The following is a 72089-nucleotide window of genomic DNA, read 5'->3' as shown; positions in this document are numbered from 1 at the left end:
AGGGTCCTGCAGGAGAAAAAACAAGTTGATTCTGAGAGGCTTGTTAAAACCAGAGGATTCCCTGTCAGTTTCAACAGGGAAGCCCTCTAAGGCATCGAGGTCTTCGGCTCCGGCTTCTGAGCCGAGACCTCAGGTTGTTCAACCTTTGCCTTTATCGGCTCCGGCTGGAGCCGATAAGACTCAGTCCACAGTTTCTGTGGCTTCCTCGGCTCGGCGGAGCCGAGGTTATCGAGTACCGTGTCGGCTCCGACAAGATCTTGAGCCGACAACCAGAAAGAGGTCTAGGTCACCTTCTCTTGGCTCCGTTCATTCGGCTCCAGGATCTCCCCTGCTGTCTGAGCGGGCCAAAGGTCTCATTCCTCTAGGTCATCGAGGCTTTCCGATCATGACCTTCAGAGGGTGGTGAGTCGACTACTTAAGTCCGAGGCACTAGCCCAGATGCTTCAGAGCCCGACTCATCAGTCGGTGCCTGCCCGTCCATCAACTCTTTCCTCCTTCGACTCTTTTGAGTTTGGAGCCGGGTCGTCGGAACCGAGACTGTGGTCACCGAGCCGAGACAATTGTCTTGGCTCCGTCGTCGGCTCCGTTTTCTTCCGTGGAGGAATCTCGGCGCCGGACCTCCTCGTCGGCTCGAGGGTGAGTGGCATCGGACCCTTGTCCGACCCCCTCTCCCTCTCGGTGCTTGCGCTGGTGAGTTCGGCTCCGACATCGCCTCGGAGCCATCACTGTCGGTGCCGAGGGGTCCTTAGCTCCTCGGGCGGGGACCTCTGGCTCTGCCTGACAGGGGTGCATTCGAGGTCATGCGGAGTGTGTTAGAGCCTGGCTCTACTCCACAGTCGGCTCCGTCAGCCCCTCCCTCTATGCTGCCTCAGGGTAAGTCGACTCACTCCCTCATCCCGGACCGCAGAGAGCCAGCTCCTCAGGAGCCCCTTTGGGATTTCATCCTCTTCGAGGCCTCTCCTGATTTGGCAGAAGAGCCCCTCGGAAGAGGAAGTGCAAGAGGAAGCACATTGACTCACCTGAGTCTATCACGTCGGACACAGATCTGGATGATTCTGAGGGTTCCCCGTTCCCCTTCTGAAGATGTCTCATTTGCAGACATTCTGGAGATCCTTAAACAGAGGGAAATTGGCCAGCCCTCAACCCTTCGGAGGACGAATCTGTGTATCTTGAGGCGTTTGGCTCTCGCCCTTCCACCTCCTGGGTGTCCCCCTTGACCCCCTCATGCAGGTGGTTGCTAAGAAGGCATGGACGGCTCCTGATTCAGTGGACCCCACTCCCAGGAGACCCTCCAAATTCATCACAGCTCCATCAGACAAGCAATTTTTATCAAAAGGAGTTTCTGTGGATGCTATGGTGGTAGCTGCCGCCACAAAGAAGGAACTGGCTGATCCTTCAGTGCCTGTCCATCCACCTAACAAGGAATCTAGGTCCATGGATAGGTGCGGAAGCGGATGTTCTCCTCAGCGACATTTACCATGCGTTGCTGAATTACCTGTGCCATTTCACTCGTCTTCAAAGGGACTTGATCAAGGAAGCGAGTGAAATGTTGAAGAACCCTACAGCTGCGGGTTTCAAGAGAAAATGAACACGCAGCTGGCTACCCTAATTCCATTTCCAACTCCTCCATGCGCCTCCTCTCTTATGCGGCCGATGGAGCGAGCAGAGCCGCAGGAACAGGGTAGCCTTACGTAGGCACGCCTGGATGTGGCTATGCAACTTCGGAACCTTTCAAGGCGTCTTTCACGAACTCCCCTTTGATGGATCATCTCTCTTTGGTCCTCAAGTGAAAGAAACCCTGACTAGGTGCGAGACTGATGGCAAGACCCTTTCTGCCGTCGGAGTCCGTTTTTCGACTCCTTCTAGGCCTTACCCCAAAGGCCAGAAGGGTGCAAAGATGTGGTTCCGCAAACAATCTCAAGGGACTTCGCCTGCCGCACAGTGTCGCTTTCCTACCAGAGGCAGAGGTGGGAATAACAATGGTAGACGTCGCCCTAGGGGCAGGGGTGGTCCGCAGAACCAGGGCAATCGGGAAGCCTTTCCTGACAAGCCCTTTCAGCACCCCTGAGGTGTTGCCCGACTGCCCATCTTCGGAGGCAGGCGGGGGAAGATTGTCACTGTACCCAGAAGCCTGGCTATCCCTGACTCAAGACAAATGGGTACAGTCCATCATTTCGAAGGCTATTCTATCCCCTTTCTTCGTTTTCCAAATCAGTCAAAAAATCCCTTCCAGATGTTCCACCGCAAAGGGATATAGCAGCTTTGGAAATTTCAAAACTGCTTGCAAAAGAGCAATTCAGCCAGTGTCAGCAGACCAACAAGGATCCGGAATCTACTCAAGGTTCTTTTTAGTTCCAAAGAAAACAGGGGACTGGAGACCAATTTTGGATCTCAGTATCTTGAACAGATCAGTCAAGAAAACAAGATTTCGGATGGTCACACTGCAATCCATTCTTCCCCTATTGGGAAAAGGAAACTGGATGTGCTCTATAGACCTTCAGGATGCGTACTATCACATCAAAATGAACAGACGCTCCAGAAGATTCCTCCGCTTCAGGCTGGGAACCAGTCATTTTCAATTCAGGGCCCTGCCCTTTGGTCTCACCACTGCCCCCGGTGTTTACCAAATGCATGGCAGTGGTAGCTTCTCACCTGAGACGACAAGGATTCCAGGTGTTTCCATATTTGGACGACTGGCTTCTCACAGCTCCCACCAAGCATCTCCTTCTGATGGCCAGAGATTATACTTTTCGCTTGTCAAAAACTGGGTATTTCAATAAATTGCGAAAAGTCTGTTTTGTCGCCTTGTCGTACTATTACCTACATAGGCAAATTTAGATACTATAAACATGTCTGCAACGCTAACGAACCAAAGGATATCAGACATTCACAAATTGGTGTCACTTCTTCTCAACAACAACAGAGCCAAAGCCAGGTTAGTTCTAAAGGTGTTGGGAATCATGGCAGCGCCATACCTCTCCTCCCATTGGCCAGATACAACTTGCGGATCCTTCAGTGGATGCTTATTTCTCAAGGTTCATAGCAGGAACTTCCAATGTCTCGCACCATTATGATCACGCAAGCGTGCAAAAGCATCTCATGTGGTGGATGTCTTCCCCAAGCTCCTGTCGGGAAGACCATTTGTTCCACCTCCTCCGGTTGCTACTCTGACAACGGATGCCTCCCTGATCGGGTGGGGGGGGGCATTATCAGGGCAGGACAGTCCAGGGCACATGGCAACCAAACGAATGCCACTTGCACATAAATGTTCTGGAGATGAGAGCAGTGCTTTTAGCGTTGCAAGCCCTTCAAGACTCTCTTCCCTTGGGAACGATTGCAATCCAGACAGACAATATGTCTGTAGTGTGGTACATCAACAAACAAGGCGGAACCAGATCATACCCCTGTGTCGAGAAGCACTCAGACTGTGGCAATGGGCGATTTCTTCTCAGCGTTTTCTGATAGCAACGCACATCCCCGGGAAGTCCAATCACATTGCGGACAAGTTGAGCAGAGCTATACTCATGCCTCACGAGTGGTCTCTGAAAGACTCTGTAGTGAGAGAGATATTTCTCAAGTGGGGTCAGCCTTGCTGCGATCTTTTTGCTACTCCCCAAAACAGCAAGTGCAGAGAATACTTCACTCTATTCCCTTTACCAGGCCAACCCAGCAGAGACGCTCTAGTCCAAGTTTGGCCCGGGGGACTTCTGTATGCATTTCCTCCTTTCCCTCTGATCTCTCAAGTAATACAGAAAGCTATCGCTCAGAAGGCCTCATTGATCCTCATTGCTCCTTACTGGCCTCGACAAGTGTGGTTCCCCTTTCTACATCGTTTTCTCTTGGAGCGACCGTGGCATCTGGACCTAGTTCCAGATCTTTTGATCCACCAGTCGGGTCAGTTTCATCGCTCCCTCCCCTCTCTGAACCTCACTGCTTGGTTCCTCCAGTTCCAACCGTAGCCAGGCTTCCTCAATTATCTCACTCGGTTAGAGATATATTGATAGCTTCCCATAAATCTTCCACTCGAAAGATTTATTTGAGTAAGTGGAATCGCTTCTCATATTGGGCACAAGGAAAGGACATAGATCCTTTCACCACTTCCATCCAACTAGTCCTTGATTTTCTAGCTGAACTCTTCCATGCAGGTTCATCTCCATCTACTCTTAAGGTTCAATTGGCAGCTATTTCTAATTTTCATGTGGGCATTTCTGAATCTGCCCTAATGTCCCACAAACTTTGCAAAGCCTTTTTGAAAGGAGTTTTTCTTCTCAGACCTCCTATAAGAAATCCTCCTTCTCCTTGGGACCTAAATTTAGTTCTTGCTTCTTTGATTCTTTCCCCTTTCGAACCTGCAGCTTCATGTTCCTTGAAATTATTATCATGGAAAACTCTCTTTCTGGTGGCTATCACATCAGCTAGAAGAATTTCAGAACTTCAAGCACTCAGTTGTCGTTCTCCTTATCTTTTGTTCCATAAGGACAGAGTTTCCTTACAAACTAACCCGTCCTTTTTGCCTAAGGTGGTTTCAACATCAAATCTAAACCAAAGCATTGACCTCCCTGTCTTTTTCCCAGAGTATTCAAATAGGTCTGAACAAAATTACACTGCCTGGATGTTCATCGTCAATTAAGGTACTACTTGGACAGGACGAAACAATTCAGAAAATCTGATCAGCTGTTTGTCTCCTATGCGGAAAGCAGAAAAGGACTTCCAGTTTCAAAGGTATCATTATCCAGATGGCTAACGTCTCTGATTACCCTTGTTTATGAGATTAGACACCAAAAACTGCCTAATAAACCTAAAGCCCATTCCACCAGAGCTTTGGCTACTTCTTTAGCCTTCCAAGACAGACTGCCTATTGACACCATTTGTGCAGCGGCTACTTGGGCTACTCCTCACACTTTTATTTCCCATTATAAGTTGGATTTAGCTTCTAGGCATAGAGCTAATTTTGGTTCCACTGTTCTCAGGAGTCTGTTCCGTTAGGCCACCTGGGACAAGGTGCTAGGGACGCGGTCCCATCCAGCAAGAATGAAGGCGAGATAGACAACTTAACATATAGAAGTTATGTTCTTACCATAACGTTCCATGTTAGTTGTCTTCTTCTCGCCTTCTTCTTGCGTCCCACCCTCCTTCCCCCTGGCCTGGACAGACCTAGAGGAGTTGTGATCGTGACCTCTCTTTCTACCACCTCTTTCTTAGTCATATGCTATTGTGCATATTTCTTATTTCAGGATGTAGGTCACCCTTTTCTTCCTGCTGTTAGAGGTGGATTCTATTTACAGTTATACTGTTATTGATATAAGCTGGGTTAGCTTACAAACGAGATCTGAGGTAACTCTCGCCTAGCATTGTGGGATATAAGGGGAGCCTCGAGCCGGTGGAACCAACTCTCGAGCTTTTAGAGTGGCCGAGTCGGAGCCGAGGTCGGCTCCGAACCCATCCAGCAAGAAGAAGGCGAGAAGAAGACAACTAACATGGAACGTTATGGTAAGAACATAACTTCTATTTTCTGGACAGAGACCCCTACTGACCAAAGCAGGAACGGTACCATGTGGTACATGTAAGGCTTGTAAAAGCATAAATAAGATTTCTACTTTTATACATCCAGTGAATGGTCAGTCTTTTCAGTTTAAGGCTAGAGCCACATGTAGAACAGCTAACGTGGTATATTTAGCTGAGTGTACACAATGTCCGGCTTTTTATGTTGGGATGACGAATAATATGCTAAAGGTTAGGATATTACAACATTTATCATCCATTAGGAATAAGGACCAGCATAATGCCCTTTATAGACACCTGGTGGACAATCCTACACATATATTTTTATTTAAAGCTGTCATTAATGTGAAACTAGGTGTCAGAGGGGGTGACATCAGGTTACTTACTGAAACATTAGAATCCAAATGGATCATAACACTTTCATCACACAGGCACCCAGGTTTAAATGAGATGGTACCTTTAAAACCTGCCTTACAAAAAAGGCGGGTAGTGTACTAAAAGTTGATTGACTGCTTTAGGATTTAAATTGTGAAGACTTATGTTATTTTAATTGTCTGATGAAGGGTTGTAGAACCCGAAAGCGCTTACTATCTGGATTTTGTCATTTTATTAAAGAAGAAAACTTCATAGCTGTGTCTTGCCATTCTTTCTTTTATTGCTACTGACGTATTTTGGCTTGGTGAGACTTCAGTTCAAGCACAGAACATTGTTTTTTGATTCTTGTTTGGCGTGTGTTCTATTGTGCTTGGCAGGCTATGGAGAGTGATTTACATGGAACATTTTTGCAAGGGGAACCTTGTGAAGGACGTGGTCGAGCTGATTTTAAGGTTAAAAGGACTACTGATTATTTGTGCCAGAAGAATCCCTTACTTGACCTTGGTTTCATGGTTAATAGAACTGAACTAGAGGTCAGCAATGTTCCAGTAGCCATGGATAAAAGGTTTGAAGATTTGTTACGTGATTTGAGTTTTAAAGCTGGAAGGCTACAGAGGCTCAAATGGCAGAGCTTTCACTTTGAAGCCTGCTAGCATTATGGAATAATTCCGCGAGGTATGAGAATTTTGTGCATGCCAACCCAGGGTGATCGTTACCCTGAGTTGCTTGCACAATGGCAGACATTAAATATTGAAACTAGTTTTAAATATATGGACTTGAACAGTAAGTTCTTTGCTCCGGAGATGTTAGAGCTGCAGAAGGAAGTGGATGCGCTTCAAAATAAGCTGAATGAGGATTTCAAAGAGAGTGACTACAGTCATAGACTCAATAATTTACAACGCGACCTTATGGATAACAATGAAAAGTTGCGGAATCAAAAAACTAGTAAGCTGAAGCGAGATTTTGATGATTTCTCGACAGGCAATATTTTTGTCTGGCCGAAGAACAAGGGGGCCTTATCTAACGGCAACGTTAGTGGATCTGGTAATGCGACTAGACGTCATTATGGAGGGCGTGTTGGAAGAGAGCGGAAAGAGTCAACTACTGCAGACGTAATCCAGTCGATACCAAAGGAACCGGTAACATTTCCAGCACAACCTTTGGTTAGAGAAGAGGATATACAACAAGGGCTATCTACGACAGGGTCCGCATCAACGAACAAGTTGACAGTGCCAGCACTAGCCGTAGATGTTGTATCTACGGCGATTCCAACCGACATCCAAGAAAGACGCTTGTCGGAAGAATTTAATGAGCAGGGAGCACACCCCAAGATGGTGCAGGGTCGACAGCGTTTTTTCGAGAGGTTACCTGCCCCAGTGAAAAAACGCGGAGCCTGGAAGAGATCATTGAGTGAGGGGAGAGATCCCAACAAGAGGTGGAGGGTATTGGAATGACTGATCATAGCACTACTGGTATGGTATATAACTTATCCTCTCATATTTTGACTGAAGATGAGTTAACCATTTTAAACAAAGGTTTGACTTTTGTGCCTGGGAGGGCCAGTATTTTTAATGAAATAGTTCTGGACATTGCGTTGTTTTGCAGGGGTTTGGCGCTCAAGTGTATGTTTAATAACAATGTCAACAAAGACTTGGCTGATGCATCTTCTGTTACTGTCTTAAAACAACCAAGTACTTATGTACCACCATTCACACCAGCCATGAATTTATTCATTAATAGTTGTGAACGTGATTTGTTGTGTTATTTTGAGAAAGGTTAATTTAATAAGTTTTTTAACCTTACTAGAAAACAACAGGCAGCACTGAGGAATTTGTCTAATAACAATGACATAGTTATAAAAGCGGCAGACAAAGGAGGAGCTGTGGTAATATTAGATACAGAGATGTACAACATTAAATTGCAAGCTTTGTTGTCAGATAACATTACCTATATTCCCATTAATCTGACCACCATAAACAGAGTGATAGAAGGAGTACATAAAGAGCTAAGGCAGCTAAATTTTGAGATGATGATTGATGATGATTTGTTAAGTTTTTTGATGATAGCTAAGGCAACTACTCCTATTTTCAAAGCCCTACCCAAGATTCACAAATCACTTAATGACCCACCTTTTAGACCCATTGTTTCGGGTCGAGGGTGGGTCACTGAAAACATCTCGATATGGCTTGAACATACTCTTAAACCTTTTGTGGAAAGAGTACCCACAATATTGAAGGACTGTAAAGGTTTTTTACAGGCTGTGAGGGATGTTGAACAGAAGCAACCACATAACAATACCATTTTGGTTACTTTAGATGTCCAAAGTCTCTTTACTGTTATTAGTAATAGCTATGGTATTCAAGCAATAGAACATGTTTTGCGAGACATGGGTGAGGAACAAAATAGGGTTAAGCTGATTTGTAAATTGTTATCTGTAGTATTAGAGAACAATGTGTTTATAGAGGGCCAACAAGCCTATAGGCAGGCACAGGGGGTAGCCATGGGCACCCCCTGTGCCAATACTTATGCAAATTTGGTCCTTTTCTTTTGGGAGAGAGAAACCATCTTTAATAATAAGGAGTGGATGCAATACATAGGAGCATATACACGCTTTGTGGACGATGTCTTTATTTTTTGGCAGGGCACTGTAGATAAGTTACATAGGTTTCTAGAGTACCTTCACTCAACAACTTCTTTCTTTAGATTTACATTAGCTTACTCCCGAGTACAGATTGATTTTCTGGATGTAAGGATCAAACATACTTTGGAAGGGTTTTCATCCAGTATATATAAGAAAGACTGCTGGAAAAATCACTTACTATCTTATGATAGTATGCACCCCCGATTCATGTTTCCTAATATTGTACAGAGCCAGGTATGTAGGACATCCAGGTTGTGCCTGGAAGATGAACAATATGAAAAGGAAGTAGAGGGGCTGAAAACATGTTTCAATTTGAGAGGCTATAACGAAAACATGGTTAATAGCATAGTAGATTCCAGTTCAAGAAAGAGAACTAATAGTTATAAACCTTGGTTGAGACAAAGTCAATTTGAGGGAGATGCATATTTAAAGAGCAAGAGATCTAATAATGCTAGGCTATATTTTACCTATAGCAGCAATATCAATGATATAAAAAGCATAGTCAGTAAAAATTGGAATATACTGAGGAGTGATGCTAGGCTATATGATCTGGTAGGTCCAGTACCTAATTTTGGTTATAGACGTAATAGAAATTTGAAGGACTTACTATGTAGAGAAAAATCTGTTTCTGGACAGAGACCCCTACTGACCAAAGCAGGAACGGTACCATGTGGTACATGTAAGGCTTGTAAAAGCATAAATAAGATTTCTACTTTTATACATCCAGTGAATGGTCAGTCTTTTCAGTTTAAGGCTAGAGCCACATGTAGAACAGCTAACGTGGTATATTTAGCTGAGTGTACACAATGTCCGGCTTTTTATGTTGGGATGACGAATAATATGCTAAAGGTTAGGATATTACAACATTTATCATCCATTAGGAATATGGACCAGCATAATGTCCTTTATAGACACCTGGTGGACAATCCTACACATGTATTTTTATTTAAAGCTGTCATTAATGTGAAACTAGGTGTCAGAGGGGGTGACATCAGGTTACTTGCTGAAACATTAGAATCCAAATGGATCATAACACTTTCATCACACAGGCACCCAGGTTTAAATGAAATGGTACCTTTAAAACCTGCCTTACAAAAAAGGCGGGTAGTGTACTAAAAGTTGATTGGCTGCTTTAGGATTTAAATTGTGAAGACTTATGTTATTTTAATTGTCTGATGAAGGGTTGTAGAACCCGAAAGCGCTTACTATCTGGATTTTGTCATTTTATTAAAGAAGAAAACTTCATAGCTGTGTCTTGCCATTCTTTCTTTTATTGCTACTGACATATTTTGGCTTGGTGAGACTTCAGTTCAAGCACAGAACATTGTTTTTTGATTCTTTTTGAGATTTTGCTCTATCATTTAGTAGCTTCCTCCTTCTATTGTATAGTTTGTTTATGGCTGGGGTCCACCAGACAGGACGTCTGCCTTTGGAGGATTGGGTCTTGGTTTTATTTGGGATCGTATGATCCATGCATTCCTGAAGGTGTTCATAGAATGCGTTTATAAAGGATTCTGCGGTCTGGGCCGTATTTTCCACAGGCCCGGGGGCTTTGAAGGATTCCACCTTGGTTTTGAGGAGTGTGAAATTTGCTTTAGAGAAGTTTTTCACTGTGGTTTCTGGGCAGGGGGTGGGGTCGGGATGTGAATATCCAGTGAGATTAGTTTATGGTCTGATCTTACCAGTGAGGGATACACTTCTGGTCTGGAGCATAGAGTCCCCATGTTGGTGATGATCAGGTCCAGTATGTTTTCCCCTCTTGTGGGAGTGGTAACAAGTTGTTCCATAGCATTTGAGTTTATAAATTCTAGGAACCTTTGGGCTAGGTGTTGGAGCTAGAGTAATGCTCCCAGTCTATGTTTGGGTAGTTGAAGTCGCCCAATATAATGGTGTTTGGAGAGACCTTCATATTTTCCAGTGTTTTCAGAAAGGCCGAGTGGGGTTCCTGGGTTTGGGAGGGTGGTCTGTAGCAGGCTATAAACTGGAAGGCAGTTTTACCCACTGTTAGTTGCACATGGATAGTCTCTGATGCTTCGTGCTTTGCCACCTACCTGGAGGTGTGGGTATCTTTGATGAATATCGATACTCCCCCTCCTTTTGTGGTTCGGTCCAAGTTTTGGGGCTGAAAAGCATGGTATGAGGTATAACCTGGTAGTGCTGGGGTGCTCTCGGGAGCCCTGAACCAGGTTTCTGTTACTGCATAGATATCGATGTTCTCCATGCTAAGGAGAGTTTCGAGTGCATGCATCTTGAGGTTTAGACTTCTGGCGTTGAGTAGCATTACTCTTAGTTTCTTATCCCTTGTGATACCTATGGAGGTGGGTTTGTCTTTTGAGCCTTGCCTAAAAAAGGCACTATGGGGGTAGCAAGAGCCTTTGCCAATATCCGAAAGCCCAGGGGTGACAGGTGCAAGCCGTCCCTAGCGAAGCATCGTGGCTTGTCGAGCATATCATCCCAAGCTGACAGGCATTGGATCCCCTTTGAATGACACCAGTACTTAAGCCAATTGTTGAAATTGATCATCTTGTCTTCATATTGTGGCATCATTCTTGGTGAGGGTAAGATGCTACTCGAGGTCAGGGTCATACCGGCCTGGGCTACATGCTCAGAGAACTCCTTTATGTCTCTTTTCATGTAGTCCAGGGAGGTATGTCTCAGGTCATTCACACAGCATGGACAATGACTGAGTCATATTTGTACTTGCCTTGGAGTGACCTGAGTGCTTGTGTTATGTGGCGGATCCTAGCGCCCGACAGGCTGCTCACCGTGACCCTCTCCTTGTTCAGCCTGGTGAGCGGGACGTCAGTGTGCCTGACGATAGAGTCACCTATTACAAGTGTATCAGGTGTGTTGTTTAGCCTTAAGGGCTGTGACTGTTCGGCACATTGGCTTTGTGAGATATGTGTTGCACGTGTTTTGTTTTGGGGTAGCGGTTGCTTGGGTGTCTGCTTTGGAGGTCTCTGCTGCTTAAGCAGATCTTTATTTAGAGCCTCCGAGTATGTTTTTGTGTGATTATGTGTTTGGTTTGCTGTTGTGGTAGGTCTATGTGAGACTGGAATTGTAGTGAGTGTGGTTTCCTTCTCCTCTTGACTGGTTATGCCAGTACTGAGTTGAGAGAGTTTAGCCTCCAGTTTGGCTATATGGTTGCATCTCTCACATGTGTTGGAATTTGTTGGGAGGAGGAGAGGGTTGTCTGTGTACATGAGGCAGTTGTAACATTGCCTCAAGATTCCCAGATTCACCAGCTGTTTCTAACTACTACATCTTTCCCCAATGCCTTCAAACATTCATTCATCATTCTCTGCCTAAAGTCCCTACTCATAAACAACTGAATGATTACAGGCCCATCTCAGATGTTTGTCCTGTTACAAAAAAGTGTAAAAACTGTGATACAACCAAGTTACAAAGCACATAAACAGCTATGGACTACTGTCCAATGTCCAACATGGCTTTCATAATGCATTTTGTGCATTCACCACCCTCATAATGGCAACTGACTCCATCTTTTGTAATATTAATGAAGGCAAGATCTCAGCAGTTGTACTCTTACATATGTCAAGAGCCTTTGCTACAGTAAACCACAGCATTCTTCTTACTAAGCTAAACATAACTTCAAATTCAACATTACAAAGTGGTTTCAGAGTTATCTACAGAATAAATAATTCTAGGTGTGCAACAACTCTCTTCCCAATCTACCATCTGTACTCTCAAGGCTCTGTTCTAGAACCCTTATTGTTCTCGCTGTTTATCAATGACCACACCATTTAATTCCCTGACCTTAAAATGGTCATGTACACAGACAATATACTCCTTCTCCAATCAAATAATGTCTATTCTGAACTCCAAAACAAGCTCCAACAAGACTTCACAAAGATATGTAGGTGACAATATGTGAAAAGACTACTAATAAACTACAAGAAAACCAATGCCATGGTACTTGCAATTCCAGGGAAATTGTCCACAATCCCCCAATACATATTACCAACCTAATTGGCAATTCATTTCCAAATACAACTAAACAAAATACCTAGGTCTTTTCCTTGACCCTGACATTACTTTCACACCACATACTGACCTTTTAATAAATAAAATAACAACCTACTGTAAAATGTGCTATAAGATCTTACATCACTCACCAAAAGCCCGCTTAGCAATTGCCAAAAATATACTAATGCCCAATCTTAAGTATCCATTCCAAATCTTTCATTCAGCCCAGAACACCAGTAAAATACAAATAGCAAAAAACAAATCCTTCAGATTTTACCTTTTTGTAGACCCATTTATACACCTTTTAACTTCCTTAAGAATGCAGATTTGCTCTTGGTTACAGCCAGGACAATCTAACTGCTAAGTACCTTAATTTTTAAAATCCTGAAACAAGCCTATTGCCCTCCTCTGAAAAGGAAACGTCTACATTCAGATGCCACATATCAACTAAGAAGCTCAAAGGATAACAACCTTACCCTTATAAGACTGAAACACAGAACCACACTGGGTGAAAAAGCTTTCTCAAGGCTAGGATTAGCTACATGGAACCACTGACCTTTTGAATGCAGAAATTAGGAATCTATCAAAGACTTCAAGAAATCACTAAAACCACATCTAAGAGATGAATCATCTTGCAGATACTTTAGAGACGTTAGCTAACTAACAATAGCTAAGTCACAAACTCTCCAGTTTTCAAGCATCCATTTAATATCATACAAAGTATTCATCCATTTTTTAGACAACAGAAATGTAACCAATGTACTGCTGTAAATACTAACCAGAAGTCTCCTTCAAAGGTTTGGCTGTTAATCTCTCCACTTGCTAACAGTTTCTCCAAAACTTACACATCCAGCATTATGTAAGTGATGGTCATTGCAACCATCTGCCCAATTGTATTCTATCCATTTTTATGTAAGTTACATTAAATCTTGTTTTTCACTCTTAATTGTTATAATAGTTAAATAGTTATGTTAAACTTTGTTTTACACTCTTATTTCTTGAACTCTTTTGTTCACCTCAGTAGAGATATGTTAAATCTGTTTTTGTAAATATTATTCAGGCATTTAAACTTTAGACACACACACACACACACACACACACATATATATATATATATATATATATATATATATATATATATATATATATAGTTTCACTTTACAATCCCGAAATACTGAAATATCGAAATTCAGTATCTCGAGACTGTAAAGCCGAACACTAAAAAACCCAAAAGCGCAAAATTCAAAATTGTGACTACCCACATACACACTCCACACAAAAACAAACACACATACACCTTCCTCCCTACCCTACAAACCAACAAAACACACACAAAAACAACAGAACAAGCACACGTGCTGAACCTACATATAACCAGTGTGGGCCATGTGGGGGGGGTGCACCCCCGCTACGTATATATACCAACCCAGAGGTCGCACTAAAAACACAAACACACAAAAACCACCACTACACATTCTACACTCCCCTTGCACAAACACACATCACATATATACAAATACCACAACTCTCAACACTTACTCACTCACAATCTTACCTACCTACCCTAACCCACATCTCAAAACTCCAAGCACACTCACACACACTAAAATCCCTACCCAAAACCCCTAGTAAAACATCACTTACCTGAATCTCCAGCTACATCCACATACCACACCACATATCACGAACACAGGAAATTCCACAGCACATATGCACCTCCACAACCGCGGATTCCACATTTCCACATTTGGCATTTCCGCATTCGGGATTCTGCACTTTCGCACAAGTGCAGTTTCGGCACTTTGGTCTTGAGCTACTGAAATTCTATATTTCAGTAGTTTGAAATTCTGAAGTGAAACTATATATATATATATATATATATATATATATTTCAAATATTCTGCTTTTGCTTTGCTCATATGAGCCTGAGTTGTGACTGAAAAGGTTCAGTTGACCAATGCACCAACCTAGTCATTATATAGTAAATAAATAAACAGTCATGCTCCTTTATAATTCTCAGGTGATATGTAATAACATTCATCACATTCTTTCTGTCCTCTTTTATTTCCACTTAACGCACATTTCTCTGATAATCCTAAATTGCAGACAAAAATATCCTGTGTCTTTCTGTCTATTTCCTCTCTTTTAACAACTTTGGGTACACTGAGGTGGCAGATAAGCAACAAAGTATCATCCTGAATTTCACTTTCTCTACCCATCATCTACAGCTACTCACCAAACCATATATCTTTATTTTCTTAAAGTAAACTATATTTCTTTATCACCTTTCAGCTTTCAACTGTCTTCATAATTATTAACAAAGTTCAGTAATATTTTTAGTGGCAAACAACAATATCCTTTCTGTTTCTGTTTCTCTTGCTTTTTTCTTTCCACTCTTTGCAGCAGCTAGTAATCTTAGGTGTCAGGTAAAAAGTACCAGCTCAGCTCTCGTATTGTTATTTTTATGACATCTACTTACCATTCAGAACTTCTTTATCTTCTTTCCCATACTATACACTAAGCATACTACTCAGATATTCCTTTGTTGCTACATGCATTAAGTCAAATTCAACTCATGACGACTATATAGATAGTTTTCTACATAGTTTCCGTTCTTCACAGAGTCTGTTAAGGGTTGATAGTGATACTTTCATATCTGCTGTCACCATGTTAAGCTAATGTGTCAGAGGTCTTCTCTTATGCTGGCCAGTTACCATACCAATCATAATGTCTTTCTCCAATTCTGCTTTCCTTCTCATGGTGTGTCCAAAATCAGATAGCTTGAGATTTGACATTTGAGCTTCCAAAGTGAGCTTGGATTGGATCTTTGCAATGACAGATTGATTTGTTCTATGAACAATCAATGGGATTCATAGTAGTTTACACCAATACCGCAATCCAAAGGTGTTGCTCTTCTTCCTTTTTTTCTTCTTGATTATCCAACTTTCACAACCATAATGATGCTGGTGAAAAAACGATAGATTGAGCTAATCTGATCTGTGTGAAGAGACACATTTCCACATTTAAACATCTTTTCCAAACTCTGTATACCTACTCTGCCAATACGTAGACAACCCTGAATTTCCATGTTACTTGTTGATTCCATAGGAATAACTGACCCAAGAAGACTGAAGTTATTGACAACATTGATGTCTTCTCCAACAAGACTGAAGTTGGTTGAGCTGCCACTTGTAAGTATCGTTGCCTTTTTCATATTCATCGGTTCATAGGTAGGTACTAGACTATCGGCCCTGGGGCCTATATAAACCTAGCCAAAAAGGTTCCCTGGTTTTCATCACCCAAGAAAATTATTTTCCTGTGCCCCTGTCAAGTAGTGCTGGAGAAGTGATCCCCGGGGTGAATTTTCTATTTCCCATCCAGTCGTCAAGTTTTTTCTTAAAGAGGGCCAATGAGGAGCTTAGCTTGACATGAATGGGTAGTTTGTTCCATAGTATGGGAAGTCTCTGGGACAGGAATCAAGCTTCAACATGTTCTGTTTATTGTGGTGACAAGGTTTATGTCCCTGGATTGTGTGGTTCGGAGAGACTGGGATTTCTTTAAGTGTAGCATGTCCAACAGCTCTGGGTTTCACATAGCTTTATATATCAGGCAGAGATCGCCTCTGAGGAAGCAATAGGCGATGGAGTAGAGCTGGAGTTTTTTGAGACGGTCTGCATATGGCATCTGTTTGAGTCCGGCTAATCCTCTTAGTGAGGTATTTCTGTGGCCTTTCCAATTGTTGTAGGTGTTGTGTGAGATACATGCCAAATGGAGCATTGTACTCTATAATGGGTCTGATGAGGGATGAGTAGAGAGGAACAATGACCACCTTTTTTCTAGAGGAGAACCATTTTGTGATGAGGTGTGCCACGTAGAAGGATTTCTTGACTATTGTGGCGATGTGGTTATCAAAGGAGAGACTACTCTCCACCTGTGTCCCAAGGTCTTTTATCACACTTTCAGTGTTTAGTGAGCTACCGCCTATGTGGTAGTTCATGGGTACAGAGTTTTTCCCAAAGGGGATGACAACACACTTCTTGGCATTGAGCTTGAGGCCATGACTTTGACACCAAGCATCAGTCTCTGTGAAGCCCTTTTATAGAATGTCTACATCATTAGGTGATTCTGTTATGGCTCCCAGTTTGTAGTCATCTGTGAACTTTGTTAGCCAAAGACCTTCTGTGTTGGCCTGCACTTCAGAGAAGTAGATGCCGAACAGGAGAGGACCCAGGACCGAACCCTGTGGTACTCCACTCATCACTGGTCTGAAGTCGGACTTGGAGTCGGCTACTTTTACTGTGTGGGTTCTGTCAGTGAGCCAGTTGGCCACCCATCTTGTGACATAGGGATTTATGCCCAGTTTAATGAGTTTATCTATAATTTCAGAGTAGAGGATGGTATTGAAAGCCTTGGCAAGGTCAAGATAGGTTATGTGCACTACCTTGCCCTTTTCTATGGCTCTAGTGACTGCTTCAAAGAAGTCAGTCAGGTTTAGTAGACATGATCTACCTTTTACAAGTTGCAGACACATTTCGAGACTATGCTATTTGATGCTTTATAGTAAATGTCTCGGGTCAATTTCACTGCCTGCCAAAATTGTTGTATCATGAGCATAACAAAGAGAGTTGATAATTCTGTCACTAATTTTCACTCCACATTTGTTTTCATACAGTTCCCATTCTCTGATGATTTGCTCTGCATACAAATTAAACAGATAAGGAGAAAGGAGACATCCTTGGCGCACACCTTTGTTGACTTTGAATCTTTCTATTCCTTCTTGTTCATTTTGGATCATTGCTTCTTAATAGCAATAGAGATTGCACATGAGAATAATTACGTGCTCTGACACAGCCATCCTTTTCAGAGTTGATCACAAGGCTTCATGAACTACACAATGAAAACTGAAATCAATAAAACAGATGTATATGTTCTGATATTCTTTGGCTTTTTTGGCTCCATCTTAAATGTATGATGATATCTTGTGTTCCTGATCCCTTTCGGAGTCTAGCTTGCACATCTTGGAGTTCCTGTTCCAGCTAAGGCTGCAGTCTCCATTGTATGATTGTGAGTAAAATATTGCTGGCATGTGAGATGAGGGCGATTGTACGGTAATTAGAACAGTCAGTATTATCGCCTTTCTTCAGTATTGGCGAAATATGGACTTTTCCGGTCGGATGGCCATGATGACTTCTGTATTTGTTTGCACAGTGTTTTCAGCAGATCAATAGCTTCATTTGAACACTTCAGTATTTCTATTGGAATTCCATCAGAACCAGGGACTTTGTTTTTTGGTAAAGGTTTTAGTGCTGCCTCAACCTCTTCCTTCATCACTATTGATTCCTGTCCGTAGGTTGTGTTGATAGGTTGCCCTGAAGACGTTTTGAGATTACGGGATCGCAGATTGCATTATATTTTGACACCACATTTGCTAGTTTCTTCATGATTACCAATGCACCTCCAGTTTTTAGACTTTTCTCATTCCCTGAAAAGTATATCATGTGCTCATCTGATTGAAGATGCCCCACACTGATGCATTTCAACATAGTAACACCCAGTAGGTTGACATTCATTCATTTCATGTCATTCTTGGCAACTTCCAGTTTGCCTTGATTCATATTTCTCACATTCCATATTCCTAAAATTAAAATATCATTACAGCGTTTGACCATTGTTTTGCATATGCCAACATCAAGTATTGAAGGTCCTGAAGGCTTTACTCCAACCATGTCTTCAAACAGCAGTACACTACTTCAATGAGTCATTAGCTGTTTCATAGTTGTCTGTTGAGTGCTTTCTGACCTGGCTGTCTCATCTTCCAGTACTATATCATATCTAATTTTATTGTGACTGTCCATAGAATTTTCATGGCATTATATGGAAGTAGATTGCCAGACCTATCTTTTGCACAAATAGTGCTGCTGCCCAGGTGGTTTGTCTTAGTTTGGCATCTCTGCTGAGACCTTTCTATCATGGGAGACCCTGCCAGTAGATAATTCTACAAATAGCATAGCTCATAGCTTCAATGATGCACACAAGCCCTCCCAGCACGGCAAACCGACAACCGTGTAAGGGATATTCTTAGGGAGCAGTTAGCAATATTCTTTCTTTTCACTCTGTCTCTGGCTGTCTACTCTTCTCTCAATTTTAACATCTACCGGTACCCTTAGGTGGCAGATAGGAGGTACCAGTGTAACTTTTTTATTCGCATTAGTACATTTAACTGCTCACCAGTTCAAATTGTTGATCTCCTTTAATCTTTCTTCACAGTTCCAACATAACTCCTATAATATTCTTAGGTGGCAAATCTAACTTTATCATCTGTCTTTTTCCATTTCCTCTCTTCCCTCCTTTAACAATTTTTGATTCCTTTAGGTTGGTGATAATAAGTACCTTTAAGTGACAGATAAGAAGTACCAGGCTGACTTTCATATCTTAGGTGAAAGATAAGAGCATACTTTCTCTGCTTCTGTCCCTCTCTTTCCTCGCTTACATTTACTGTCATCTTTGGGTGGCAGATCAAAAGTACCTCTCTGACTTTCACACTGCTTTTTTTTCCTTTGCTGCTTAACAAACTGCATCTCTTCTCTTGCCATGTTTTCTCAAACCATAAGTGCATCCTGTACTATACTTCTGTGGCATATAAATGTATCTTGTTTGTACTCTCTTCCTCACTTTAACTTATTTTATTATACTTAGGGGCAGATACAACATACCAGCCCACCTCTTAACAATACTTTTTCTTTCACAACTTCTCTAGTACTGCACTTTTGTCTTTTCAACTTTGCCTTCTTCCTTTAAGCCATACTAACCCAAAACCTTCTAATAGCAAACATTCACTGTCTCTGGCTTTTACTATTGTACACCTTCCTTTTACTGAAAACAAACTACATCTATTTTTATTTAACCTGTCTGCTTTCTCTCCTTTTTCACCTTTTATTATTCTTTCTATCCTTTTAAATACCAGTACCGCTCTCAATTCGCTGGTACTAACCACTGTTTCCAAATTTCCAAATACTCTTCCACCCTCTCCCAACTTTGACAACTGTCTTAAAAAAATAATAAGTTGTCCATCTTGCCTTCGTTCTTGCTGTTTGGGTTCGGAGTCGATCCTCGGCTCCAACTTGGACATCTTCTATAGCTCGAGAGCTGTTTACTGGCTCGAGGCTACCCCTTATCCCAGCATGCCCAGCGTCAGCTACCCAGATCTCGTTTGCCACTTCAGCTGCGAGGTTGCTTCCTTACTGGCTCAGGCTTAGTATAGTTTTTTCTATTAATATATTGTTGTTTATTCTTCACAATTTGTCAGGTATTTGTCAATTTTTTGTCTAGATAATTTTCCTTTATCCCTTATCACTTTCTTGTATATTTTAGCTTTGTTGGCCGTCGCTCCATAACTCGCAGGCGTTTTGTTTCCCTTGAACTCGTTTAAATTAGAGAGTCCCCCCCCTTTAGGATAGCCATTTAAATTAGAGGCTTTCCTTTCCGTTCCTTAACTAAAAAAAAAAAAAAAAAAGTCTATTTGTTTCTTGTTGTTTGTAGTATAGCTTTTTATTATTGTTGTTGCGGTTGTAGTTACTATAATGTCTAAAGATAGCAAGGTATCTGGCTTCAAAAAGTGTGACTCATGCTGTCAGAAAATTGTGTATATTGTTTGGGCACTGTTCACCTGCAGGACTCCTGTTCTATATGTCATGCTTTTAGTCCAAGGGTCCTGCAGGAACACAAAAACAAATTAATCCTTCGGGGATTATTGAAGCCTCAGGATTCTCCAGCTAAAAGTACTCAGCCAGTGAAATCCCCTAAGTCTGTCAAGCCGTCGGCTCCACCTTCGGAGCCGACTCCCTTACTTGGCCAACCAAGTATGTCGGTGCCAGCTGGCACTGACAAGACAACCCCTCTGTTGGCTCCATCTGCTGTTTCGGAGCAGTCTCAGAGCCATAAGAGACTGATGTCTCCATCCTTGGAGTCCATCCATTCGGCACCTCAGTCACCTTTGTTACAGAGTGAATGTAGCCATCATTCTTCCCACTCCTCTCGATCCCCTAGATTATCAGATCATGATGTGGAGAGAGTAGTAAGTAGGTTGCTTAAGTCACAGGCACTGGCAAAAATTCTATCCAGCCCACCTCAACAGGTATCAGCTCCAACCGCCTCTATTTCTGTTCCTCCTCCGACTACATTTAGCTCGGAGCCGGAGACCATGGATCCGCAGGTAGTAAAACCATCGGCGCCGATCATAATCTCTCCTTCGGTTCCAACGTTGGCTCCGATTACCTCGATCATACCTTCTATCGTGGGATCTGAGCGCTGAGGCTCTCTCATCGGCTCCAAGGGGGGGGAGTGGCATCGGACCCTTGTCTGTCCCCGTTCTCCCACTTGGAGCTTCGGCGCTGGTGAGCTCGGCTCCAAAATCGGCCTCGGAGCCATCACCCTCGATGCGGAGAAAGACTCCTGTTTCTTCGGAGCCGAAGCTTTCTCTGCCTAGAGGTCGGGACACCTTCGAGGTCATGCGGAGTGTGCTGTCCCCCGAAACAGCTCTACTGCCAGCTCCATAGCTGCTCTCCCCGTGGTGTCTGTTCCAACCTCCACCCCTCCTCCAGATACTAAGCGTAGGGAACTTATGCCCCAGGACACCCCATTGGGTGATCCCTCTTCTTCCACAGCCTCCCCTGATCACTTGGAGGAGCCTTTTCAGAAGAAGAAGTGCAAGAGGAAGCACAAAGACTCCCCTGAGTCTGTCACTTCAGATACAGACATGGATGAATCGGAAGGGTCCCCAAGGTCCCCCTCTGAAGATGTTTCCTTTTTGGACATCCTTGAAATGCTTAGGCAGAGGAGGGACTGGACTTTCCTAGCCCCTACTGAGGACGAATCTGTATACCTGGACGCATTTGGTTCCTGACCTTCCACATCCTGGGTATCTCCTCATTTCGATCCACTCATGTCTGTAGTGGCTCGAAAGGCTTGGTCACCTCCAGAATCTATGGAACCTACTCTGAGGAGGCCAAACAAATTTATTACAGCCCCCCAGGACAAGCAATTCCTCTCCAAAGGTGTGCCTGTTGATGCCATGGTGGTAGCAGCAGCCACCAAGAAAGAGTTAGCAGAAACCTCTTCATCTGTTCATCCTCCGAAAAAAGAGTCTCGGATGATGGACAGATATGGAAAGCAAATGTTTGCTTCAGCGACCTTTTCAATGAGGTCCCTGAATTATCTATGCCATTTTACATGTCTTCAAAGGGATCTCCTGAATGAGCTTGGAGATACCCTTCAAGATCCTACAGCTGAGGGAGCACCAGCCAAAGTAGCTTCTCAGCTTGCGACTCTTAATTTCATAGTCAACTCCTCCATGAGGCTGATTTTCTATGCAGCCGATGGAGCGAGCAGAGCCGCAGGGACAGATGTGGCTCTCAGGAGACATGCTTGGATGCTGCTGTGTCAGTTTGCGGAACCCTTTCGAGCGTCCTTCACCAGTACTCCCTTTGATGGCTCTTTTCTCTTTGGGCCTCAGGTGAAAGACACGTTGACCAGGTGTGAGCAGGAAGGCAAGACTCTCTCTGCCGTGGGAATCCATTTTTCCACTCTTTCCAGACCTTATCCCAAGGGTCGGAAGAGCAGAAATATGTGGTTTCGAAAATCCCATGGACCCTTGCCTGACACATGTGGTGATTTTTTCCCCCAAGGGCAGAGGGGGAAACAACAACAACAGACGCCGCCCTCGTGGCAGAGGGGGACCACAAAACAAGGGTGACAGAGAAACCTTCTCTGCCAAACCCTTCCAGCATCCCTGAAGGGTTGCCCGACTGCTCACCTCTGGAGGCAGTCGGGGGAAGACTTTCGCTGTACCAAAAAGCCTGGCAAAGTATAACAAGAGACAGATGGGTACTATCCATCATATCCGGAGGTTAAAAAATTCCTTTCCATCAATCCCCCATACAATCAAAAAAGCCCATCCCAGATGTCCCACCCAATCTAAGGGATCAAGCAGTCACAGAAGTTTCAAGACTGCTAGAAAAAAGAGCCATTCAAGAAGTCCCCGCAGACCAACTAGGATCCGGAACTTACTCAAGATTCTTTTTAGTACCAAAAAAGACAGGGGACTGGAGACCAATACTGGATCTCAGCAGATTGAACAAATCTGTACAAAAAGAAAAGTTCCAGATGGTGACACTGCAGTCCATTTTCCCTTTTCTGGGTCAGGACAATTGGATATGCTCAATAGATCTTCAGGACACATACTACCATATCAAGATGGACAGACATTCCAGGAGATTTCTTCATTTCCATGTAGGGACCAGTCATTACCAGTTCAGAGCTCTGTCCTTTGGTCTCACCTCAGCCCCCAGGGTGTTCACCAAGTGTATGGCAGTAGTCATGGCTCACCTGAGGCATCAAGGATTCCAGGTGTTTCCCTATCTAGACAACTGGCTCCTCACTGCTACCACCAGGCATCAACTCTTCAAGGCACGGGATTATACAATCACATCATGCACTCAACTAAGCATTACAGTAAATTTCGAAAAATCTACCTTGTTGCCCTGTCAGTCTATCACATACATAGGAGCAGAATTTAACACAAAAGAAATGTTTGCAAGATTACCACAGGAAAGAGTTTCCACTATTCGTTAACAAGTGCTAATCTAATGCAGAGCAAAAGGGTTCAAGTCAGACATGTCCTCCAAGCTCTAGGCTTCATGGCAGCTGCCAGTCTTCTTGTTCCATTAGCGCGTTTCCACATGAGAATCCTTTAGTGGCTTCTTTTCACACAGTGGTCTTTCCAGAAACTACCCATGTCTCACATGACCCTGATCACAGAAACATGCAAAAGGCACCTTTCTTGGTGGATGGTCTCCCCACTAGTAATTCAGGGCAGACCTTTCATACAACCCCCTCCGGTAGCCACAGTGACCACGGACGCCTCCCTGATAGGGTGGGGGGGCATTATCTAGGCAGGACAGTCCAAGACACTTGGCAACCTCACGAGTACCGTCTGCATATCAGTGTCCTAGAAATGAGAGTGGTTCTCCTAATGTTGCAAGCCCTTCAAGACTCTCTTCCTTCCAGGACCATTGCAATCCAAACGGACAACATGTCAGTGGTGTGATGCATCAACAAACAGGGCGGGACCAGGGCTTACCCCTCGTGTCGAGAAGCACTCAGACTGTGGCAATGGGCGATTTCCTCCCAACGTTTTCTGATAGCAACGCACATCCCTGGGAAATCCAACATCATAGCAGACAGGCTCAGCAGAGCTATCCTCATGCCTCATGAGTGGTGTCTGAATCAGGAAGTTGCGGATCTTATCTTACGCAAATGGGGACAGCCTTGCTGCGACCTATTTGCCATTCCTCTCAACAACAAATGCAGCAGCTACTTCTCCCAACTTCCTCTTCCAGGTCATATACCTAGAGATGCTCTAGTCCACGATTGGCCTCAGGGACTCCTTTACGCCTTTCCCTTTTTTCCCCTAATTCCAAGACTCATACAGAAAGCAAAATCGTTGGGTTGCAAAATTATCCTCATTGCCCCATATTGGCCTCGACAGATATGGTTCCCATTCCTACACCTCCACTTTCTGTATCAACCGTGGATTCTGGACCCAGTTCCAGATCTTCTGATTCACCAGTCAGGCGGGTTGCACCAATCCCTTCAAACTCTCCAGCTCACAGCTTGGTTACTTCACTTCCAACCTTAGCCAGGCTTTCCAATATCTCCCCAGCAGTCCGTGATATTATTGTTTCCTCACATAAGTCTACTACGAGGAAAATGTATGCTAGTAAATGGAAACTGTTTTCTTACTGGGCAGAATCTAGAAACTTGGATTCTTTTTCAGCCCCAGTCCATGAAATTCTTGAATTTCTAGCACAGCTTTTTCAGTCTGGTGCGGCTTCTGCTTCCATTAGAGTACAACTAGCTGCCGTTTCTAATTTTCATATCGGTATGTTTAATTCTAGCATAATGTCTCATAAGCTCTGCAAGGCCTTTATGAAAAGAACATATTTTCTTAGACCCCCAGTTAGAGATCCTCCTCCTCCTTGGGATCTCAGTTTAGTTTTAGCTTCCTTAATTTTGCCTTCCTTTGAACCGGCAGCATCATGTTCTTTAACATTTCTTTCTTGGAAGACACTTTTTCTGGTTGTTATCACTTCAGTTAGAAGTGTCTCAGAACTTCAAGCACTATGTGTTCGTCCTCCTTACCTGGGTGTTTCACAAGGACAAAGTTTCTCTGAGGACCAATCCATCCTTTATTCCTAAAGTCTGCTCAGAGAACAATTTAAATCAATCCATAAATCCCCCAGTTTTCTTTCCTAATCACAGCAACAAGGCAGAATACAAGCTCCACCAATTGGATGTACACAGACAATTGCGTTTTTACCTCCATAGAACTAAGGAACTAAGAAAGTCAGACCAGTTATTTCTTTCTTATGCTTTCAACAAACAAGGCCTTCCAGTTTCTAAAGTGACCTTATCCAGATGGTTATCTGATACTATTGCCTTTATTTATCAGTTATGAAATAAAGAGCTACCAGCTAAATCAAAGGGTCATTCCACTAGAGCATTAGCCACCTCTGTAGCTTTTCAGTCTAGGTTGCCCATAGACTCAATCTGTTCAGCTGCCACTTGGGCAAACCCTCACACTTTTATCTCTCATTACAAGGTAGATATGGTCTCCCGGAGCAGAGCTTCCTTTGGTTCTACTGTTCTGAAGAGTCTGTTCCAATGAGCCACTTGGGATTTTAGGTGCTAGGGCCGCTGTCCCAAACAGCAAGAATGAAGGCGAGATGGACAACTTAACATAAAGAAGTTATGTACCTACCATAACGTTCCATGTTAGTTGTCTTCATCTTGCCATCCTTCTTGCATCCCTCCCTCCCTCCTTCCTAGAGGATTGTGATGAGCTCCCTTTTGTTTTCACTGGCTGAGCATCTTTTATTACTTCACATGCCAGGTAATTATAACTCTTTCCTTGTTTAGGTGTATTGGACAACCAGTTTTTAGGAACTGGTTACTCTACTTATGTCTAGTGTGCGCTATCACAAATGAGATCTGGGTAGCTGACGCTGGGCATGCTGAGATAAGGGGTAGCCTCGAGCCAGTAAACAGCTCTCGAGCTATAGAAGATGGCCGAGTCGGAGCCGGGGATCGGCTCTGAACCCAAACAGCAAGAAGGAATGCAAGATGAAGACAACTAACATGGAACGTTATGGTAGGTACATAACTTCTTTTTCTTTCTGTACTCAGTAATCATGTCATCATACCCTTAACTGTACTGACATGTCCTGCAGCCCTTTGCCAATTACTAACAAACCCTGGTAGCTAACCATAGTGCTCATTAGGACATGTAGCATATGTAACAAATTCAAATGTATTTAGACCCTGTTTCTTTATCATAACCCAGACATTGTAAGTATCTCTGAAACATGGCTAAATCAGGAAGATCAACTTTCTTTTTGTTTTTTGTTTTTTTTTGTTTTTTTTACTGTTTTGGCTTTTGATCTTTTGGGATTGAACATTAGCTGTTCGAAAGTTGTGTACTTCAATATTTAGAAGAAATTTAGAAGTACAGCCAATACAATATTACATGCAGAGAAAGTATAACATCACCTTGTACAATAAACATAAATTTTTTGTAGTACAATCAGTAATTAAGAAGTGCACTAATAGTAGCAGGGTATTTTCAGTCATATGTTATACTTTTAAAATGGAGCATAAATTAGTTGCATAGAGGTACATACCAATTAATAACTTATTCAGTGCACTGTCTCATGAGCATACCATTGCTAATATTGTTTTACACATATTAAATATAAGCATATTATACATATTATATTCTACTAACATAGTATGTGTAGTTATATATATATATATATATATATATATATATATATATATATATATGCATGTGTGTGTTTGCAGACTTTTGTTAGCTTTAACTTTTAACTAATGTTGTGAGTCAGCAGAAATGCTTATTTAGTAATTGATAGTGTTTGTTTTGGAACCTGTGTTCATGTGCTGCTTCTGCTGTAGGGAGTTCATTACACAATCTCCCCATTGCATTCAGAAATACACATTTGTTTATGAGGCATTTTTTTATGTTTCTCCTGAATGTAAGGTAGATAGTTTCATATCTTAGGCTTTTAGGAAGTGAGTTCTAATATACATAACTTTTTTGCCAATTGCTTTTATGAATGGAGCTCTAATTAAGACTGTTAAGTTTTTCCATTCCCCTGAATAAAATAAGATGTAGTTTGAGCTATCCATTTGTTTGATAAGAACTGTTGGTATCAGCAGTCATATAGTGTGAATATTAGGAATACTATTAGTAAAGTTGCTCTGGCTATGACACGACTTTCTTTAGAGGTTTGAAGATAAGCTAATAGAAAGTTAATAGACTGGCATATTTTGTTCTCTGTGGTCTATAGAATAGTGGCACTTTTTAATGAGTTCAGAGTTAGCAGCGGGAGAATATATTCTAATCTGGGCATAAGTTTGGTCACTGCAAGTGCTGCTCTAAATTCTGTAATATGTCATCTACATGTCGAGTTAATGCTTTTGAGTGTATTGCTGTGGATATGTCATTAATAAACAGCAAGAGTAATATGGAGCTAAGTAGGACATCTTATTTAAAGGAAAACCACACCCACAGACTCAAAAACATGCTTATTTCATCATGGTTTGGTGTTTCCTACATTTTACTACCACTCTGGCACTATGTATAGGTTTTTAAATATTTTTATATGTAAATTCTGAGTCTGACCACATGGGGTCTAGCATCTTGTGACCCTGAATGTTTAGTCTGCCTCTAAGTATCCCACAATGAAGTGTTTGTCTGTAAAAAAATTGCATCACGCAGTCCTTTTTCTTCCTAAAGCTCCTGTCATTGCATTGATTTTACATGCATACACTGCTGTCTTTCAATCAGTTAGTTTTAAGTAACATTTCATGCTATTCAGTGACTACTTAAAACACAAATAGTGGAAATGGCACATGACAGACTTTCAAAGTGCTTTTTACTGCTGCTTCTTTTTAGAACTGCTAAATTACAGTCTTTTGTAAAGCCTGAATTGTACTACTTCGACTCATCTCCCATCCCTCTTCACTCCTAACTTCCATAGCTGTCAAAGTGCTAAGGGTAATTTGAGCTATTACCTGCTGTGATTGACAGCTCACAGCAGAAGACTTGACTCAAGCACTATTTCCTTGTTCTAGCCTTTACTTTCTGTATGGGTAAAGGAAGGACCAGGGAACTGTGACATCACAGCATGGGTGGGTTTTTAGTATGGTTATGGTGATCTCAGTTTGGGGAGGGAATTGTCTAGAAGACTACCTGTATTCATTGGCCTTGATGGCATCAATGAATTGGAGACTGCAGCAAGCTTTTCCAGTGCAGGATAAAAGTTTTTTGAAAGTGAAACCACCACAGTACAGTAAGGTACTGTTCTAGTGGAGAGAAACAGTCAATTTAAAATATTTTAAATGCTGTATTGTTGTTTATTCATAGCATTTATAGCAAGGAATGTAAATAGGGAGAAAAAAAGACAGAGAAGTTGAGCATTTAATAATAGAAATCCCGTTATTGTCCTTTAAAGATACCTCTGGATGATAGTTGGCCTCTTATTGGAATTGGAATTGTAAAGGTCCTATTAGGTTGCTAGACATCCATTGTATAGCTGCTTGGCTAAAACTCATATGTCAAGTTTATTTAATAGGGTGTTAATGTCTGCAGCTTCAATGGTTCTTTTGAAGTCAGGCTTTCCAAGATGGCTGCAAACTGATCAACAACTTAATTTTACCTCTCCTGGTGTAAAAAAACTGATAGATAAGGATCAGTGATTCTGCTTGCTGTAGTAAAATTCAGTTACTAGCCAGTAAGTGCACTGCCTTAATGTAAGCTAAAAAGAAACTTAGAGATCCTGAAAAAAAATCAATTAGAAAAGGTGAAGAGAAACCACTGACTGGGAAGAATCCCGCAGCAATTCAGTAGGAAGCAGCTCAAGCCCCAGTTTTGGTACAAGAGATGACTTCTAGTAAATTAGATGAAAAAAATAAGTCAAATATGCTCACTGTTGATTAAAATAAATGAAACAGTGAATGACGATATTAATCCAAATAATAACAAAAGGCTGGAAAAAATAGAAGAAACTTTAAACAGCTATTCAGATGATCTGATAAAACTGCAAAAATCTGAGGTCAAAATGAAGAAAAGCCTGGCTGACTGCTCAAGAAGAGGTGTTTTAAAAAATGGCAGAGTTAGAGGACAGGGCACACAGAGAAGAAAATCTGTATTTTTCTGCTGTACCAGAGAAACTGGAAGGAACAGAGGGTATTAATTTTATGAAAGCACAGGTAAGTAACTAGGCTGGTATTTCACAGCAGGATTTGTTAATTGAAAGGGCAGATCATGTGCATGCTCCAAACTCTGGCCATGAGAAAGCAGCCAAGACCCGTGTTAGTAAAAATACAGTCATACCAGCAGAAAGAGTTGATCCTGATAAAACTGTGGCAGAAGCGCAAAATATTAAAATTGGAGACAGTATGTACACCAGGCAGAAAAGAAGAAAATGTATACCAATGATCAGGATGTGTTGAGAGGCAGGTGTGATATAAAAGCTGCTGGGTCTATCTGAAAAGGCTGAAATCCCACATTACCAAAGACAAAATGAATGAGACGACATCACCGAAACTTCACTTTCATTAACGACTGGAATACTGAAGGATTTCACAGGGTATGAAGCCTGAGTGTATGGAAGTCGTAGTGGTGGAACCGTCGGTTCTGGTAACCTCCTCTGATCTTTTGGTTCTGACTACCGCTCCGATCTCCTTGATACCCCCTTCTATCGAGGGATCTGGGAGCTGAAGCTCCCTCATTGGCTCCGAGGGGGGGAGCGGCATCGGACCCTTGTCCGACCCCACTCTCCCTCTCGGAGCTTCGGTGCACGTCAGCTCTGCTCCTACATCGACCTCGGAGCTGTCGCCCTCAGTTCAGAGGAAGTCACCGGCATCTTCGGAGCAGGAGACTCTTTTGGGTTGAGACCGTGATGTCTTTGAGGTGATGAGGAGTGGGCTGTCTGCTGAGACAGCTCCACCCTCTGCTCCATTGGCTCCTTTGCCTTCGGTGCCAGAGTCCACTTCCGAACATCCCCTCCGTCCCAAGTGAAGGGAACCCATGCTCCAGGATGCCCCATTGTTCGATCCCACCTCTTCCAAAACCTCCCCTGAGCATCCCATAGAGGTCCCTCAGAAAAGGACTTGCAAGAGGAAGCATGAGGACTCCCCAGAGTCCTTGACAGCAGACACAGACTTGGATGACTCAGAAGGGTCCCCATGGTCCCCCTCTGAAGATTTCTCTTTTTCAGACATCTTAGAAATCCTTAGACAGAGGGGTGACTGGAAGTCCCTTGCCCCTTCTGAAGATGAGTCAGTGGACCTGGATGCATCCGGTTCCTGACCCTCCAGCTCTTGGGTATCTCCTCCTTTTGACCCACTATTGCACATAGTGAGTTGAAAGGCGTGGAGCTCTCCAGACATGATGAAACCAATTCTGTGGAGGCCCAATAAATTCATAACAGCCCCTGAAGACAGACTCTTCTTATTCAGAGGTGTTCCCATTGATGCTATGGTGGTGGCAGCAACCACTAAGAAGGAATTAGCGGAAACTTCTTCATCTGTCCATCCACCGAATAAAGAGTCTCATACGATGAACAGATACGGAAAGCGTATGTTTCCTTCAGCGACCTTTACAGTCACGTCGCTGAACTATTTGTCCCACTTTACAAAGCTTCAAAGTGATCTCCTCAAAGATTTAGGAGATACCTTACTAGATCCTACAGCTGCGGGAGCCTTGGACAAGGTGGCTTTTTTGCGACCGATTTCGGTGGTTAACTCCTCCATGCAGCTGATTTCTTACTCAGCTGATGGGGTGAGCAGGGCGGCAGACACAGGTGTGGCCTTACACAGACACTCCTGGATGCGCCTTTGTCATTTTGCAGAGCTCTTCAAGTCTTCCTTTACCAATGCCCCCTTTGACGGCTCATCCTTATTCAGGCCTCAAGTAAAAGAGACTCTTACCAGGTGTGAACAGGATGGCAAAACTCTCTCTGCCATGGGAGTATGTTTTTCTGCTCCATCTAGGCCTTATCCTAAAGGGCAGAAGAGTGGAAAAATGTGGTTCTGGTAATCCCAGGAAGCTTCGCCTGACACACGTAGAGATTTTTCCCCCTGAGCAGAGGGGGAAATAACAACGGAAGATGCCAATCTTGCAGCAGGTGGGGTCTGTAGAATCACGGCAACAGAGACCTTCTCTGGTAGGACCTTCCAGTGCTCCTGAAGGGAGGCACAACTGTCTGACTCCAGAGACAGTTGGGGGGAGATTATCATTGTACCCAAAAGCCTGGCAGACAATCACAGAAGATACATGGGTACTATCGATAATATCTGGAGGTTACAATATCCCCTTCTCCCAACTTACCTTGTCAAAAAGACAACACTCTATCCCAGATGTTCCACCCAGTCTTCGGGATCAAGCAAACCTAGAGGTTTAAAGGTTGCTAAGAAAAAAAGTAATTCAGGAAGTACCCGCAGACCAAATTGGATCTGGAACTTACTCTAGGTTCTTTTTAGTTCCAAAGAAAACAGGGGACTGGAGATCCATATTGGATCTCAGCAGGCTGAACAAATCAGTCAAGAAAACAAAGTTCCAGATGGTAACACTGCAGTCCATTCTTCCCTTTCTGGAATAGGACAATTGGATGGGCTCTATCGATCTCCAGGATGCGTACTGCCACATAAAAATGGACAGCCTGGCAAGGAGATATCTACATTTCTGGCTAGGAGCCAGTCACTATCAGTTCAGAGTGCTGCCCTTTGGTCTCACCACAGCCCCCAGGGTGTTCACCAAATGCATGTCAGTAGTTACGGCTCACCTGAGGTGTTTAAGATTCCAGGTGTTTCCATATCTAGACGACTGGCTCCTTACTGCCACCACCGACCATCAACTAATCAAGGCAAGGGAATCCACAATTTGCTCTTGTTCTCAACTAGGGATCACTATAAACTACAAAAAGTCTGCCTTGTCAATATATTACCTTTATAGGGGTAGATTTAGACACAAGGGCCATGATTGCAAAGCTGCCTCAAGAAAGAGTATTAACAATCCATCACCAAGTTGCAATGTTGCTCACACAAAACAGAATTGAAGCAAGATTTGCCCTCAAGGTCCTGGGATCTGTGGCAGCGGCAATCACTCTGGTCCCTATGGCTCACTTCCACATGAGAATTCTACAGTGGCTGCTATTTGCACAATGGTCATTCCAGGTTTTACCCATGTCACATCAGATTCTGATCATGGAATCCTGCAAAAAGGATCTGGAGTGGTGGCTTCACTCCCCTATGCTAACAATAGGCAGGCCGTTTCTACCCCCCCCAACCTGTAGCCACAGTGACCACAGATGCTTCCCAGGTAGGGTTGGGGGCATTATTTGGGACAGACTGTTCAAGGGACTTGGCAGGAACACGAGTACCACTTGCACATCAATGTCCTGGAGATGAGAGCGGTGCTTCTGGCATTGCAAGCACTTCTGGACTCTCTACCTACAGGTACTATAGCAATTCAGACGGACAATATGTCGGTAGTATGGTACATCAACAAACAGGGTGGATCCAGATCTTACCCCTTGTGTCGAGGGGCTCTATGAGTTTGACAATGGGTGATGTCTTCCCAACGATTTCTGGTTGCAACGCACATCCCGGCGAAATCCATCGTGATAGCAGACAAGCTCAGTCTGGCTATCCTGATGCCTCATGGGTGGTCCCTGAAGCAGGAAGTTGCGGACTTGATTTTTCGCAAATGGGGCCAGCCATGTTGTGATCTGTTTGCCACCCCCTCAAAAAATGCAGCAGCTACTTTGCCCTAGTCCCACCACTGGGACAGTCACCCAGGGACGCACTTGTTCATGACTGGCCCCCGAAACTGCTTTATGTCTTTCCACAATTTCCTTCTGATCCCCAAGGTTCTTCAGAAAGCACAGTCATTGGGTTGCAAGCTGATCCTCATTGCCCCTTACTGGCCTTGTCAGATGTGGTTCCTATTCCTTTGGCCTTACCTGCAAGGGGAGACTTGGATCCTGGACCCAGTGCCAGATCTTTTGATGCATCAGTCGGGGGCTCTCCATCCATCCATTCAAACTCGCAAGCTCACAGCTTGGTTTCTTCACTTCCGATCTTAGCCAGGCTTCCCGATGTTTCTCCAGCAGTTCAACCCATTTTGATTTCCTCCCATATGCCCACTACTAGGAAACTTTATGCTAGTAAATGGAAGATGTTCTCTTGTTGGGCAGGCAAAAATTTGGTTGATCCTTTTACTGGTCCAATTTCAAAGATTCTTGAATTTCTTGCTGAAACCTTGGAGCGAGGAGCAGCTGCAGCTACTATCCAGGTTCAGTTAGCTGCCATTTCTATTTTTCATATGGGACAAATGGGGTCCAATATCATGTCCCATAGGCTATGCAAGGCATTCCTAAGAGGTACTATCCTCTTAAGATCTCCAATAAGAGAACCTCTCCCCCCTGGATCTAAATGTAGTTTTAGATGCTCTGATTCTTCCCCCCTTTGAACCATCTGTTTCTTGGCCGCTCAAATTTCTGACTTGGAAGACCCTTTTCTTGGTTGCAATTACCTCGGCTAGAAGTGTTTCAGAATTACAGGCCTTATCTGTTTGTCCCTGTACTTGATTTTCCATAAAGATCGGGTTTCTCTCAGGACCATCCCCTCTTTCTTACCCAAGGTATGTTCTGACTACAATTTGAATCAATCCATAGTGCTTCCTGTTTTCTTCCCCAATCATGGCAACAAGGCAGAGTCTAAGCTTCGTCAATTGGACGTTCATAGACTGTTACATTTCTATTTACACAGGACCAAGGACTTTAGAAAATCTGACCAATTGTTCATATCCTTTGCGGACAATAAAAAAGGTTGTGCAGTCTCAAAGGTGACTTTATCAAAGTGGCTTTCAGACACTATAAAACATGTCTACGATTTGCGTAAATAAAAACTTCTAGGGAAAATTAAAGGACACTCAACAAGGGCCTTGGCTACCTCTATTGCTTCTCAAGCTAGACTGCCTTTGGATTCGATCTGTGCAGCAGCAGCATCATGGGCTAATCTTCATTACAAAGTAGATGTGGCCTCCCGGAACAGGGCATCCTTTGGTTCCACAGTCCTGAAGAGTTTTCCAGTGAGACACCCAAGAATCAGGTGCTGGGGATGCTGTCCCAAACAGCAAGAACGAAGGCGAGATATGGACAACATTATGGGTGGTCTTATGTGTTTATAGCAAACATTATATTCCAGCCTATATGCATTGCTATATAATTATAATGGCAGGTTATTTGCTTGGTGTTATACTTGTTATATTTGTTATATTTATTATATAACATTATATGTTCGAGTATATGGTTTATATCTGCCAGAATTTTCTGGACGGGATATATTTATACTCTAATTAATTTTTTTGTTTAAATATATAATTGACTTTTGAACATGTGGTGTAGATCATGTGTATATTTGAATTTAGTGAGTACATCTAATTCTTTTACATTGGGCAATATCTCTTTAAGAGAGGGACTATAAGTATGTCTCAAAATGGTGGTGTTTTATTTTCATGGATATTTGGCATTGAGAAAGGCTAACATTAGCCGAAACCGGTTTGCTTATTCAGCATGGTTTTTACCATTGCTGATACATGGATTTACTGAAGCAATAAACTATTACTATTATTTTACATCCTACATGCTGGTCCGTTTTGGTTTTCTCAGTTTTCGGTGCTTTTTGGACCGTGCATGCTGATCTCACATGCGTGATACTTTGGGTTTGGTTGCAGTCGCAAGTTTCTCTTTTTCACGCTGGGGACGCCTGGATGTTAGTGCTTCTTCATCATTCCTTCTTTGAATATTGCCCATTGGATTCTTTTTCTTTGGACATTTGTGGTTTATTTTGGTAAGATTTTGGTTTTCGAACCCTATCCACACTGATAGATCCATTTTCTGTGGAGTTTGGTCGCGGATGTGTTTGGGCTCATTTTATTATTTTTTCAAGACATCTTGTGGGGCCTGGACATTGGATTATACATGATGTTTTGATTTGGCGGCCTTATCCAATGATCGGATGGTTCGGAAATTACTGTTTGGCAATAATCTCCGTTGTTCAGTTTTGATCGAACAGTCCATCGGAATGCATGCTTATTTTCATAAGGTACTGTTGGGAACTATTTCATCTTAAAAACTTTGAGGAGCGTTTTGTCTTTATGACTCTTTACAGTTCCTTACCGACAAGAAAATTATAAATATTGTATATCATCATTGGCATCGGGACACTTTCCAAGCATTTCGGTCTTAGACTGGACTATTTAAATGTGTGTTTTCAAACTGGAGACATTTGTGCAACAATAGTTCCTTTTGTATTCTGAGGAGCGGTGGCCATTTTGACTTTTTTGGTTGTTCATTCATGGACAAATTTATACCAATACAATGTGTTTATTGTGAATATATGAGTGTTAGATCATTGCAGAAAGGTTTTTTCATATTCTGGGCCGGTTCTTTACAGTTGCATTAGGTCTTGTATATATGTTATGAGGGTGTTATACTCATGTTACAAGGTTTATTTAGGTCACATGGGTTTAAACAGCGGTTTATCAGGACGGTTTGCGGTTGGGGGGAATGACCATTACGATTGGTTTAATGTTTTGTAACAGTGGTTAGGGCCGGTCAGTGAAACTTTCAAGGATTACAGATTATTCAAACTATGGACTTGCATGCCCTGGACACTATTTATTCACTATACAGGTGTTATTACATAGTGAATCATACATACCCAGTTTCTTTTGGGTTTTATTAGATACAGGTGGTAGGGAAGTACACTGTTCGAAACTGTTTTTTTAGATATTAACTGGCATTATTGGTTGAGACACACTGACTGTATCTTTTTATTGGATTCAATTTTTCTGGAACATCCTCAGCAGTAAATATTTGGGCACAAAATTTATTATTATATTGGTTTGGTTATGTGTGGTTAAAATATGTTTAACACTGCATTTACAACATTTTGAGATCTGAATAAGGAGACTCAAATAATTTTGTTGTTGGGCAACATTGTCTATTATAAGACCAGATGAGATGAAGGTCGTTCTGGTTTAAAATCCTTTATAGCTCATTTGAATTCTGTTTAACATGGACTATATCAGTACCAGATGAGACGAAGGTCATTCTGGTTTGTAATTATTATTCTCACTTCTTTGAAGTTGGAAGTCACTTTAATACCAGAGGAGATGAAGGTCGATCTGGTTTAAAAATATAATTTAAAAATATAATATAAAAATATCAATCTGGCTTATTCCAATCTGGTCTAACACAGGTTATATCAGTACCAGTTGAGACGAAGGTCATTCTGGTTTATTTTTATTATTTTTGTCTCTTTGAACGTGTCAAACCAGTTATATTTTCTATTAGGGAATTGGTTCCCTTTGAGGTTGTGTCCCATTTATTAGTATTACGATACTGGTTGAGTCGAAGGTTATTGCCAGAGACATCAATGTATCTTTTGTCACATGTAACAATATGGGTTCTTATTATTATGGATAGGTAATGTTTTGGTTTTTGATTTGGACTACAATATTCTAGAAATGTCTATAGAACATTTCTTCTAACAATAGACAGATTCCCCTTTTTTCTGTCTGTGACTGTTTCAGAAATTTCATAATATTGTGTTTTTTTATCCCATTGGCTTTTTTGAATTATTCCAAAATGGATCTAAATGATATCTTACATGGACTAGCAGCTGATAAGGATAATTTGGAGGTGTTTGGCCTGACCACTAATGCCAGTTCAAATATGACTGATTCTATAACCAATGACGAACAAAAATGTAGTTATACATTTACTAAACTAGGGAGACAGATGAAAATCTTACGAACGAATGTTTGGCATATGAAGCTGTTCAAGGCTTATCAAGCCAAGAACATAACACCAAGGGGGTTGAGGGTACGGCTACAACCTTTGGTGGCATATATTGATGAGGAGTTATCTAAAGATTGGGCAGAAGCACAACATTCAGCATCCATGCTTTTTGTAGGTTGTTTGTTAAAATATTATGACAGAATAATTACTACTAATCTGTCAGACATTCAATGTTTGTGCTTGGAGGCTGAACAATTCAATAAGCAGCAGTATTATTCTCAGCATATCTCCAATTTGGCTAAAGACTTGTCTATTCTTGAAAAACAACTGATGAAAAGAAAGATCAATAAATTTCAGCATGATCTCATGGACTATGAAAAAGGGAAGCCTTTTATTAGTCAGAAAACAGTTAGATTCAGTGAACCTAAAATTACTCAGAGGGGTAATAATAACAAGAAAAGACCCAGGTCAATTCTTAGATATCCACATACCTCCTCAGATTGTACTTCTGAGGAAGAAACTTATTCCACCTCTGATGGAGAAGTGTCCTCACGTCAGGCGTCCCCAGTGGCGAAAAGAAGACAGATGCCCCCTTTAGATCAAAGGGTAGGAGGAGGGGGGGCAGAAAACACAGATCTAGGTTCAAATACCCCAACTCTACAGAATCTGTTGCAACAAATGATACAATAATTAATAATGTTCATAACATTTCTTCTACTGTTCTTTCCCCTGCTCAGATTACACTTTTAAATAAAGGATTGAACTTTGTTCCAAGTTCTGTGGTTCCGGAACATGATTTATTAAATGATGTTAACAATTTTTGCAGATTACTCAATCTGAAAATATTTTTTTCAGACAAGAATGATTCTCAAAGATCTACTGAATTCAGATTCAGAAAATCCACTTTTGTTGCTCCAATGAACAAACATGTTTCTATTTTCAGGGAATGTATCATGAAGGAGTTACACTATGCTAATGTATATCAACCACAATTTAATAATTTATGCCCCATGGAAAGACAGGCTTTATTAGATCTTAAAAACAATCATCAGCTAGTTATTACAATGGCTGACAAAGGAGGTGCCATAGTGGTAATGGACTATCAAGCTTATACTAATGAAGCTCTTCGACAACTATCTGACTCTAGCTATTACAAACAGCTAAAGGTGGATCCTACTTTACGTTTCAAGGCTGAAATAGATAAGTTTTTGGAAGTGTCTACTATTCAGGGGGTGATAACGGAAAAGGTAGCTAAGGAATTACAGGTGGAGGAACCTATCCCCCAATACCTGTATTTGTTACCTAAAATCCACAAGGATGCAAAAAACCCCCCAGGCAGACCCATTGTTTCTGGGCGTGGTTCTTTAACTGAACCTCTTTCCAGCTTCCTTACTGTATATCTAAAACCATTATTGAAACAGATTCGATCGCGTATACAGGATACAACGGAGTTTCTTAATATAGTTCAAGACTCACAACTAGAATCCTCGTGGTGGTTGTGTACCCTTGATGTGGCCTCATTATATACCAGCATACCACATGAATTAGGCATTTTAGCTGTTTCATATTGGCTTTACAAATCTAAATTATATTCTACAGAATTTAACAATTTTCTGACCAAACTGACCGAATTTGTGTTATGTAAAAATATTTTTCATTACAACGGCCAAGTTTATTGGAAAGTTAATGGAACAGCAATGGGGGCGTCCTTTGCCCCCATATATGCCGATCTGTTCATGGGTTATTTTGAGGCCACATATATATATGATACACATCACAACTTCTTTTTGTCACATCTAGATATTTGGAGAAGATATTTGGATGATTGTTGGATGGTGTGGCGTGGAAACAAGGAACAACTTTCTAATTTTGTGGACTATTTAAATGACAACAGTTTTGGAATTCGATTTTCAGCCAATATAGAACATGGTAGCATTGTGTTTTTGGATGTTTTGGTTACCAGACTTCAGGACCATACCTTAGCCACGTCGGTCTACAGGAAATTTCCTCAGTACAACACTCTGCTACATGCGGACAGTTGTCATCCACGCCACATCATCCACAACATCCCCAAATCTCAATTTATGAGGATGAAAAGAATATGTTCTTCTCCAGAGGATGGCTCTAATTTTTGTGATGACCTTGTCAATAGATTTGTTGATCGTGGATATCAAAAACATATCATTTTCAAATCTTTGAAAACAGTTAACAATTCATCACGTTCTGATTTATTACATTATAAATCTAAACAACAGTTTTTGTCTGGTTCACGGAACAATCCCACTTTGAGGTTAGTCACTACATATGGGGCTAACACTAATCGATTTGTTGACATAATTAATCAACATTGGGACATTCTTCGTTCCCATGAAATCCTGAACCGTATATTACCTCAACAATGTTCCTTTTCTTACCGCAGAGGTAGAAATTTAAATTCTTTTCTAACTCATTACAAGAGATATAGTTCACATAACCCATTACAGACCACTTTGGAGGGAAAAACATTGAAGGGAAGTTTTCCATGTGGTCATTGTTTATTTTGTAAACACATGCCCAAAACTAGTGAGTTTTCTAGCAGAAACACATCTCAGGTTTTTGAGATTAGGATGTTTTCTAATTGTAGTTCAGACTGGGCTATATATTTGGCCACTTGTAACTGCTCCGCATTTTATGTGGGACAGACCTCCAGGCCTGTTAAACTTAGGGTTTGTGAACATATTAGTGCGATTAGAAATAAACGTATGACCAACGCTCTGTATAAACATACCCTTGAACACCCTTCTGCTCACTTTACATTTATTATTATAGATAGAATTACTTTACATAGAAAAATAAAAGCAGGATGGCACAAGAAACTCAATGATATGGAGAACAAATGGATTATTAGGTTAGGGGGTCTTTTTAGACCAGGATTGAATACATTGGAACCAATTTAGTAGGTTCCATACACATGTTCATTTCTATTTTTTATTGTTGCAAATAACCAGGATATATGTATTTTCAATATATTCATTATGGGTGGTCTTATGTGTTTATAGCAAACATTATATTCCAGCCTATATGCATTGCTATATAGTTATAATGGCAGGTTATTTGCTTGGTGTTATACTTGTTATATTTGTTATATTTATTATATAACATTATATGTTCGAGTATATGGTTTATATCTGCCAGAATTTTCTGGACGGGATATATTTATACTCTAATTAATTTTTTTGTTTAAATATATAATTGACTTTTGAACATGTGGTGTAGATCATGTGTATATTTGAATTTAGTGAGTACATCTAATTCTTTTACATTGGGCAATATCTCTTTAAGAGAGGGACTATAAGTATGTCTCAAAATGGTGGTGTTTTATTTTCATGGATATTTGGCATTGAGAAAGGCTAACATTAGCCGAAACCGGTTTGCTTATTCAGCATAGTTTTTACCATTGCTGATACATGGATTTACTGAAGCAATAAACTATTACTATTATTTTACATCCTACATGCTGGTCCGTTTTGGTTTTCTCAGAGATATGGACAACATAACATAAAAAAATTATGTACTCACCATAACGTTCCATGTTTGTTGTCCTTGATCTCGCCTTCCTTCTTGCATTCCACCCTCCTTCCCCCTTCCTGGAGGATCGAGAGGAATCCCTTGTTTTTATTGGTTATACTGGCTGGGTTTCCTTTTTGCCATACGTTTTGGTTAGTCCTAGTCTCCTCTTCTTACTTTTGCGGATGGGTTACACCTTTATATGTAGGTGTCATCTGATATGTAAAATAGAGTATATCTCTTTTCTATTTGTATGGTCTAGTACTGGGTTATCTCAAATGAGATCTGGGTAAATACCGCTAGGCATGCTAGGATAGGGTCTAGCCTCGAGCCAGTAAAAGCTCTCAAGCTAGAGTATATGGACGAGTCAGAGCCGAGGGCCGGCTCCGAACCCCAAACAGCAAGAAGGAAGGTGAGATCAAGGACAACAAACAGGGAACATTATGGCGAGTACATAACTTTTTTTTATTTAAAGATAGTCAGTGCACTTTTTCTTAAGGCTAAAAGTTAATGTTTTCTGAAAACATACAATTTGTTTTTCACATCTGAAAGAGGAATAAAGATAAGACAAGCACAGGCAGTAATTAGTGTAAGTAAGAGCACAAGCTGTAACATGCATCTTAGCATGGATAACTTTCATTTTAGGTTAATTAATGCCTTTGGGTGCAGCAGGCAGTTTGAGATGATTGTTTGTATCCAGAGGGTTAAACTTAATTATTTGAAGATGTACATAGTTTTGCCTGTTTGTTTTAAGAAGATAAGAAACAACTGTATGAAAGATCAACCTGCCAAACATTAGTGGGTGCATGTAAAGCCAGAAACAGACATTTAAAAATGTGTGATATATAATAGGTGGGTATAATAACTTATTGTCATAATGGCTACACTAAACATATTCTTTTGGAATGTGAATGGCCTCACAGGTATAGACAAAAATGTAAGAGTATTGTGTTATATTAAGAAAAGCAGAGTGCAAATAGCAGTGCAACAGGAGGCATATTTGGAAAGAAATCAGCATATGAATTTGATAAAGAAAGGATTTCAAGATAGATATTCAGCAGGATATCAGGGACAAAGGAAACAAGGAGTACGTTAACTGCTTGCTAGAGGTGCTCTGATAGTGATAGAAGAGGAGGAAAATAGCAATGATTTGTGGTAGTAAGGAGCTACTGGCAATGGAGGAGGATTAAGCTGGCATGTATGTATATTCCTCATACAACTGCTGTTATGGAGCTTAAAAACACAAAAAGAGAAATCTAGCAAAGCTAGACTTCCACTGTGTGATTCCTTGTGTGATTGCCTAACATTTGGAAACACAGGGTTGTACCCAGCTGATACCCATAAACCTTAGGGTGACTGCAAAATATGCCAACTAACAAAATAAAACAATGAATAAAAAGGCCACACAGAAAACCAATCAGGTAAAAATACAAAAAGAGAAATCTAGCAAAGCTAGACTTTCCACTGTCCTTAAACCTTTTGTATTAGAGACAACATGGGATATATGCAAATTACCCTTTAAGGACATCAGGTGTTTTAGACAAATAGCAATTCTGATTGTCCATGACTTTCTCTTCTAATGGACAAATTCATGCCAATAAAACCAAACCCCACTCGTGGACATGCATGTTTCTGCCTTCTTATGGCATCATCAGCACAGATTAAGTGGAATATTTAGCTAACATTTGGAAACACAAGGTTGTACCCAACTGGTATTCATAAACCTTAGGGTGACTGCAAAATATCCCAACTAACAAAATAAAACAATGATTAAAAAGGTTACACAGAAAACCATTTGGTTAAAAAACACAAAAAGAGAAATCCAGCAAAGCTAGACTTTCCACTGTATGATTCCTTAAGCCTCTTGTATTAGTGGCAACATGTGATATATGCAAATTACCCTTTAAGGACATCAGGTGTTCAGCTAAATAATTCTGATTGTCTATGACTTTTTCTTCTAATGGACAGATTCAGGCCAATAAAACCAAACCCCACTAGCTGTGGACATGCATACTTCTGCCTTCTTATGGCTTCATCAGCACAGCATAAGTGGAATGTTTGGCTAACATTTGGAAAAACAGGGTTGTACCAGCTGATATCCATAAACCTTAGGATGACTGCAAAATATCCCAACTAACAAAATAAAACAGTGAGTAAAAAGGTCACACAGAAAACCAATAGGTTAAAAAACACAAAATGAGAAATCTAGCAAAGCTAGACATTCCACTGTGTGACTCCTTAAACCTCTTGTATCTAGCCCTTGTTTACTCTTCGGAGTATTTCTTCTTACCATTGTTACTAGTTTTTTCTCCTTTCTTTCTTTCTTCTGTCTAAAAAAACAAGAAAAGAAAAACAAAACATTTCTGTCCTTTTCTATACCTACAGTTTCTTAAGAAAAAAATTTCTCTAAAGTGAGCTAGCTCAGTATTGTTATTGTTGGTGTTTTATCATGACTGACAAGCCTATGAAATTAAAAAAAAAAAACGTGTTAACTGTGGGTATAAGCTTCCCAACTCTGATGTCCACTGGGAATGCATGTACTGCCTAGAGGTATACTGTTCAATCTGCGATGGCTTTAATTATGGGGCTCCAACAACAAGACAAAGTTCAGTCGCCAGTACCAAGGGAATAAAAACTGAAAAAAACAAGTAGACTGGAACTGAATGGCAGAAATAAGAATCAACAGGCTAGCATACCAAATCTTTATTAAACATTTTTGCCACAAGACTTCATCAGAAAGCGTTTAATAAAGATTTGGTACACTAGCTTGTGGATTCTTGTTTCTACCATTCGGTTCCAGTCTACTTCTTTTTTCAGTTTAATTCTGGGGCTTTAACCAATTGAAGAAACAAGCTTGTTTCAAGAGACCATCTTCCAGCTACCTCTACTGCCTTTGTTTCTGGAACTCAAAGCCCTTCCAAAAAGTTTGAAAAGGATAAGCCGTAGTCTATGTCAAAGGAAAAGAAGCCCCGTAAGAGGTCTTTTGACTGTTCTTCGATGTTGGCTCCTTCATTGGAGCCTCCTACAGAAATGCATACAAAGTCAGGTCTCCATTAATCACTTCCCAACCATCTCTGTCAGATCCAGTTTTGTTTAGGCTCCTTTCTCCTTTCCTAGAGAGATCTCCACAAAGACACTTCAGATCTCTGTCCACCACATAATCTTCCAGAAGCCTTTGAAAACTGATGTAGATAAGATGATGACAAAGTTCCTCAGAATACAGATTCAGATGGGGGTTCTCCCAGCTTTGGCTTCCACCGGGTCTGCAAGCTGTCCTTTGACCACTTCCCTTTTGGTATCACCTTCTCCAATCCAACCCACTGTTTCTGAGCCATCAGATCCAAGATCCCTGGGGGTGTCTTCATCGGACCTGAAGACAATCTGTTCATCGACTCTGATGGTCCCCCTGAGCTGACTGGCTCTGAGTCTTTCAGAGTGGAAGACTCTCAGAGCTGAAGCTTTGGTGCTGGATCTGAGGGGTTGGAGTCAACTTTAAAGCTGTCAGAACCATCTGTTCTACTTTAGGCCTCAGCACTGGATTCCTCGGGTCCAACTCTCTCCTCGGGTGGAGTGTTGGTGAGGTTGCAGCTGCCGACCGTTCAAGAAATTCTAGCTCCGGTGCCATCGACTTCTGTGTTCCCTAGGCATTCTGCCTTTGAGGTTGTGGTGAAGACGTTCTCCTTGGCTAGAGAAGAAACATCTCTACCCCTCTCAGATCAGACAACCCTGTTTCATCTGGTTTTTTGCACTGAGCCTCATCCATCCTTTCCACCTGGACAGCCAGTCCAATCTAATCTACAGCTGGTCCATCAGGACATCTTCATTTCTTCCGATACTTCCTAAGGAATCTCACTGAGGAAGTTCCTCAGAAGAGAACGTGTAAGAGGACGCACTTGGATTCCCCCTAGGAATCTCTCTCAGAGTATACCGATTTTGATGAGGGGGAGGGATCCCCCAGATCACCACCTGAAGACATCTGCTTTGGAGATATCCTAGAGCTCCTGAAACAAAAAGGTGTTTGGTCCTCCAACACCCCTTATCAAGAGGAATCACTGTTCCTGGAGGCTTTCCAGTCTGATTGATCTACTTCTTGGTGACCCACCCCCTGGCTGAAGAACTTATCAGCCTTGTTTCTTGACAAGTGCAGAAGGAGATGAACACTGTAGAGCAAATACCAAAAAGACCAGACAAGATTTTAGCTCCCCATAAGGACCAGGCACACTTGAGAAGGGACTCCCAGTCGATGCCATGGTTGTGCTGCAGCCACAAAGAAGGAACTGGCAAAACATAGTTCTTCTATCCATCCCCTAACAGAGAGTCAAGGGTTTTGGACAGATTTGGGAACTGCATGTACGCTTCAGTGACCTTTGCCCTCAGGTTGCTGAATTACTTAGCATATTTTACAAGATTACAAAGAGATCTAACCAAGGAGCTTGCCAAATCTTTTTCTGGGTTCACGTCATTTGAGAATGGAAATAGAATCTCTTTGCAACTGGCTGCCCTCCAGTCCATCTTGAATGCATCCATGAGGTTAATCTCCCATGCAGCGGAAGGCACCCCATAGACTGCAGTTTCAGGCATAGCCATCAGGAGACATGGTTGGATGTGATTACATGATTTTGTGGAGCCCTTTAAGTCTTTGTTCATTGATGTGCATTTTAATGGACCTTTTCTGTTCAGCCACAAGGTTAAAGACTTGCTCTCTGGATGTGAACAAGAGGGAAAGACCCTATCTGCTGTGGGTGTACATTTTTCAACCCGTCAAAGACCTTTCTCTAGGAATCAGTATGTAGGTGGAAAAATGTGGTTTACGAAATGCCAGGGTCCTTTTCAAGATTTAAACAGAGATAGTTCCCTCAGGGGCAGAGGTGGAATTCAAATGGAAGACACCTTCCTCGAGGCGGAGGTGGTCTGCAGAACCAGAGCTTCAGGGATTCCTTCTCAGATAAGCCCTGTCAGCACGTCGGAAGGAGGTTTGACTGTTCCCCACTAGAGACAGTCGGGGGACGTTTGTCTCTACACCAGAGAGCCTAGCTGTCTATTACAAAAGATTCTTGGATGCAGAGAAGCATACCCATAGGTTATACTATTCCATTTTCTCTAACCCCTCCCACCACTGTAAAGAAAATCCTGATGTTCCACCCAGTCAGAGGGAAGCAGTGTCTTTATAAGTAAAAAAGCTGCTAGGAAAAAAAGTCATCCAAGAGGTCCCCCCAGACCACAGAGGGTCTGGAGCTTACTCATGATTCGTTCAGGTGCCATAAAGACAGGGGATTTGAGATCAGTTCTGGATCTCAACAGATTAAATCAGTTTGTACAGTATTCAAAGTTTTGGATGGTCATGGTTCGGTTCATTTTGCCTGTGCTACAAAAGGATGAATGGATGTGCTTCATAGATCTTCAGGATGCGTACTATTACATCAAAATGAACAGGCATTTCAGAAGATTCCTACACTTCCGGCTAGGAGTCAGTCATTACCAGTTCACCACAGCCCCCAAGGTATTCACTAAATCCATGGAAGTGGTATCAGCTCACTTGAGACTGCTGGGATTCCGAGTGTTTCCATATCTAGACATCTGGCTCCTAACTGCGCCAACAAGTTAACTACTGCAAGCATGTGTTCATCTAGGGATCACTGTCAATTACAACAAATGTCAGCTTATGCCTATGCAGAGACTGGAGTTCATAGATGATCATTTGGTTACAGTCAGTTAGATAGCCTGTCTTCTTTCTACTCAAATACAGACACCGAAGACCCAGGTCAAAAGAGTGAGTCAAAGTTCTTCTCTTCTGCCCTGGATAATCTTGCAAGCCCTGGGATCAGTGGCAGCAGGTATCACTTTCGTTCCTCTGGCCAGATTCCACATACAAATTCTTCAATAGACACTTTCAGTCCAGTGGTCCATTCTTCAACATCCATTGAATGCTCTAGTCAAGATTACACAAGCTTACAAAAGGTATCTTCTTTGGTGGATTCATTCAAATCGGCTCTGTGAAGGCAGGCCATCTGTTCTTCCCTGCCCACAGCGACCATGGATGCTTCCCATTTGGGATGGGAGGGACACTACTTGGGAAGGGCAGCCCAAGGTACATGATCCCCCAAGAAAGCCATGCACATATCACTGTCCTGGAGATGAGAGCAGTCCTCCTAGTGCTGTTGCAGGCCTTTCAAGATGTTCTACTATCCAGGAAAGCTGCCATTCAGATGGACAATATGTCAGTGGTCTGGTACATCAGCAAACAGGGGAGAACCAGATTTTACTCTCTTTGTCAAGAAGCAATGAGAGTGTGGCAATGGGCAATCTCTTCTGGTCACTTTCTAATAGCAACACACATTCTGTGGAAATCCAGAGTGATTGCAGACAAACTAAGTAGGGCCTATCTGATGCCTCATGAGTGGTCTCTCAGTGTCAAAGTGGCAGAGAGAATTTTCCATAATCGGGCCAGCCATGCTGTGACTAATTCACTTCCTCCCTCTACAAGAAATGCAGCAGGTACTTTGCCCTGTTTCCCCTAAGGGGGGAGTCACCGAGAGATGCTCTAGTCCAAGATTGGTCCTCCGGTCTTCTTTTCACTTACCCACTGTTACTTCCTATTCCCAGATTTCTACAGAAAGCATTCAGGTTGATGAGCATGGCTGTCCTCTTTCCTTCTGGTTTTGTCAGATGTGGTTCCCCGTCCTCTGGCGTCATCTTCTACATCTGCCCTGGGTACTGGATCTCACTCCAGAGCTCCTGTCTCACTTGACAGATATGACTCATCCAGACAGTCCTCAAGCTGACTGCATGGTTTCTTCAATTCCATTGATAGCTAGACTGCCCAGGCTGTCATCTCTAGTATGTCATATCTTATCTTCTCAAAAAGTTTCTGCTGGAAGGATTTACAAAAATAAATAGAAGAGATTCATGTTTTGGACCCTCAGCAAGGACCTGGACTCTTTTTCTGCACCTGTGCCATTTATCCTTGAATCTTTAGCTTCTATTTTCAATGAAGATGCTAGTTATTCTACTATTAAAGTGCAGTTGGCTGCTATTTCTAATTTCCACCTGGGAGAGAATAACTGTACCTTACCTTCTTTTAAACTTTATAAAGCCTTTCTCAAGGGAACCTTTTTACTTATACCCTGAGTTAAATGATCCTGCTACTCCTTGGGATTTAACTATAAAGCTTCAGACCTTAACACAACCACCCTTTGAACCTTTAGCCAAAGCAGAACTAAAGTATTTGTCCTGGAAAACCATTTTTCTGGTCGCTGTTAAATTAACTAGATGAGTGTCTGAACTCTAGGCTGTATCTTCTAAGCCGTCTTACTTGGTTTTTCACAAAGACAGGATATCCTTGTGAACAAATCACTCTTTTTTGTCTAAAGTAGTTTCTGAGCCCAATATAAACCAAGTAATTAATCTACCAGTTTGCTTTCCTAACTTCAAATAAGGGAGAGTATATTACACACTTTTTTGGATGTACGTAGGCATCCTCGCTTTTATCTTCACAAAATCAAAGACTTCAGGAAAGCTGACCAGCTAATTTGTTTCATTTTCTCCCAACAGATTGGGCTAACAAGTATCCAAAGTTACATTAGCCAAATGGTTAACTGAATGTATCTTCTTTCTTTATGGTAAAAAGGTTTATCCTTGCCCAAACATCCTAGAGTTCATTCCTTGAGTTTTATGCCAATTTCTTCAGTCTTTTGCTCAAATTTATGTACCTGCAACTTGGACTAATTATCATGCCTTTATTGCTCACTACAAAGTAGATTTGATTTCCAGAAACAGAGCAGCTTTTGGCTGTGCAGTACTCCTGAATATCCTTCCATGAGGACCTTCCAAGGTGCTTGTAGCTGGGGACTCTGTTCCCCTCAATTGAGGAATGAATGAAAAGGACAACAGATAAAAAAGTTATGTACTCACCATAACGTTCCATCTGTGTTGTCCATTTTCATTCTTCCTCAACTTCCCACCAACCTGCTCCCTTTCTTTGCTTCTGTTAAGACCTAAGAGTTGTACAGGAACCTCTGTTCCTTGTTTGAGCTCCAGCTTCATTTTTTTCCTTTTTTCCTTTCTACCTTTGTTAATTTATGTGATAAGTTATCCCTTTATATCTAGAGGCAGCAAACTTGATCTGAGGTATGTTAGGTTGGTGGGGCATTATGGATAAAGGGAGGAGCTTGAGAGTTCTTGGATCCAGTGTTCTGGTAGAATAGTCTTAGTCAGATCCTTGTTTTAGATCCAACTATCAGCTGAGGAAGAATGCAAATAGACAACTCAGATAGAACAATATGGTGAGTACATAACTTTTTTTTCTGATAGTCAGGTAGCATATGTTGCTAGGGTTTGGTGCGCTGTTCTTGTTAGCAGGCTTTTCCCTCCCAATGTGGTTAGAGTGTTTTAGTGTATGTCCTTGTTTGCTGTGTGTTAGGTGTTAGGCTACTTTTTATTTAGCAGTATGGAGAAGGGTTTAAGAAGTGTGTGGCATGCGTTCACAAGCTCTCTTCACAAGATACTCATGGCAGGTGTGTGTATTGTCTTGGGGCTATTCTCCTCAAGCCGTCATGCAGTATTTGTGAGGGCTTTGACACTCACTCTGTTAATGACAGAAGGACCAAGTTGGTTCTAACAGGTCTGTTGCCAGCTGGGTGATAAGGGTGATAGGGTCATAAGGAGGATGCAGGGACCCAAACCTTTGAAGGGGGACCAAAAATGATTGTTTCACTCTTCTTCTGTTCCACCAGATCTGAAGGTCCCAAGACCCTCAGCTCCACCAGTGGTTTTGGCTCCTAAATCTTGGACTTGATCTCCTTCATCATCATCTGTTAGGAATGTTCGGCTCCATTTCCCACTCTGAGTGGCCTGAGTCCTTTTTTGTTGAAGGGAGCGCTCTCTGACAGGACTTTTTCTCCCTTCTCCCCTTCTCCTCAAGAGTCCTCAGTGGAGCTGTCGCCTCTCTGTCCAGGATCCCAGCTTCTTCAGTTTGGATTTAGTCTTTGGAGTCATCACTCAGCAGGCAAGCTTCCATTCCATCATCGGCTTGGTCATCCTGTTCGGTCAGGAGTTTATGACCCACTGACTTGGAGCAGCTGATGTCTTTTTTACAGGCTCAGATGCAGTTAGGACTGATCCTTTTGGCTTCAGTTCCTCAACCCAAGGCTTTAGCTCCATTAAGCTGATTTCCTCTCTTGGGGCCTACAGTTCAGAGATCATTGGATGTGATTGCATTTCCTCCCTTATGGTCGGATCCAAAGGTCTGGCCGATCTAGGCTTCTACCCCAGTCTTGGTTTCCTCAACTTCAGCAGCTTCAGGGCTGAGTGGACCTGGGAGCCAACATACCCAGACTGTAGTTTCCACAGTTTGTTTATGGTTTCAGGATTGTCCCTCCCACTCAATGCCTCTGCTTTTGACAGTTTGGCCCCAGTCTCAGTGTTAGGGCAGACTGGAGTTGCTCGAGAGTCACAAGTGTCCTTTGGATTTTCTGATCCTAGGTCTATGGGCTCAGGGTGGCTGGCTTCAGTTTCTACCACTGATGTTGTAGAGAGGATGACCTGCCATCAGGAGAATGAGTGGTCAACTGCAATTAGTATCTGTCCATCTTTGATGTCCGTACTTGTGGACGTGCATCAGTCTGTTCTAGATCAGCCCACCCTAGGTGGTCTCTGGTCTGTCTTACCTTCATGGCCTCCTGCCTCTTCCGTTCCCCTCTCTGGATTATCCAAGGTGGGAAGTCTTGAGCAAGAGGTGGTGGAAGAGGAAGCACCTGGATTCTCCTGAAGAATACCTCACCAAGTATACTGACATTGATGACGGAAAAGGGCCCCTTAAATCCCCCACAATCACTCCTCCTCCTGTGACATTCTTTTGTTGCTACTTTACCAGTGCATAGGAGGACTGTCAAAGCCCTGTCTCTGGAGGAGTTGATATTTTTGGAGGCCTTCAGTGTGGTCCCTTACATATCCTGGGTGGATCGCCCTGACACCCTTATTAACTTAGTGTCATGGAAGGAGCTCATAGGTTCATAGGTTCATAGGTTCATACTAGGCTATCTGCCCTAGGGCATTTATAAGCCTAGCCAGAATATGTTTGGCTTTCGCCACCCATTTTAAATTAATTTTGCTATGCCCTTTTTCGAGGTTAGTATACTGTGCCTCAGTATGGTGAAACTGATTCCTAAAAAAACAAATAAGGTTCCCTCCCTTTCCAAGGACCAGCAACACTGGAGTTAAGAATCCTGCCGTTGATGCAATTGTGGTGGTGGTGGCAGCCACTAGGAGGGACATCTTCTAAGAAAGTTCTTTGGTTCATCATCTGAATAGGGAGTCTTGGGGGTTGGATCATTTAGGGAAGCTATTCTATGCTTTACCCATGTTTGCATTGAGGGAGTTAAACTATCTTGCTCACTTGTGACTTCAGCGTGACATTGTGTCAGAAGTCTCAAGGGTAGTTAAGACATAGCAGACTCCGGAGTCTCAGAAGACTCTGGAAACTCTGTTGTTGACTTTACATTCTGTTGCCAAAATGTCCATGCATCTGCTGTCTAAATTGGCTGATGGCACATCCCCAGCAGCTGGTGCCAGTATAACCATGTCACCATGCTTGGATGAGGTTGTGTAATTTTGCAGATTGTTTCAAGGCTTCCTTTATTAGCATCCCTTTGATAACTCTTCAGTTTTTTGAGCTTAAGGTTAAGGACACTGTAAGCAGGAACAAGCAGGACCGAAAGAAGCTTTCTGTCATTGGAGTATGTTTTGATACCCCTCAATGGACTTTCTAGCAAAACTGTAAGGGGAGGAAACATCTGTTTTTTTTTTTTTTTTAGGAAAGCACAGCAGCCTTCTGAGGAAGCTCCTTTTGACAGTTCCCCCACAGTGGGTGGGTAACCACAGTGGGCACTGCCCTTGCAGCACTGACAGTTGACAGAACCAAGTCTTCCATGGAGCCTTCTCTTTGAGGCTTTTTCAGCAACTATTAGGGGTGGCCTGACTGTCCGGTTGTGGAGGCAGTCAGTGTTCATTTGACTCTATACCCAGAAGCTTGGGAGGCCATCACCTCAGACTCATGGGTGTTAAGAGTCATATTCAGAGGCTATACAATTAATTAAATTTTTGGAAACAACAAACTTAAATCCCAAACAACTTCCAAATGTGCCATCCCATCAGAAAAGGGATGCAGCCATCGAAATTCAGAAGTTGTTAATAAATTGAATCATCTAAGAGGTCTTATCAGACCAAAGTGGATCTGGGGCTTATTCAAAGACCTCAAGCCAGTTTGGGATTTGAACATGTTGAATCATTTTGTAAAACAGACCAGGTTCCAGTTGGTCATACGGCAGTCCATTCTGTGTGTCTTGAGGAAAGATAACTGGATGTGCTCAGTTGACCTCAAAAGACACCTACCATCATATAAATATCCCTGAAGGCTTCTGTACTTCTGGCTGGGGTTCAGTAATTATCAGTTAAGAGCACTGCTCCCCAGGTGTTCACTGAGTGTATGGCAGGTATAGCCTGGCTGAGGCTGCAGGGGTTCCAGGTCTTCCCTTACCAGGATAATCAACTCCTAACCACCTCCATGAGAGCTTCCTTGTCAGAGCCAAAGACAGCTTACTCCAGCTGTGCATTTTTTGGGGATCACAGTCAGCTATTAGAAATCCAGTCTCTATGTTTTTCAGATGCTGGAGTTCAAAGATTGCCACTTGGACACATTTTCTCATATTGCAAGACTTTCAGTTTCCAGCGTATTTACCTTGTGTTGTCTAGCTGTTTACTTGCTCTCTTACCATAAGCCTCCATCATCCCTTCTTCTCAAGCTCTTAGGATGCATAGAGGCTACCATATTTTTGGCTCCCCTATTGCAGTACACATGAGGGCTCTACAGTGGACACAATGGCAGTGCACTAGTTCTACTTGATGCATCCGATGGAGTTCCCCATTATGTTGACAAATGCCTGTCAAGATCAGATCAGGTGGTCATTGGTATCCTTCTTGGTGTCTGCCAGGAGACTGTTTGCCCTCCCCCCCACATGGTCATGAAGGACATGTGTCTTCTAGGGTGGGGTGGGCATTTTGAAGGTAGGACTATCCAGGGGACCTAGTGCTCTACCGAGGCCAATCTTCATATCAACTTGTTTGAGATGAGAGTGGTCCTTCTTGTGTTTCAGACCTTGCAGGACATTCTTGCCAAGGGTGCGATCTCAGTTCAGACTGACAATACATCTGCCATCTAGTATCTGAACAAGCAGGGGAAAACCCATTCCTATCTTCTTTGTCAGGAGCCCATGAGGGTCTAGGAGTGGGTGATTTTATCTCAACAGTTTCTGATTGCAATACATAGCTCAGGGAAATCCAGCAAATTGGCAGACAGTCTGAGCAGGAACATTCTTTTTCCTCATGAGTGGTCTCTGAATCCTTGAGTTGCCATTTGGATTTTTTTGGTGCTGGGGCACTCCATGTTGTGATCTGTTCACATCCCCATCCAACACCAAGTACATCAGCTGTTATGCCTTAGTTCCTCCTCAGGGACAGTCACACAGGGATGCTATTCTGTATGTTTGGTCTCCGGGTCTCCTGTATGCATATTCTCTGACCCCACTAATAATAAACATTCTTCATGAGGCAGCCCATTGTAGAGCAACTGTAATCCTCATTGCCCTCTTTTGATCCCATTAGGTGTGGTTCCCCTTTCTTTGGCCACTTCTGAGGTAGCCTCCTTGGATCCTGGATCCCATTCTGGATCTGATGTCTCAACCAGCAGATCTCAATCTTCCCTGTCTTTACTCACTCAGGTGAACAGCATGGTTTCTGCAATTGCCCTGATGGCCAGAAATTCCAGGCTTTCAGAAAGAGTGGGACATATTTTGTTGCCTTCTCAAAATATTTCTACATGTAGAGTATATGCTAATAAATGGAAACATTTCACCTGTTGGGCTAGCTGTCGAGGTTTGGATCCCTTTTCAGGCCCATTGGAGGTGATACTGCACTTTCTCACAGACTTAATTCAGGATCCAGTTGTTCTACTGTTAAGGTACAATTGGCAGCTATTTTCAATTTTCACATTGGCAGGAATAATATCCCATTGGTGACTCACAAAATTTTGAAGGCCTTTCTCAAGGGTAACTTCTTGTTGCGTCCTTCGGTCCAGGATCTTATCCCACCATGGGACTTGCCTTTCATGCTTCTGGTGCTGGATGAACCTCCATTTGAGCCTTCTGCTATGCCTGACTTGAACTTATTCCCTTGGAAAACTTTATTCTTGGTGACTGAAACTTCTGCCAAGCATGACAGAACTGCACGTCATCTCTTTGATACTTCTGTATTTGTTTTTCATAAAGACAGGGTGCCCCTCCACACGGATCCTGTCTTTCTCCCAAAGGTGGCTTCAGAGGGTAATTTGAATCAGTCTTTTCACTTCCATGTGTTTTTTCCTGAATTTTCCACCAAAGGGGAATATTTACTGCATTGTCTTGATGTCTATAGACAATTGAGGTTTTATTTGGACAGAACCAAATTTTTCTGAAAGTCTAAACAGTTATTTGTCTCCTTTTCAAAGACCTAGTAAGGTATGCCAGTGTCTAAAGTTACTCTTTCCAATTAGCTATCTGATTTTTTTGTCCTTTGGGTATAGTTTGAATGGAAAGCCCTTGCATAGAAAACTGAACTGTCATTCTACTTTAGCTATGGCTACTTCTACAGTTTTTTTCTCCAAAGCAGCTTTGGATGATACCTGTTCAGCTGCTACTTGAGTGGGTCATCACATGTTTGTGTCCCACTACAAACTGGACATTCATTTGAGATCCAGAGCCTTTTTTGGTTCCACAGTAATTTGCAATATCCTTTCGTAAGACCTCCCTAGGGTTTTACATGGCTTGAGACTCTATCCAACAGGTTGAATCCAGACAGAAAAGACAACATTGGATAGAAAAGTTATGACAATACTATAATGATAGATTTGTGTTGTCTCTTTCCATCTGACTCAACCTTCCCTCCCTCCTGGCCCTGCCGTTGTAGTGAGTGTGTTGATCATGGGACGACCAAGTCGATGAGGTTGATTTTCGTCCTTTGTTGGGGTCCTTAGTGCTTTTGTGTGTGAGATTAAGTAAGTAAAACTTGGACAGAGAAGGGCAAACTTGATCTGAGGTAATCTTTGTTGAGCGGGGATTATGAGTAGAAGAGTCTGAGTTTGTTGGGCTGAAGTCTTTGGAATATGGCCTGATTCAGATCCAAGCCAAATCTGATAACCCACAGGTAGAGACAATACAGATGTGTCGTAAGTACAGAACTTTTATTTTTGGGAATGTAATGAGTTGGCAGACTTTAAACATTCTCTACTGAGTACTCTGTCAGAAATATTGGGTGAGTAAATGGGTGTAACCAAGGAAGGTATTTTTTGAAGTGAGATACACAGTCTGAATTGCCAAGACATAGTAAAGCCTTGATAAGTATATTCTGGCAGCTGACAAAAAAAACAGTTATTAGAAAATGGGAGTCAAAGTCTAAACCAGCTGCATTTGAAGTACTGAATATTGTAACAGAGATGAAAGAACTGGAAATGGGATCTTTAGAAAAGGGTAGGAGCAAATGACATAGAAAAATGGAAATTGTGGGAACAATACAAGCAAAATACTGTACTGGAGGAGGAGTAATTAATGGAAGGCAGAAACTGAGCAATCTATGTAATGTTGGCTTGATGATAATTATACAAAAGAGTATAAGTGATGTGTAATGTTTGTAACTGGGAACATGCTAATACAGTTTGTTTTCCTTTATGCAAATGTATCTTTGCCTATGTCTTAAGTGATGCTTCAATAAAGTTGTTTAAAAATTAGATTTTAAATTTACCTTTGGAGAGACATTTAGTGTTTGGCCCCTCTGCTGCAGAGGTGATGAAAAATGTGATGAAAAGGGTAAGCTGATTCAGGGAATCGCTAAGACTTTTCAGACCTTCTTTTCCAAATTTCCCAAGGGAATTTCATCCAGTTTTGTCAAAAATCAGAATAAACAGTCTCAACAAAATACAGAAAAACAGACATTTAAGAAGAAATGGCAAGGGGGTTCCAAAAAGAAGTCTCGCAGCTCCCAAAACCAAGGACGGTCCAAGAAGTTTGAATGACTGTTAGAGACATTATAAGCCCCCTTACTCTGGCTGGCCCCCTTTTTCTTCTAGAAAGTCTGAATCTTCATTTTTTACTTTGACAAAAGATAGTTTCAGACAACTGGGTTCTGAAAACCATTCAAGGTTACAGATGGCACTGTGAGGAAATTTCTCCTTTCTAGGGGAAGAGGGGACATTCATCATTTCCCACATCAGACTCTTTTATTTCCACTAGTTCTTCATCAGATGCTGTCCCAAGGAATGATAGAAATATTTCCTCCCTCCGGGGGGGGGGGGTATTTAAGGATGTTCCTAGTGCCAAAGAAAGAAAATGCTTGGAGACCAGTTCATTAACAAACCTGATTGTGATAGTGCCCAAAATCAAAATGATGTCTCCTCATAACCTGTTACTTCTTCTTCCTCTTTCAAGTTTCATGGTAACACTAGACTTACAAAATGCTTATAATCACATCCCCATTCATCCAGACTTCAGATGTTTCTTAAGATTTTGTGTGCCTGGATCACATTTTCATTTCTCTGCCTTACCCTTTGGACTACCCACTGCACCAAGAGTGTTCACAAAGTGTCTAGTTCTAGTTATAGCTCATTGCAGGTTACAGGGTATTCACATTTTTAAATATTTAGACGACTTGCTTATCTTTGCAGAGTCTTTTTCAAAGTGTCAGAAATCTTCCACTTGGGTGGGAGATCTCTTACACAAGCTTGGATTCCAACAGAATATTCAGACGTCTTTCTTGACTCGTTCAAACATGATTATGTTCCTGGGATGTCAACTAGACACCTCAATTTAAAGAGCATTTCTTTCACCGGAAAAAAGAGATCTGTATCTAGATCTGTTTCTAAAGTGTTCCACTCAGACTTTGGTCACTGCAAGGTAATACCTCAGGATTTTGGGTCGCATGGCATCTACGATTCTCATGATATCCCTGGCAATATTCCAGTGGTATCTGAAGTCCCTTTGGTTCTAGCACCAGTACCCTTTGTCTTTTCTAATCCCAGTGCCTGGGCTTGTCAGAAGAGAAATCATTTGGTGGAGGCAGCAGATATCCTTAAATCCAGGTCTCCCCTTCCCTGTTCCAAAGCAGTCAGTCATCACAGACATCTTAGACTTTGCATGGGGAGCAATTTCAGGAAGGATAAAATACAAGGTGTGCGTGCATCAAGGACTGATACAAGCACATAAATATCAAGGAGATCCTTGCCCTGATCAAAGCAGTCAGCTCTCTGAATCATCTTTGGTCCCTGGGTCCTCTTCAAGTGGTTAGGGCCAATGCCACATTCACATGATACATCAACAAGCAAGGGTGAACCAGGTCTTACCCCCTTTGCAGGCTAGCCTTGTTGGCTTGGGATATTACTTCACAGCACAGTCTCACTCTGAAGACATCTTACATTCCGTCACAGCAAAACTGTGTGTCAAACAAGCTGAGTAGGACAAAAGCAGACCCTTACAAATAGAAACTAGATCAGGAGGTCTTCCAAGACTTGATCTGTCTGTGAGGAGTTTGTCAAAGGGATCTCTTTGCTTCCTGTTTGAACAGTCAACTGACAAGATTTTGTTCCAGGACTCCATGCAAGAAGGCATGGAAGATGAATGCCTTTTCTTTTCCTTGGACAGGAATGTTCCTATATGCTTCACCCTTTCCACTAATATCCAGGGTACGTCTGAAGATTCAGAAGGAATCCCTAAGATCATTGTGGTAACTCCCTTCTAGCCCAAGCAACTGTGATTCTCCTTTGTTTTGAAAATGGTCCGGGGCAATTACCAGAAGCTTCCTCACAGACTGGATCTACTCACACAAGAACAGAGGTGTTTGATACACACTGATATCAATCAACTTTAGCTAACTGCCTGGATGATAGGGTCTTAATTCCTTTTAGGTTCCTGTGTACTGAGAACATGCAGCAGTCACTAATGGAGGCAAGAAAGTCTGCAACTAGAAAATCATATATTAGTAAATGTAAAATGTTTTCTAGTTGGTGCCAGCAACATAACCAGCATCCATTCAGGGCAAATTGATGTCCTTACATTCACTGCTGCAATATTCTTTACCATATGGGATTCCCTGCCATTGAAGCCCAAACATCTGGCCAGTCTACTAAAGACTGCTTGTTACTTATTTAAAAGGTACAACGAATGTCACGCAAATGCTCCTTGCATAGCATAGTGCATAAAGGTGACATTCAGGCCTACCATAAACGTCTTTGCCACCAGTTCCAAACATATTTCTTCACCATTGGTCTGTTTTCCTGCATCCGTTTCTGCCAGCTGAACACATTTTCATTCTCCAGGGACAAACTACACCTGCTTGCTGACTCCTTTACAGTTGCAGGTAATTGCTCTTTTGGGGTTTTTGTTTTTTATTGTTTTTTAGTGCTTCTTGAGGTTCATGTCATTCAGGAAGGGTACATACCAGTATGGGAGACAGATTCCCCATAAAGACTGCCACAATAAGTGTCTTTTTTTGCCTAGGAGCCTCTCATAACCATATCTCTTGGTCTATTTGTCAGGTATTTGTTCTGAAAACCGTTTGTAGTAGACTTTCTTCCCTTTCCTTGCATCTTGAGAACTAGCATCTTAAGTTTCTTGCTAAAGATACAGTGGAAGGAATCTCCCACACTGGGGTCAGCCATTAGGGGATAAGAAGGTGAAAAAGGCTGCCACAATAAGTGTCTTTTTTTGCCTAGGAGCCTCTCATAACCATATGTCTTGTTCTATTTGTCAGGTATTTGTTCTGAAAACCCTTTGTAGTAGACTTTCTTCCCTTTCCTTGTATCCTTAGAACTAGCATCTTAAGCTTCTTGCTAAAGATACAGTGGAAGGAATCTCCCACACTGAGGGTCAGCCATTAGGGGAGAAGAAGGTGAAAAAGGTACGACTGGTGCCTTCCACTATTGAACCTCTGCCAGGTGTTTCTCTAGAGGTTGTTACAAATCTGGAGGCTCGCCCAGCTGTGTTGCCGGATTACTCTACCACGACCATGTCAGAGGCTGGTGAGGGTCTGGCTGGTAGCACATCCGGAGAGCCTTTGCAGGCATGCATCTCAGGCATTCAGGGGGAACAGTGGTTGATTTTTTCAGCGGGGCTTAGGTGAGTTCCTCAGTCTTTGGTTGGGGAAGAAATTCCTACTACGGTTCTCAACTACTGTCCCAGGTTTGAGCCTTTTCAGTTTTTTTGGAGGGGAAATTCCTTTAAAAAAAGAAACAAAAATTTAAACGTGTTTCTTCTGCTCTTAGAGATCCACAAAATGAGTGGCAGGCCTTCACTCAGGGGCTGTTTACTGCTTTAATGTCCTTAAAACCTCCTCAAAGGGTAATCCTGTTACTGCTCCTCCTTTGTCCTCTACTCCCCTTAAAAGACCTAGAGAACAGGATTTTTCTGAGGATGAGTCATATTCTGATAACGAATGTCTTACTTATTTTATCCAGATTCTTTCTCCTTTAGACTTTGGGTCAGAGGAGGAGGAATGTATTAGCCTAGATGTTCCTTTTGAGAAAATTTCCTATGGGGACCCACTCTCTAAGATGACAGATTTTTTTTTTAAGTGGGATTGTGCTCAGGTGTCTGATATCCATAAGAGCTACTATGAGTTGCTGCATTTGGACTCTCCTAAACCTGCAGCTATTCTTTCTGTTTTGGCTGCTTTGCTGGGTGCTTTTTCCACTCCGTTTCATGTGCCTGATTCTCTGCTCCCCTGCTCCCAAGAAGCCTGACAGGTTTTATAGGGTGCCCGAGGATTATTCTTTCCTATATAAATGTCCTGCTGCTGACCCATCTGTAGTGTCTGTGGCCTGTGATAAGCCATTGCTATTGCTTCCTTCATCCACATTGTTTCTTTCTGACAAGGACAGCAGAACTATGGAAAGGTTGGATAAGAAGGTTTACACTTCTGCTACCTAATCTTTTAGGGCTATTAATGTCTAGGTTTGTGCTTGCTGTTTTTTCTCAGGCCTGTCAGGTTATTGCTGATTTTCCAGACTCTGAGGGTAAAACTTCTGTTCTTTCCTTGCTAGGGACTTCCTCTCAAGTTGTTTGTCATTCTATTAAATGTAGTTATGATGCAGCAGATGCCTCTTCTAGGGCTGCTGTTTTTGGTTCAGTTCTGAGAAGGTATTCTATTAAATGTAGTCATGATGCGGCAGATGCCTCTTCTAGGGCTGCTGTTTTTGGTTCAGTTATGAGGAGGTATTGTTGGCTTAAGCTTCAACCTCTACTTGATGATATTAAAGCTTAGTTGATGGATCTTCCTCTGGATTCTAAACTTTTGTTTAGGGAAGCTGCTGCTGGCTTAAGTCCCTTCAGGATAAGGGTAAGGCCTTACAGGAGCTTAAACTTGTGTTTGTTTCTCATATCCCTAAATTTCAGAGAAATTACCCCGCTATGTTTGCCTTTGTTCGTAGGGAATTCTGCTTTTCTACTAAAGGTAGGAAGACTGGCAAACACACTACTCCTACTAAGGCTACTCAGTTTTCAGGGACTCCAAGCCTTCCTTTCCAGACAAACCAGGTGCTGTGTGACAATCCATCTCTTCCCAGCCACATTCTTCTTTCTCTTCTCCTTTTCTTTCTCTTCTTGTTTGGCTTCAGATTACTCAGAATTCTTGGATTCTGTCAGTCATTCGTCAGGGATACTTCATGGTGTGGAAATCCTGTCCTCCCTTTATGGGCATTCCTCAGCCTCCTTGGCAACAATTTCCCTTTTTCCCAGAGGTTCTTCGAGATCTTGTGTCTCAGAGTATTATTCAGGAGGTATTACTTTAAAAGATAAGCTGTTAAAATGTGAGACTCTTTTTTTATATTAAAGTATAATACTTTGGAACCACTAGGACTGAATAAGGAATGCAATTGGAAATATCTGATTGAATGAGCTACTAATTAGGTAATTATTTGATTGATTGTTTAGGCTTGTTTATTGTGTATTTAAATGGTGTTTTATTACTTGCTCTTTACTCTTTGAAGGCTGCTTCAGCCGAGGCACTAAGTCTTTTAATAAATTTTTATATTGTGGCTTTTGTCGTTATTTGGTGTGTATACATATTTTTTATTTTTTTTTTGTTGTTTTATATTATTCAGGAGGTGCCTGTGCCCCAACGGGGGAAAGGATTCTTACTCTAGACTGTTTCTAGTGGCCAGAAAAGAGGGCACTTGGAGACCTATTCTAGATCTCTCTCATCTAAACACTTTTCTAAAAGTGCCTTCCTTTCGGATGTTGTCCCGTCAGGTTCTGTTTCCTCTTTTGCTTCCTCAGGCTTATATGGTGTCTCTAGATGTCAAGGATGCTTATCTTCATATTCCGATCCATCCTGTTTTCAGGAAGTTTTCACATTTCTCTGTTGGTTCCTAGCATTTTCAGTTCTCTGCTTTGCCCTTTGGCTTTCTACTGCTCCATGGGTGTTCAGCAAACGCCTTCCTCCTGTGATTGCTTTTTGCAGGCTTCGAGGGATCCAGATATTTCCTTACTTAGACAATCTATGCATTCAGGCATCCTTTTGCAAACTCTTCATTTTGCAGTTTTCCTTCTTCAGAGTCTGGGGCTTACTATATAAATTTCAAAAAGTCTTCTCTGACTCCTTCTCAGGATCATGTTTTTCTGGGTTGCAGGATTCAGACTGTGCCAATGCTTGCATCCCTGCCCTCAACAAAGGCCTTAACTCTCATTTCTTTCTTTCACACTCTTCTTCCGCTGACTTCCATTACTGCCAAGGAGTTTCTGAGTGCTCTGGGTTTCATGGCATCCACCATTCTGATGCTCCTTCTGGCCAAACTTCACGAGAAGGTTTCAGTGGTTACTGAAGTCAGTTTGGCTCCAACATGCACATCCTCTAAACTTTGTGTTTCCTCTTTTTCCTTGTCTCAGACAGGAACTTCACTGGTGGATTCAACAATTGTCTCTGAATCCAGAGATTCCTTTTCATCCCCCTCTTCCCTCTTAGGAATTGCTCGCATATGCATCACACATGGGATGGAGGGCAACGTTTGGCTCCCTGAAGATACAGGGGATATGGTCACCTCGTCAGCAGAAGCAACACATCAGTGTCAAAGAGACAAGAGCTCTTCTGCTGGCTCCTCAGGCCTTTCATCCTTTTTTCTCTCTAGGGCCTCTCAAGGTTTTCACAGACAATACCACAGTGATGTGGTATAATAACAAACAGGGAGGAAAGAGATCTTATCTTCTTTGCCGGTTGGCACTTCTGGTCTGGGATCTTGTTGTCAAGTATAAAGTGACTCTTCAGGCAGTTTATATCCCTTCCAGTCAAAATGCTGTGGCAGACACTCTGAGCAGGTCCTTAACTCAGTCCCACAAATAGATGCTTCACAGGGATGTGTTTCTGGACATTATCCACCAGTGGGGTACTCCTCAACCGGATCTTTTTGCCTCCCCTCTGAACAGACAACTTCCTCTATTTTGTGACAGACTCCAAGGTCCTTTGGTATGGAAGGTGGATGCCCTCTCATTTTCTTGGAAGGGGATGTTTCTTCATGCATTTCCGCCCCTTCCTTTCATTCTGAAAGTCCTGTTCAAAATTCAGCAGCACGCTCCCAAAATCTTGTTGGTGACTCCCTTTTGGCCATAACAGCACTGGTGTGACACCCATGCACTGGCCCAGTAATCAAGGAGCCTCAGTCTTCACCACTAGCACCAGTGAGGGGCATCCATATTGGGAAGGATGACAAGTATATACACAGTAAAGTACAATTAAGAGCACACAGAGATCACAGTCAGTCTGGGGCTGGTTTCTCCCTTTCTCTCCAGATCCCCAATAAGACTCCCCACTGGCACAGCTATAGGGTCCAGATCTCAGCCTAGTGGTCAAACCAAAACCTCCAGCACCCTCTCTGTCCAACCATTGCTTCGTGTCCCTACCCAAGTAGCGGACACACACACACACTTTAAGATTTGAGTTATATAGAAACACACACACACACTGAGCTATGGCTAGAAGCACAAGACGGTATGCTCTAGGAACTACCAATTGCTGCATCCTCTCACCTTCTAGCCCTCTGTCAGGCATCCACTCTTTGTACAGTAACCCTTTGTCCCAATATACAGATTCCCCCTTCCCCGGTGCCTCACTAGCTACCTGTCTCAGGCCTTGTAGTGTAGGGTCTGAGAGCTGAGCCTGTGTCAACTCTCTCTTTGTAAACCTTCCCAGCTCTACCTTCACAGGAAGTCTGGTATCCTCTGACAGTGGTGCCTTACTGTCAGCCTGGGTACTACTACTCACTTCTCCCTTTGCAGTCACTCTGTCCAAGGGAACATCAGTACCCACAAGCAGCTGTGGCTCACCTTCAGGCTCACTGCTACCATGTAGCTCCCTCCCTGAAATAACCACCTCATCAGTCCTGGCTGCAAGTGTGCAGTCTGTCTGAGTCTCCCCCAGGCTACCAGACCCACATGCTTGTCTCCAAGCCTGACTGCGTGTAACTGCATGAACACATGATACTGCATTATTCAAATCCTTCCCTATCAGGACATCTGCAAGATGGTAGTTTGGTACCCCTGTTGTCTCAAGACAACCTATTATTGGCATTTTTGCCCTTCCCACTTAGTGATGCCCTGCTTGCTAGGTATAGGTCTCCCTTCTTCCCCAACTCATCTGAAGTAGTGCATTGCCTATCAGCTAACCAGATCCTCATGTTTTCAGGCAAAGTGCTAAGGGCTTGTTCCCTCACCAAAAGGTCTGCCAGTCTTTCAGAAGTGGTGACCTGACAACCACTCAGCCACCTATGAAAATAAGTGCTTAGTTCAGCAACATATTCACACACACTTTCATCTGCCTTGCGGCTATGCTCACAAAACTTTTTCCTATAAGCTTCAGGTGTTAGCTTAAAAAATTCTAGCAAACAATTCTTAACAGCAGTATAATCAAAAAATGCACGATCAGATAGTTTAGACAGCACAGTTACAGCTTTACCATGGAGTAAAGGGGTCAGGAACCATACCCAGAGCCTTTGCTCAACATCATGCTGTTTACATACCCTCTCAAACATATTAATGAAACTATCAAAATTATCCCTCTCTGTAAACTGTGGAAGAAATTTACTGACCTTTTGTACTTCTGGGGTGCGGTTACTCCCTTCCCCATTACCTCCATGACTCTGGCGAAGAGTCAGCATCTTCTTTTTATGTTGCCTCTGCCTCTCCTTCTCCTCAGCTTCTATTTCCAAGCGCCTGGCCTCCAACGAAAGTCTGTTTAGCTCCAGATGGATTTTTAAGTCCTCTGTAAAAAGGTTGAGCTGTCCATTCTCTGAGTGTTGTACATCTCCACGGCTTTTCTGATCGTCCTCCTGTTGCTATTCTCGGATGCAGCTATGACCAAAGCTGCAGTCATGTCTGCTTTAATCAAGTTTCCATGCACCAGTCCTTTAACATGGCACATTTCAGTCAACTGGCTCCTTGTCAGCTTGCCATACTCCTCTGCTGACATGCATGCCTGGGCTCCCTGACTAACTAAACTAACAAAAGAAATAAAACAATTGTGATCTGAACTCTGAATAATGTTCACTGCATGGCTGATTTAGAGTACAAAAACACCTTCAGTAATCCCTGTACACAAGGTACAGGAATTCACTATCCGCACCACTGCAAGCCAATTAGTATGTGATGTGGCTATCTCACCACAATCAAGCAAGTAATATTTAATGTGGATATCCCATCACTGCCACACAATTAATATGTGACCACCCGTGCACTGGCCCAGTTATCAAGGAGCCTCAATCCTCACCACTAGCACCAGTGAGGGGTATCCATATTGGGAAGGATAACAAGTACACACACAGTAAAGTATAATTTCCCTTAAGAGCACACAGAGATCACAGTCAGTCTGGGGCTGGTTTCTCCCTTCCTCTCCAGATCCCCAGTAAGACTCCCCACTGGCACAGCTATAGGGTCCAGATCTCAGCCTAGTGGTCAAGCCAAACCCTCCAGCACCTTGTCTGTCCAACCAGTGCTTCGTGCTCCTGCCCAAGTAGCTGACACACACACACTTTAAGATTTGATTTATATGCAAAAACACAGACACTTCTGGGGAAGGTTGCCCCCTTTCTGCCCAGGCTAAAAGGTAATACCGACTGCCACCAACCACTATCAGTTACTATAAGGCCATTCCCAAAGGGTGACCAATTTCACTGTGTAATGTTATCATTATCCAATTAGTAAGTGTGACGAACAGCAAGACTATTAGAGTGGCTTTGTACAGTATCACCAAATACCTGCACGCACTCTAGAGCTTAAATCATCTCTACACAAAACAGTCAGAATTGAAAGGTTCAAAATATTTAATAATAAATAATAAAAACACAAGACAATACTCATCAATTCAACACAGTGCTAATAGAGAGTGCAGAAATCACAGGAAAATACTTAAAACAATATTGTAGGATAGTCTGACATAAATATAGTAAACAGCTAGACTAATCTGGCTATATGTCTATCTATCTCTAAAAGAAATACTAAGTTCTAAATAACTTTACTTACAGAACAAAGCAAGTGCTGGTGAGTGGAATGTTTTCAGATCCAAGACACAATACAAAATGTTATTCTTTCTTTCTGAGATAGCCCTTACATTGATAATACACAATACTGCTGAGTAATTTCAGATTACATCATTCTTGACACCTCTGCTGAAGTTTCCCAGGCTCAGAACTCAAAATGTAACATATCTTTGTAATTTTGCTCCTGCCAGGAAACCACAGAAATAAAGGACACTTTACATGTAAAATCTAGTAATTATCTCTGTCTTAAAACAATAGAAAGAATTTCCTAGCCCAGACATCCTGTCTCCGAGCTTGAGATCAAACACAGTTGTAAAATTCTTTACTTAACAGCTTTTTTCCAGCAGGATGCACTGTGGTTACGTTTTTGAAGCCCAGTACAACATATAGTTTAATCATAACATAAAGTTCTCTTTACATTTGCAAAACAAGCCTGTGGATCATGTTAATATTCACAAGGACATAGAATTATTTATAAAATTCTATCTAGCTAGGCTTTCAGCCTTCACAAGTGGTTCTCTGTATTTCTGCATCTAGCTAAGGGCAATCATTATATTAACCTCACAGGGTGGATCTAATCACACAAGACAAGGGATCTCTCCTTCATTCCCACTTGTTCACACTTCAACTGACACTGTGGGTGATAGGATTTTGATTCCTCATAGACACAAAAAGAAACAAAAGGCACAAACTGCCCAAAGACTGCAACCATCAGCAACCACTAAAATGTAAAAGAGGGCACTCAGAGGCACCAGATGAAAGGACGCACCATCTCTGAAGTTATAAAGTTGTAAAAACAATCCTATATTAACAAACGTTAATAAAGGTTAAACAAAGATTAATAAAGGATTGTTTTTACAACTTTATAACTTCTGAAACTGAAAAGAAAGCGTTCAGTCCACACCATAAAATGTAACAACCTAGTGGTAAAAGAATGCCAAAATCCGCTCAAACAGAACACGGCAACAGTGTGATAAGCTGCCTTCAAACTGAGTCCAATAAAAATATCCAAAGTGAATATCACCACAGTCCCGGTAAAAATCAAAAATCATTTATTGAGGTTAAAAACAAGTGAACGTTAAGCGCTTTCACTCACACAAAAGTGAGCTTCATCAGAACAATTAGACCAGCTGATACAAAGTTTTTAAATAATTTCTTTTGGCGCCAATTCTACTTCAAGTAACACCACACTTATTAACTCATACTAAGCAATTCATAACAAATATTAAACTTTGTACTAAAGAAATTGCCTACTACAAAATCTACTAATAACTTACAAATTAGTATAACAATTATAACAAAATATATTAAAAATAATACTAAAAAAACATATAGCATCTATAATATGATTTGTCTGCCTTAATGGTAATCTAATACAAAATCTAAAAAATAAGACATAAGAATTCTAATAAAATTATTCTTCTGTCTAATATTAAGTAAAGGTTTGATGGAAAAGAATACACAGAAAAAATACTTTTACTAACTCTTACTTAGCATACACTAGTAATCATCCTAAAAAACTGATGCACAATATTTTCAAGGGACAGTGCATCAGAGCTGTGAGGATGACTTCTGAACAAGCAGATATGGTATGTGAACTGAGATATATAACTAATCTATTCAAAGAAAGAGGATATGATCAGAATATGATGAGGGATGTCAAAGAATATGTTTTGAGTGAATGGGGAAAGAAATATATCCCATTATTGGGACTTAATAGAAAAGGTGTGGATGTGGTTATTGATACCAACAGCATGAAGACCACTAAAGTGTTTAGTAGGGCATGTGTCCTAGAATATGGACCACATACAAACAAAATAAAAGACATATTGACTGATTATTGGTATATCTTAATGGTGGACCAGGATTTAATAGACACTTTGGGCCCTAGACCCGCTTTTGTATATAAGATGGGGAAAAACATCAAAGCCTATTTGGAAAGGGGTTTAAGAGATATAGGGTTGGATAATAGTACTAAACACACATTAAAATGTGGCGCTTGCAATCAATGTCATACCATTAATGAGGAAGAAGGTACTGTCTTGGATAATATTAACAAGACAAAATTGAGGTTCAAACAGGGAAATTGCAATTCGAAGTTTGTTATTTATTTAGCAAAATGTGAGGCTTGTCCAAGATACTATATAGGAAAAACAGAGAGACATTTTAAGAAATGGATATACACACACCTTTATAGTATCAGGACGAAGGACATAAATAATGCCTTATATAGGCATGTAGACAAACATGGTTCAGAGCACATTTTTAAATTTGCTATATTGGAAAATGTTGTGATGGATCCTAGAGGTGGTGATTATAAAAGTACACTTGCTTATAAAGAAGTTTGGTGGCAATTGTTAACAGATGCCTCGACACCACCAGGTCTTAATGACCATATTTCCATCAAGATTTCTATTTGGTGTCTCTCTCAACACCTGGAACCACTTACTGTGGATATAGGTTCATAGGTCATAGGCAGGTACTAGGCAATCTGCACGAAGGCATTTATAAGCCTAGCCAGAATGTGTTGGCTTTCACCACCCCCTTAGATTAGTTCCCTGTGCCTCTGTCCAGCAGAGCCACTGAAGTGATCCCTGGGGTAAACTTTCTGTTTCCCATCCACTCATCAAGGTTTCTTTTGAAGAGTGTTAGCGAGGAGCTCTGCCTAATGTAGATTGGAATCTTGTTCCAAAGCATGGGAAGTCTCTGGGACAGGAATCTATCCCTCCAGCACATCCTATTTATTGCTGAGGTGAGGTTTAGATCCCTAGAGCATGTGGCTCGAGGGGATAAGGTTTTCTTTAGGTGGAGCATGTCCATCAATTCTGGGTTGGACATGGCCTTGTATGTCAGGCAGAGATCACCTCTGAGTAGGCAGTATGCAACCGAGTACAGCTGGAGTTTCTTCAGTCGAGCTGCATAGGGCATCTGTTTGAAGCCAGTGATCCTCTTGGTGAGGTACTTCTGTGGTCTTTCCAGCTGTTCCAGGTGTCTTGTAAGGTACATCCCAAATAGGGCATTGTACTTTATGATGGGTCTGATGAGTGATGAGTAGAGGGGCACAATTACCTCTTTTGATCTGGATGCGAACCATTTTGTGATTAGGTAAGCCATGTAGTAGGATTTTCTAACCACTTTGGCAATGTGATTATCAAAGGTGAGATTACTATCTACTTGGGTCCCCAGAACCCTTATTACGTTTTCTGTATTTAGGGGACTACTAGCTATGTGGTAGTTTGTGGGTACTTTGTTTTTTCCAAAGGGGGTGGCTATGCACTTTTTGGCATTTAGCTTGAGGCCATGATTTTGACACCAGGTCTCCATCTCAGTGAGACCCTTTTGGAGGATGTCTATGTCAGCCGGAGAGTCAATTATAGCCCCTAGTTTGCAGTCGTCTGCGAACTTGGTCAGCCATAGTCTTCCTGTGCTTGCCTGTACCTCTGAGAAGTATATGCTGAACAGGAGGGATCCTAGGACTGAGCCCTGGGGAACACCAATTGTAACCAGTTTAGAGTTGGAGCTAGTTCCCGCAACTCTCACCATGTGGGTTCTGTCCGTGAGCCAGTTGGCAACCCATCTTGTGACATAGGGGTTTATGTTCAGGCTGGTGAGCTTGTCTATAATACCAGAATGGGGAATGGTGCCGAAGGCCTTTGCGAGGTCTAGGTAGGCTGTGTGTACCACCTTTCCCTTGTCTATAGCCTTGGTAACTGTCTCAAAGCAGTCCACCAGGTTTAGGAGGCATGATCTGTCCTTAACAAAACCAAACTGGGTAGGAACCAGTGTTTGGAGGTTCCCAATGTCTCTGTTAATGAGTTCCATGATGATGCGCTCCATAGCCTTGCAGACCAAGCTAGTCACGCTTATAGGCGATAGTTGCCGGGGACTGTTGTGGCTCCACCTTTGTGGAGTGGAATAACAGTTCCTGGGGACTGTTGTGGCTCCACCTTTGTGGAGCAGAATAACTGTTGCTGTGCGCCACTCTATGGGTATGTAGCCTGTTGAGAGGCTGAGTTTGAACAGTGTGTTTAGGAGAGGGGTTAGTTCATCTTTGAGCTTGTGTAGGATGCAGCCTGGGACACCGTCCAGTCCCATTGATGCTGTGTTTTTGGCTTTGGAGAGGGCTGTTTTAACCTGAGTGTCTGTGATTTCAGGGACTCTACATTCTTCTGGTATGGTTATGGGCCCTTTTGGGGGTGAGAGGGGGGGTGAGGTTTGTGCTGAACCTGTCTGCCAGGATGTTGCCGATATCGGTTGGTTCAGTGTATTTTGTGCCATTCTGCACTAACTCCGAGCAGATCTGAGCATTGCCACTTAGATTCTTGACATAGCTAAAGAATTCCTTGTGGTTATCTTTGGAGTCCTTGGCAATTTTTCTTTCGAAGCTCGCCTTGGATGATTTTATGAGGGATCGTAGTTTCTTGCCAGTACTAATCAGGGATGTCTTCCCTTCTTGGGATTTTACTCTTTTCTGTACTAGTTTCCTCCTACTATTGTATAGCTTTTTTTATGGCAGGAGTCTACCAAACTGGTTTCATTTTCTTGGAGGAGTGAGTCTTGGTTTTGCTTGGGATAGCATGATCCATGCATTCTTGTAGGTGCCAGTAGAATGCATTAATTAAGGATTTTGCAGCTTGGACAGCGTTATCCTTTAGCATGGGGGCTTTGAAACTTTCCACCTCAGTCTTAAGTAACGTGAAGTTTGCTTTTGAAAAGTTTTTCACGGTGGTTTCTTTGTCCGAGGGTGGCGGCGGAATGTGGATATCCAAAGTAATTTGTTTATGGTCAGATCTAACCAGTGGAGTGTTGACCCCCGGTGTGGAACACCAGTCGACCATGTTGGTGATGACCAGGTCCACTATGTTGTCACCTCTAGTGGGAGTGTTGACCAGTTGAACCAGGGCATTTGAGTTTATAAATTCTAGGAAATGTTGGGCAAGGGAGTTAGTACTTGAGTAGTTCTCCCAGTTAATGTTTGGGTAATTGAAATCGCCCAATATTAGGGTGTTTGGTAGGACCTTTATGTTTCCCAGTGTTTCCAGAAATGCAGAATGGGGGTCCTGGGACATGGTGGGTGATCTGTAGCAAGCTACAATTTGATTTGCAGTTTTGCCCATTGTTAGTTGCACGTGGATGATCTCTGAAGCATCGTGCTGTGCCACTAACCTGGAGGTGTGGGTATCCTTGATGAATATGGATACGCCCCCACCTTTTGTATTTCAGTTAAGGTTCTGTGGCTGAAATGTATGGTATGAGTTGTAGCCTGGTAGTGCTGGGGTTCTCTCATGAGCCTTAAGCCAGGTTTCTGTTACTACACATATATCAATTTTCTCCATACTGAGGAGTGCCTTGAGTGCATGCATTTTGAGGTTTAGACTTCTGGCATTGAGTAGCATTACCCTCAGTTTTTTGTTACTTGTGCTATTCACGGAGGTGGGTTTGTCTTTTGAGCCTTGCCTAAAAAAAGGTACTATGGGGGTGACAAGAGCCTTGGCCAGTATTCGAAAGCCTAAGGGTGACAGGTGCAAGCTGTCTCTAGTGAAGCGAATATTCCTTTGGTTCACAGGTATGTACTGTACCTGTGTACTATGTGTGCATTCTACCTATGTTCCAAATTTCAGCTGTACACCACAAATCTATTAATTACCTTTATTTTTAAATTAATATTTTCTTGTTTGTTCTCTCCACTGTAACTGTTGATGTGCTGCATACCACTGTAAAAACATATCTGTTGTAATTTGTGTGTATACTGATCATGTCTAAATATCTAAATGTATCTGTAATTTTTCTATGTGGAGCTTTTCTCCCCAGGCTTCTGCTCTGAAAGGGCCTTTTTGGCTTAGTCAGACACCCCCGGTTAACAAATGTAAAATAAAAATAAAATAAATAAATTTGTGTGAGCTGCTGAATGCTGATTTGGCCTATTCTTCTATTAAGGCCCACTTACCAGCTATATCTGCTTGTTTGCCTTGTTCTCCTCCTCTAGCTTCTAGATCTGAGGTGAAACAATTTCTTAAAGGCATCCTTAATATTAGACCTCCAAGGAAGCCTGTTTCTACTCCCTGGTAGCTTAACTTTGTTTTAGAGAAGTTGACTCAGGCTCCTTTTGAGCCTGCTGCTTAAGCCTCCTTGCTTAACTTCCAGAGGTTATCATTGCTCCTGGAAGACTGTTCTTTTGTTAGCTCTTACTTCTGCCAGATGGGTGTCTGAGTTACAGCCCCTTATGGCTTGTCCTCCTGTTTGGATCTTTCATGAGAACAGAGTATTCTTGTGCAGTAACCCTTCTTTTATGCCTAAGGTGGTTAATGAGCTTTCACTTAACCAGTCTATTAATCTACCTACTTTTTTACCCTGTCCACAAGATGACAGTGAGAGGGTGATGCATACTTTGGATGTGCATAGGGAACACAGGGTTTATTTGGATAAGACTAAGGCTGTTAGAAAATCTGTTCAGTTATTTGTTTCTTTTCATCCGAGTCCCGGGCCATGGACAGGTATGGGAAGCATGTGTTTACATCAGCGGCCTTTACACTGTGGTCGCTGAACTACTGACGCATTTTACAAGGCTCCAGAGAGATCTCCTAAAAGGGCTAGGAGATTCTCTACAGGGTAACATTTCTTATGCCGTGGCACAGAAGGTCAATACACAGATGTCTACCCTAAATTCCCTTACCAACTCCTCCATGAGGCTGATCTCATACGCAGCCGACGGAGTGAATAGGGCAGCGGGTTCCGGAGTCTCTCTTAGGAGATACTCCTGGATGCACCTGTGTAATTTCACAGAGGCCTTCAAGTCTAGGTTAACCAATGCCCCATTTGACGGTTCATCGTTGTTCGGAACCAAGGTGAAAGACACTCTCACTAGGTACAAGCAGGAAGGAAAAACCCTGTCTGCCATGGGAGTCCATTTTTCCATGCCTTCTAGACCTTACCCCAAGGGCCAGAAGGGTGGGAAAATGTGGTTCAGGAAGTCGCAGAGGTTTTTTTAGGACCCACAAAGTGATTCCCCCTCCAGAGGCTGGGGAGGGGTGGAAATTCAGGTAGATGCCACCCTAGAGGCAGAGGAGGCCCGTGTAACCAGGGGGACCGTGATTCCTTTCGCGGTTCTCCCTACCAGCATTCCTGGAGGGAGGTCCAACTGTGCATCTCTGGAGCCGGTCGGGGGTCGCATTTCTTTATTCCCAGAAGCCTAGCAAGACATCACCCAAGATGAGTGGGTATTAAAGATAATTTCCAGAGGTTATCATATTCCCTTCTCTTCTCTTCTCCTCTCCCGCCAACCAAGGGAATCCCAGACGTTCCACCCAGTCACAGGGATTCCGCAACTTTAGAAATAAAAAAGTTGCTTTCAAAGAGAGACATCCAGCCTGTCCCCACAGACCAAGTAGGATTAGGGACTTACTCCAGATTCTTTTTGGTACCGAAAAGAACAGGGGACCTGAGACCCATCTTGGATCTTAGCCGATTGAACCATCATATACAAAAGTCCAAGTTC

The sequence above is a fragment of the Protopterus annectens genome, chromosome 17.part0 (genome assembly GCF_019279795.1).
Source record: "Protopterus annectens isolate FY-2018-M chromosome 17.part0, PAN1.0, whole genome shotgun sequence".
In the NCBI taxonomy this organism is placed as follows: domain Eukaryota; kingdom Metazoa; phylum Chordata; order Ceratodontiformes; family Protopteridae; genus Protopterus; species Protopterus annectens.
The sequence above is the reverse complement of the archived record's forward strand: the minus strand, read 5'-3'. Positions refer to the sequence as shown.